At 32.7% G+C, this 72,089-nt stretch overlaps 3 protein-coding genes and 1 pseudogene across 3 annotated transcripts; 2 read left to right on the top strand and 2 right to left on the bottom strand.

Moving 5' to 3' along the window:
* Window positions 1-11,584: 11,584 nt before the first annotated feature.
* On the top strand, window positions 11,585-12,799 carry LOC111887912 (uncharacterized). The gene is made up of 2 exons (XM_023884047.2): window positions 11,585-11,707; window positions 11,955-12,799. Exon 2 carries the CDS (start codon window positions 11,980-11,982, stop codon window positions 12,649-12,651), a length of 672 nt encoding a protein of 223 aa, XP_023739815.1. The 5' UTR covers window positions 11,585-11,707; window positions 11,955-11,979; the 3' UTR covers window positions 12,652-12,799.
* A 37,995-nt stretch (window positions 12,800-50,794) lies between these two features.
* Window positions 50,795-52,640, top strand: LOC111887918 (pentatricopeptide repeat-containing protein At5g41170, mitochondrial). Its single transcript, XM_023884053.3, has one exon. The coding sequence runs from the start codon at window positions 50,952-50,954 to the stop codon at window positions 52,449-52,451; it is 1,500 nt and encodes a 499-aa protein (XP_023739821.1). The 5' UTR covers window positions 50,795-50,951; the 3' UTR covers window positions 52,452-52,640.
* Window positions 52,641-59,832: 7,192 nt separating this feature from the next.
* Window positions 59,833-65,072, bottom strand: LOC111887965 (uncharacterized; annotated as a pseudogene).
* Window positions 65,073-66,212: 1,140 nt separating this feature from the next.
* Window positions 66,213-68,521, bottom strand: LOC128126080 (replication protein A 70 kDa DNA-binding subunit A-like). The gene is made up of 7 exons (XM_052763810.1): window positions 68,450-68,521; window positions 67,986-68,262; window positions 67,802-67,892; window positions 67,594-67,721; window positions 67,429-67,513; window positions 67,158-67,293; window positions 66,213-66,218 (listed from the first exon to the last, which is right to left on the bottom strand). The coding sequence occupies exons 1-7, from the start codon at window positions 68,519-68,521 to the stop codon at window positions 66,213-66,215; spliced, it is 795 nt and encodes a 264-aa protein (XP_052619770.1).
* Between the last annotated feature and the right edge of the window lie 3,568 nt (window positions 68,522-72,089).

The following is a 72,089-nucleotide window of genomic DNA, read 5'->3' as shown; positions in this document are numbered from 1 at the left end:
TCAAGCTTTGAATATTGAGATTTTTTAGTCAATAATACCTAAGATATCAAGTAATTTTTTAAGAAATTAATCTAATATAATAAGATGTTAAAAAAATAAATACTTAAAGATCTTAATTTAAAAGTTTAAAATATTTAAGATAATTGTAGCCATAAGTTTTGTCATGTTCTGAAGTTTCGTTAAGATAATGAGTTTGTTAGTTGCAATAAAAACTATAATCTAGAAAACAGTTAAGTTTTAAAGAACATGATGATATATAAACAATTACTTTTAATATTGTTAGTGTCATATTGTCATAATAAATAGATTCATGTTTTACAATAATGATAGTTAGTTTACGCGTGATCAAATACCTGCTATATAGTACAAGCTCTAAAAAAATGAATTTTTAAAATAATTCGGGTGTACCCGAAACCCAAACAATATACCCTTTACCCGACCCTAAAAAAAATCGGGATATCCGATTTATCCGACCCGATTTACCCGATACCCGAAAAAATCGGACGGGTAATTCGGGTATCGGGTATTTTCGACATGGCTAATATCTAATTTCTTTGAAGTTGGAATAGCATGAGGTTTTTTCTAAAGTATAGTAGAACGTTTGCACATGATTTTAGACTATAATTTTGTCATTTTTGGTTTATATTCATTGATTTATAGTCCCCCAAAGTCGAGATTTCAAAGTTACGATTTTTTTTTCAGCTTTATTTTTGTATTCTGTGAAATTTTAAAACATGCATATCTAATTCGTTTGAAGTCGAATTATCATGAGGTTTTTTTCCAACATGTAGTTTAGAGTTTGTACATGATTTGAAACTATAATTTTGTTATTTTTGGTTTAATATTCAATGACTTAGAGTCCCTTGAAATTGAGATATCAAAGTTGAAATTTTTCAAAGTTCAACCACTAAGTAATTACCAAAAAATTCCGATTTACCCAGGTTTTCCGGTTCTAGACCTATTTTACCCGGTTTCATCCGACCCACTTTGATATTTTCGGGTTTTCCGGTTCTAGACCCACTTTACCCGAAACCGAACCGGAACCGGTTCCTATATATCGGTCTGGTTTTTGGTCCTACAAAATCTCGTTAACCGGTTCCCGGGTTTTCCAAGTCCGGGTCGACCGGTCCGGATTTGGACCCACACTCATCCCTACTCGTGAGGAAACCTTAAAAAATTGGAAAAAAATATAAATCATAAAATCGAGAATAGTACTATATCGGAGAGAAAAAAAAATTTGGAAATTTTTTTGGATCCTTACAATTGAAGCATGGATCATTTTTATAATCTATTGTTCACTTTTTATGATCCATTATTCAATTTTAACGATCCAATTTTTTTCTCTCCGGTGTAGTAATATGCTCGACTTTATGATTTGTATTTTTTTTTCAATTTTTTTAAGGCGTCCTCACCAGAACCGGACACTATATATATATATATATATATATATATATATATATATATATATATATATATATATATATATATATATATATATATATATATATATATATACGGTTAGGTTATAATATTGATGATATCTATTGTATGGTCGTTAAGACAATTCTGCAGCAATGGATGAAGACAATGAATGACTATAAATTGAAGGTTTATGTTATTAAAATGAAATAAGATATACCCTATAATCACATTAATCTTATTGTAGGGGTAATTTAGTCAATTAAGCCAGATTTGAAAAAGAAAAATTATGGATTTTAAGGGATAATAGATTCTATTAATTTTAAAAATATGATTTTATGGATAATAATTCTTTTAATTCAGACATTCTGATAAAATATGTTTATGAGTATCTTGAAAAATAACAATATTCTTGAACCATAAAAGAATACAAATTCTGACTGGATACATATTTTGATTGAATTAAGTTCTTAAAGAATAATAAATTCTTAGAAACAAGTTATACTTTTTCATCACATTCTTAAAAAAAATTATATACTATTCTATGAGAATTAAAAACTCACTAATAAAAAACAAACACAATTTGTAGATTATTATACTATAGTCTTATAATTCTATTGTAGATTAGTCTGTCAGAATATAACGATGACTAGTGATTTCTTTTTCGAAGATCTGTGACCATTGCTCATCTCCATCGCACACCATCATCCATCTTCATGTCCTTGATCATCATGTTCCATTCGTGTATTCTATGAGAATAACTTCCATGAAATCGAATTATGTAAGAAAATTATGTGTTATTGTTTTTATATGAGAAATAATAAAACAATTTTAGTAATTCTGACAAAATATATATTCTTTTGTGGTTCAAGAATATTCTTATTTTTTAATTCATTATTTTAGAAGACAACAATTAATTATTTCTTTTTTTAAAAAAAAAACAACTATTATTTTTTTTAACTATTGATCCTATCCAAACATGAAATCACATCAGTCTTTATGAAAGACTAGACCTAGCAATGTAGTGGGTTTGGAGTGGATCAGCCTTGATGTAAACACATTAAACAATTTTCAAATGCTAATCCAAATCCGACCCATTACCAGCAGAGTTTTGAATAATTAAACACATACCCTTATGCACATTGTCAACGAAATTTCAATCCTTTTACCTGACACATTTACAATATTACGATTATGATAGAATTATGAATTACAACACATATAACATGAATCACTAAAACCACACAACATTCATTCCATAACAAACTTCAATTATAGCTTAATAAATAATGTTTCCAAAACAAAACAAATATCTAATATCGCAAACATGCATAACAAAATGGCATACAATTGGAGTAAATTTGAATAACACATGATGTCAATAAGACACGATTTCAATAAGTCCTTCGATTTTAAGTAACGATTTTAGCACAATAACACAAGATTTCAGTAACTAGTAGAGCAACAACAAATGATTTCAGTAGGTCGCAGTTTCAATAAGTCGATTTCAATAACACACAATTGGAGTAGAAAAGATGATATTAATCGATTATATTAAAATTTTAGAAAACAAACTTGATTGTGGAATGTCGATTGTAGAAAGCCTTTCTATGAAACGAGATATATTGAATCCTTTTCTTCTTGTTTATGGTTGTCGACCATGATTCTGATACTAATTTCACATATTTATTTGTATTGGGAGTCGACTGAAATTCGAACATTTATCACCGAATAGGTGATAAATGTATAATAATAGTTTTATATTTTAAAATTTTAGACAGGATAGGTCATAAACGGATCGGATCGATAGTGATATGTACACGACCCTTTTAATTAAAGGGTTAACGGGTACGAGTGGTTAACGGGTAAACTAATCATAAAATATGATCCAAACCCATTAACTTTGCATGAGTTTGGAGCGGATCATGGTCAAAACCCACTTCTATGAAAGAGTACAAGCTTCACATACAAAATGTTCATACAATGTATTGACGACTGAAAAATTGAAAAATATAGAACATTTGTCTGATCCAAATACATTTATCGGCCTTAAAATATAAAACTAAACAAAGGCTCAATTAAAAAGAGTGAATTCAAGAAACCAATAAGAAAAGAATGGTGGGTCATGATGGCAGTGCTCGTGAATAATAAAACCATCTAATTTCGCTTTTACCTTAGGAAAGAGACATGAATTCAGGGGAAACCCCAACTAAAAAGTCAGCTCATCTTATTGACGATCTTGATGTCTATTCATATGTACACAAATACGCATCTATACTTCGTCTTTAGTTCTTTGTGCATACATTCTTGTATCAAGTGAAGAAGAGGGTTAGGTTCCGTTTGTTTTTTTGCTCAGCGAGGATCAAATGACCTGTTATTTTTTTGCTTTGCGAGGATCGATTCCGAGGAAAAATGGAGTATGTGACAAAGACGATGATGACGAAGTCTAATGAGGGAGCGAAGCTACTAGCTTTGATTATCCTATTAAGGAGAGAAGACTACGTGTTTATAGGGAGTGTGTGTAGGGATGAGCATCGGAACTGGGTACCCGTTTTTAGAACCGGAACCGCTTCGGAACTGCCGGTTCTGGAACTGGAACTGCCTTAAGCGGTTCCGGTTTTGGTTCCAATTCTCATTTTTTCAGAACCGTTACCCGTTGGGTACCCGCCGAAACTGGTTATATATATATATATATATATATATATATATATATATATATATATATATATATATATATATATATATATATATATATATATATATATATATATATATATATATATATATATATATATATATATATATATATATATAAAAGTATTTCATATAAATATATGTGTTACTTAGACCGGTTATAATATATTGGTCCGATTTTGTCCCTCTTTGGTCCGAATTGATTCGATTTAGATTGAACTAAGTTGTGGTTTTATCAAAAAAAGTTAACAAAGTTAATGTAACCGGGTTACCTGCTCCCAGAACCGGAACAGCCGGTTCCGGGAGTAGTTCCAAAAATTTAAGAACTGCCTAGAGCGGTTCCGATTCCGGTTCTAACTTTCTAGGAACCGCCGGTTTCGGTTCTGGTTCCGGTTCACGCCAAATGAGACGGGTACCCGCCTATACTCATCCCTAAGTGTGTGGGTTTATAAGGTTAAAAACTAATTTTCCGATTTAAAGGATATTAAATGTTTTAATTATTTATCATAATTAAATATAACCAAGATCATTATTATATCAATTTATTATTTATTAGGTGTGGGACTCATGTATTATATGAGTTTATTTAAAAAGGATAAATATGAAATTCTAAAATTTGAAGTTTGAATTTTAAAATAATAATAATAATAATAATAATAATAATAAATAAAAGAGAAAATTATTAAATTATTAAAATTAAACTGTTTTTTTTAAAGTTAACCAAATAATTTAGATAAATAAATAAAAGAAACTAATGCGACTTTAATTTAGTAATTTTAAATTAGAGGGAAAGCTCATTAATGAAATTAATATGTATTTATTATTATTACATTTAGATATTACGTGAAATTTAATAAAATTGAAAAACCATAAAATGACATTTAAAAAAAATGAAAATAATAAGAAAAAGCCATGTCACATATACATTAGAAGATGACAGGTGACAAAATTATTTTCATTTACTAGGTAAATAGTCGCACGTCGCGCAGAATACAACAATATATTTGAAATCTTTACAAATCTATGTTTTTTAAAAATATCAATAACGTTGTTGTTAGCTCTTATATAATAAATCTTATAATAAGTTGGTATAAATATTATTTGTTATGAATTATATGATAATGTAGACATCTTTTAAAATTCTATAATCCTAGACGAATTTTTGCGCGTTACGCGATGCAAGTTAAAAATATATTGTTAGAATATTGAAAAATATATGTGTATAATGGTTATGTTATTGACATTAACTTTCACATAATATTTTTACACTAATATATATATATATATATATATATATATATATATATATATATATATATATATATATATATATATATATATATATATATATATAATCTCAACTATTTTGAACAAAAAATATTAATTGATCTCAACCCACCTTCGTCATTAATAAAGTTAAATATAATTATATGTTTAGTATTATTTTTAAAAATTGTTATGATTGATTAATTTAAATTTGTACTTATGCAATTATTTTTTATTTTCATTAATGATGTTCATTTAAAATACAATTTATTTGTAGCTGACATTATGTAATTTATAATTTGATGTTATTATCATTTAAAATTATTGTTCATTAATTTTAAACCACTTATTATTATTATTATTATTAAGTTAACGAACAATTTTAAGAAACACTTAATTTATTATTCAAATATAAAACATGTACTAAATAATAAAGTGATAAAATTGACGATTTGCATTTCAAAAGAAACTTGTATGGATATGACATATCAATGATTTTTATAATTTGATTTTATTATTTATAATTATTGTTCGTTAATTTTAAAACCACTTATTATTATTAATAAGTGAAAAAAAAAACTTTTAAAAAGAGACTTACATGGATAATATGACATATCCATGATTTTTAATTAATTATTGTTTTGAAACAACACAAACATACAAGCATATCTACAATATTTAACGAAATATTATCTAAATCACATTCCATAACATATAATCGATAACATGATTCTAATTTAGTTTACATTAAAATTTCATCCACAACATACAATGTTTGTCTTAAAAAAATACTTAAGCTAAGAAAAATAAAAAAAATAAAAAAGAATTAGTATATAGCAAACTTGCAAATTATAAACTTTAACATAATAACATGGCTCGAAAACGGTCCAAAGCCCTCAAACCAACATAAAAATCTTTAAATTTGTTTTCTTTGTGAATTTTTTATATGATTGGTATTTGTGTGTCTACTCAAAGAGAGTGACCTTCTATAGTAGACTATCCATTAATTGTTTATTAAACATATTATATATGTTATAAAACCTTTGAATGGTTAATCATTATTAAGAGACTTTTGAGTAGTATTCATTCAAATAGGAGGTTTGAAATGAATATGGTTTGAGTAAAAATGCATCATGGGAGTTTCAAATGAATATGGTGAAAGGAAAATGTTTCATTTATAAGTATATATAGACTAGGTGAATACTCGCGTGTTACACAGAATACAACAATATATTTAAAATATTTACAAATATATGTTTTTTTAAATATATCAATGATATTGTTGTTAGCTCTTATTTAATAAATCTTATAATAAGTTGGTATAATCATTGTTTGTTTTGAATTATATGATAATGTAGACGGTTTTTAATTTCTATAATCTTAATTGTCTCAATGACTTCTACCTGTAGATTACTTATGAATAATTAAATATAATATATGATTTAATGATATTTATAGTTGTTGTTATGATTAAATAACTTTAAAAAGTTTATTTGCTTAAGATTTTAATTTCTATCATTGTAATTATGTAAAACATTAAACATTGTTTTTGTTTTTAAAGGTAATAATATAATTTTTGTATATAATATTACTTTTAACTATTGTTTTTGTAAGTTATTTAAAATAATGTATTTGGAAAATCTTAATTATTTTAATTTGGTTTTAGAAATTGGATTCTTTTTTTAAATTTATTTGATGAATATTGTTAGTGTCTTTGGTTGTAATTATTTAAAACAACAAACAATGTTTTTTGTTTTTTAAAGATAACATTATAATTTTTTAAAAAATATTACTTTTAACTATTCTTATTCTAAGTTATTTTTAAGTTAAGTATTTGAATATTCTTAATGATTATAAAAAATCGTTTCATGGCTTTTTTGATAATTTAGGATTACAATTTAGGTTTAAACTGATAATTTATAACTTTTCGCTATTTATAAATTAGTCTCTTGATTTTTTTCGAGTTTAAATGAAATTTTGATTTAAGTTAACCATTTAATATTATATTGAAGTTAATAATTTAACTCTTTTGCATAAAATCATAAATTATATAAAAATTATGACTTTAAAATGACAATTGCTCACACACGACAACGTATTTAAACTAATAAATTAACTATAATATGTTAAACAGTTAAAGTCGTAATTTTATAAATAGAAGTAAAATATGATATTTTAATATTGTAGTTTAGTTAATTTACGATTAGAATTTAGTTTTACATGAATTTAACATTATTAACCAATTTATAATAATTAGTAGAAAAACATTGAAAAGTTATGGAAGTTTCAAATACATGTGGTGTAAATAAAAAATGTCTCTTTTATAAGTCTACTAGACGAATAGTCGCGCGTTGCGCGAAAACACCTATATAGTTGAAGTCTTTACAAATATATGTTTTTTTTAATATAACAATAACGTTGTTATTAAATTTGATATAATTATTCTTATACTAAATTGATATAATGTATTGATTATTTTGAATTATATGATAATCTCAATCGTTTGAATGAATTCTACCCACGAGTTATACAGGAATAAAATTAAATATAATATATGTTTTAATGTTATTTATAGTTTTTTTTATTGTTAATTAATTTTTTTAAATTTATTTGCTTAATGTTTTAATTTTTATCATTATAATTATTTGAAACATCAAACATTGTTTTTGATTTTAAAGATAACAATATAATCATTTAAATAGAATTATTTATAACTCTTGTTATTGTAAGTTATTTTAAGCTACTTATTTGAAAACTTTTAACAAATATAAAAATATCTTTAGGAAATATTTTCGTTAAATTGAGATTACAATTAAGATTTTGCATTTATCATTAAAATTTATTACTTTTAACTATTTATAATCTTTGGTTTTTTAAGTAGAATTGAAATTTATATTTAAGTTGACATTGTAATGGTATATTTAAAATAACAATTTAATTATTTTCTCAAAACTGTTCAAAAATTATAGCTTTAAACTGATAATGGTTTACATACAACAACATATTAAATCTAATAAATTAAATATAATATGTTAGAATTTAAAGACATAACTTTATAAGTAGAAGTAAAGATATTATTTTAAAATTGAAATTTAGTATATTTATGATTACACTTTAGGTTTGATATTTATTTAACCTTATTAACCAACTTATAATCATCATTAGAGAAAACACTACAATTAATCATTTTTAACTATTTACAAAATATTCTTTGGGTTGTTTAAGTTAAACGAAATTTTATATTTAACTTGACCATGTAATTTTATATTCAAATTAATAATTTAAGTATCTTATACAAATTGTTCCAAAGTTGTATCTTTAAAATGATAATGGTTTACATCCAACAATATATTAAAACTAATAAATTAAGTATAATATGTTAAAAGTTAAAAAAAAATCACTTAATAAGTAAGAGTAAATATATTATTTTAATATTAAAATTTAGTTTGTATGTGATTACATTTTATGTTTGATATTTATTTAACCTTATTAACCAACTTAGAATTATTATTAGAAAGAAATTGAAAAGTCATGAGAGTTTCAAATGAATGTGGTGAAAGGAAAAATACATGAGAGTTTCAAATGAATGTGGTGAAAGAAAAAGTGTTTCCTTTATAATATGATATGATATGACTAGTCGAGTGTCTGCACGTTGCGCATAATAGGAAAAAATTATTTTATATTAAAATTAAATAAATCGGTATTATTAACAATTAAACCATAATTTCATAACAAATATAAAAAAATGATTTTTAATATTATCATTATGTTGAACTATATCATAAGAGATAAGGATGAAACTTGAAGTTGTTGTGTATATACAAAGTTATATGGTTAAAATAGAAAAAAAATTAAAATTTTAAAAATAAATAAATCATTATTGTTATCTATTAAATAATAATTTCATATTAAATTAAAACGTTTATATTAAATATTATCATTATGTAGACCATACGATAATAAAGACATCTTTTTATCTATCTTGAATATTATCATTATGTACAACATATGATAATAAAGACATCTTTTTATCTTATATAGTAAATTAATTCTTTTTTGTATTGTAAATATTACTATAATTATGTAGAACATATGATAATAACGACGTCTTTTATAAGGTTATAACTTAAAATTGTATTACATCCATGTTTGTAAAACTTGACTAAAACAACCAAATACTTGGTATGTAACTTAAACTCGGCCTCCAATGGAAGCAAATTTTCCTAACTCGGCCAAAAGACACTCGGATATTAATCAAACTCGATCCAAATCTAAAAAATCTAGTCCAAAGGTGGAGGCGGTGATGTTCGTTTGATTGTGTGAGTACTGAGCCCTGAGGAACATGATACTGACGAATGACTCGGGGATGGTCGTCTCCTCCCAAAGGTGGAGGCGGAGGCGAAGCCTACCAGTGGCGAGGGGTGAGACGACATCACGACGATGACTCGATGAGAGATTGAGGGTGACGGGAAATCGGGAATTGTGGATCTTGGGAGAAGTCGCCACTAATGTTGTGTGAAGTCAAGTGGAAGAAACTTCGAAACTCTAAAATTAGATAATATATTATTTGTACATATTTTTATATTAACTATATATTAAATACAAATGGGCCCCTACGGGAGTATGTGATGGAAATATCCATTTCCGGGTTTAATCTCGCCCCTGTCCCACCCCTGCTCCCAACGTTAAAAAAAAAAAAAAAAAAAAAAAAAAAAAAAAAAAAAAAACTCATATGAAATAATGGTCCTGCGAGAACGGGTCCACAAAAGTTTTGGACATCCCTAGAAAGTTACTTAACAAATGCCATCCACCATAGCAACACGTTGATACACTTTAATTCATGCTTAGTAGTCTAACCTACATGAAATGACTTTTCTTTTTACGATCAAAGCCACAAACGACAAAATGATTTTAATTGACATCAACCTTACTGTCCATTAACTTGTAATAAAATCATGAATTTGCTATTATTACAGTTTAATTCATGTTCCATATTTAGTATTTTTACTACAGGCTTGGATGATTCATAATCTTTAAACTCAAATGCATCATTTCGAGACCCATTTAAAACACAACCAAAAATTCATCATTTTTAATCAAATTCATATTCAATCCCATTTTCATTCGTAATATAAGTCCCATTGATAGTTATAACATCATTCGAAGATTAACCCATGGGCTTATGAACAAAAGTAATTTACATTTGATATACCGCTTTCATACAAAAGAGAAAAGAAAAAGTCTAAACTACAACTACCCCATCATTTTCAACTTCACCTTTTGTTCTTTAGGGTGAAGGTTGCCGGTCTCTAGTGAAGGGTCATAAAGATAGACGCATATATCATAAAGAAAAAACAAAATACATTAAAAACCAAAAGCAATAAATGAAATTGGTTAAATATGAAAATGTATGTAGTTTACTTTGGACATTACCATCATGACAAGAGACTATAAGAATAGAATACCCAATTAGTCGGTTACTATAATTCTTTTGTGTACAAATATTTTAGTTCACTGATATTTTTTTTGTACCGAATAAATTTTTTGAATTATTTTGAAACTTAATTGCATCTTAAATCATTTTACCAAAGTTATATAGATAATCAACATATCGTACGACCCAAGTCTTGGAAACTTGACACCATTAGAAACTTTATATTGTAACGCTCTTAAAGTTAAGTTGCCTTTGAATCATGTTTTGTTTGTGAATAAGGTGAATGTTTTTTTTTGTGAATGAGGTGAATCATAAAGATGTTGATGTTCATTTGGAAAGAGAGAAAATTTCTATGATGATTTCAAAATTGTTAAAATTGACCATGTTAATGTTTTTAAAATATCTCTAAATGGTTATGAACATATTATTTCTGTAGCAAAATACACAAGGTTGATCTCTTCCAAGATTAAGATTAAGCGAGATTGTTCAAATATTGGTATATTTTATATATCAATTTTAACCTCAGAAAGTCGATTAAGATTGAGTGACGTTGTTTGAATATTGGTAGATTTTATAAATCAATTTTGTTAGATATGCAAAGACTAAAAAAAAGTGTGAGATAAACAAAGCTAAATGAAAGAAAGAAGGAGTTAAAGGACTAAAGGTGTTCAGTATTGAAAGGTTGAGGAACAATGTGTAGAAAAGGAAGCAAAGAAGGGTTAACAAGTATTTATGACTTATATATAATCAATATTCATCACAATGATAATCATGTTCATTTTCAAGAAATAAAATGAGAGAAAGAGACCTTTAATAACGTTTCTTTATGTATATTCATTGCCTTGGTGAATGAGCTGAAATCTGCAAGCTTCAATTCCCCGTTCATTTTCTATTGTATGTTCTCATCAATTTGTTTGACGATGAATGTTGAAGTTTCATTATCACATGCATGTCTTCGGTTTTAAAGTTTTTTTTTAAAGAAGTCATCTAATATTAGCCTTTGAGAAATTTGTTGCATGTTTCGTTATCACATGTTTTTCATTAGCAAGCTTTGAGAGATTTAATGAATAATGTTAAGTTTGTAAAACTTAAATGTTTTTAAGTGTTTAAATATAATTGATTGCTTTAAATTGATGCACAGGTAGCCTACCCATAAAGAAGCCACCATGGCTAGTTTTTTGGTTAACACATTAAAGGAGGCAATAGATGACGTAGGAGAAAAATTGCAAGAAGTACAACCTATCAATGCACTCAAAGAGGCTGTAGTTGATGTAGAAGAAAAATTACAAGAAGTACAACCTATCAAAGCACTCGAAGACACTATAGCTGATGTAGGAGAAAAATTACAAGATGTACAACCTGTCAAAGCACTCGAAGACGCTATTGCTGATGTAGGTGAAAAAGTACAAGAAGTACAACCTATCAATTCACTCAAAGAAACTATAAGTGATGTAGGAGAAAAATTACAAGAAATACAACCTCTCAATGAACTCAAAGAGACTGTAGCTGATGTACAAGAAGACTTGCATGAAATACAACCTATCCATGGCCTCATAGACACCATATCTAATGTACGAGATGAATTACTTGAAGCAGAGCCTGTCAATGCCCTCATAGAGGCCATATCTGATGTACAAGACGAATTGCATAATATACAACCTCTAAATGCACTCAAAGAGACCATGAATAAGGTACGAGAAGGACTACAAGACGTACAATGTGTCGCTGATATCATAGAGGCTATAGTACCTCCTATCATGGGAGTCCTAGAGACTATAGTACCTCCTGTCCTTTCACTCGTGAAGAAAATCGTTGTTATGTGTGCTACAAACGACTGAAGAGGAATAAAGTTGTTTATATTTATGATTTGAAAGTGTTTAAGAAGGTAATGTGTATTGATAATTTAGGAACATGCAAAGTGCTTGTAATGTGAATACAAAAGTTGAGGAACGTGTTAATTATTGTAATGTTATTGAGATTGAAATATTGCTATGTCTAAATTTAAATGATTATAAACAATAAAAAGGGAAATGTTAATAAATATAAGATATATTTTTATGTGTATAAATTTAATGAACTTGGATATAAATTCTTAATTTCTAGGAAATTACTTTACGAGTAATCATCTTTAATAAATGAAGGTTTTTTTTGCTATTTGTCACATTCTCATGCATTATGTCACATGTCATTTTGTCATCATTTTGAGATATTTATTTTCCACTTGTCATTTACTTCATTTATCATTATTGAATATATACCATTAAATTAGTTTCTATAAATTAAACATATCATAATAACTATACTATATTAATTTCAAATTTCAAACTTTAATTTCAATTTTAAATAAATTTACAATTGAAACCTTTGTATTTAAATTTTTGTTATAATTAACACATTTAATATACGGGTCTGATAATTAAACACATAATTTTAATTTATTTTTTTCATTTTTTTATAATTTATATTTATTTCAAATTTCAAATCCAAATAAAACTTTTTGTTTAATCATTTGTATTTAATATTTTGTTTTAATCAACCCGTATATTATACGGATATCACAACTAGTGTTTTAAATATTTCTTTGAACCATAAGTCATTTCAATATTGAAATTGGGAGATTAGATGATCACTAATATGTTTTGCTATCCGTTAAAAAATTCTTTTATCTTTTTAGATTGGATAAAATCCAGAAACATGACACCATTTAAATGTTTTTATTTTATTTTATTTTATCAAATTAGATTGGACAAAATCCTTAAAATCACTTTAATTTAAAATTAATTTTCCTAATTTAACAAGTGAATCTATTTTTTTTCTATTTTAATTGTTGAGAGTTTGTTTTTTTTCAAAAAAAAAAAAAAAAACTTTGAATTCTATATAGACCCTAAACAGTATCAAATGAAAGATACAGCTAGCACGGTCTAAAATAATGAATACAGTGTTAAAAACCCGTTACCTTAAGACCATGAATTATAAGGTAACCCCGAGATACTCGTAACCATACTGATAGACACTAGAGAACTAGACGCCCTGCAAGCGTCTGTGTAAGTGTGACATTTGTCACCCCTTGGCTTGGTAGGTCATGGACTGTAGCTAGCAGTCAGGGTGCGGGGGTGTCAATCCCGTATAGATCTATGCACACAATGTCCTCTCTCCCTAAAAGAGACTCTGGTTACCAACTTGACAACGGAGAAGGCCGTGTATTGAGGATGTATCTCGTGTAGTGAGATCTGATGTAAAATACTGGACTAATGATAGAGACTCACAACTGAACTGACTAATGTAAACCTATATGTCTATGCTTGTATACATAATATGTAACTAATGATCAAACGACCTTCGGACGGACATCCGATCCCACCAGACCACATCTCAACGAAGAAAAGAAAATAGGGCGAACAAGCCTTTCTAAGTCCTTTAAACATTACTTATATATATCTATACAAGCACAGGCATACATTTAACTAAGTAGAAGCATTTAACGAAGTTTAAGTGTTTAACGAAGTAGAAGTGTTTCCCAAAGTATAAGTGTTAACAAGTAGGAACTTATCGTGAAGTAGAAGCGTATCGTGAGGTATAAGCGTATCGTGAAGTATAAGCGTATCGTGAAGTATAAGCGTATCATGAAGTATAAGCGTATCGTGAAGTATAAGCGTAGCATGAAGTATAAGCGTATCGTGAAGTAGGAGCATTAACAAGTATAAGTGACGTAGAAGCGTTAACAAGTATAAGCATATCACGAAGTGAAAGCATTATTAAGTAGGAGTTTAAACTAAGTAGAAGTGAAGCAATAGTATCTTAACCAAGTAGGAGTATAAAAATGTGGGAGAAAACTTTGATGAAAAACTTGGGAAAACCTTTATACTTGAGAAAAATTACGTCTTGGTATTCTTTTGTAAAATAAGTTTTAAATGAAACTTTGATAAAACATTTTAAGTACAGAAAACCTTTGTTTATAATGCTTCTGTAACGGAATTTGAAATAAAACATGCAGCGCGAAAAACAATTTGAGAAGAGCTTTGAACAAGTGAAAACATTTTAGGAAAACCATTTACAGTATCATTCTTGGTAAAACAGTTGACAGTGTAACAAATCCTTGTGCATGCGGTTTATCAATCACATATGATTGATATGATAACTGGCATGTTTAACTTGTATCCCCCCCCCCCATAAAACATGTAAAAACATTTATAAAGGTTCATCCAGGGGTATGAACTCACCTGTTGTAAGTGGATCGAACGAAGGTGCCAGTTGGGTGCTCGGTGTCAAGTAAAGACTTGAACACACTTAGTGACCTATTAACATATGATAACATATGTTTACATACAATTAGTACATATAATACCAATTAAACACGTATACGCATCCTAAAGTGCGGAAAACACTTTGGTTAAGTGCTTGAAGTGTCCCGGGTAACGTTTAAGGGTGTGTATGGCTTAGTGTCACACCCCCAAACCAAAGATGGAGGAAACGTACGGGGGTGGAGGACTTCATGTATAGTATCATAACAACGAGTATAATAGTGCTCAAAGTAAATACAACGAATTATATATATATATATATATATATATATATATATATATATATATATAATTGAAAGAGTTACATCAATGTATGAAGTACATGTTCTAAATCAGTTACAATATGTAGTCAATAAGTATGAAATGTTTGACGCCTTAACGTCCCATCCTCAAAAGCACTTGGTTACCTGTTCAATGATTTCCTGAGAATACAAGTAGTTTTGAAAAAGTGTCAACATAAAGGTTGGTGAGTTCATAAGCTTTTGATGGTAAGAGTATGAAAATTCATCTTTGTAAAGCGAGGTATATTACCAAGAAAATCCAATATTTTCCTTATAAAAGTTATGTAGTCCTAAGTACCGGGACCGGAAATGAACAAGTATTTGTTATACTTAAAGATATAAAGTGGTTTTAAATTGGCGTAAAAACCCTTCTAAATTTGAGAAAAACACGTAATGAATGATGTGTAGTCTTAAATACCAAGACCGAAAGTATACCATAATATCTGTAATTATTGATATAGAAAGTGATTTTAAATCGTCATAAAATCCCTTTTTGATTTATACAAAAAGAAATCCTGTAAACTTTATGTATTGTTAACCCCGTATGTGAGCGCTATAATCATACTATGACTAATGAACCTGCCACGACGTTTCTCAGGCGTCGCGAAACTAATATGACATTTGTCACCCGTAGACCTGCAGGTCCCACTGTAGCTAGCAGCAAGGTGTGGGGTGTCAAACCTAATATAGATCTATACACAACTATCATGATCTCCCTACAAGAGACTCTGATTATAACTACCAGGAATTCTAACCCGTACTCTAGGAGTACTGAGAAGGATAACTCACAATTTAAGTTAACAAGTTTACGTGTGGTGTGCGTGAGTGTAAAACCCTTTTTCTATGGGAATAAAACCTTCCGAAATGTACTTGTTGTGTTAATGGGAAATATAAACCATACCTATTATAGTTTATCCGAAACGTTTGAAATGGTGATGTACGCAAACTATATTCAATGTAGTTTATTCAATTGTTTTAGTAAAATGGATGTACTTTCATTTAAAACAAATGTGTTATCCTTTATATTTCAGGTGTATTTCAATATATCAAATCCATTTATTAACTGATGCATGTTCATAAAATAAGGCAAAATGTCATTTATTTGCAATAACACACATTCATATAAAGATATACACCTTGCTCAACATGTTACAAGGTGATAAGAAATTTTTAGCATTTTTCTGTTATTACTAGTTTCATTCATTATTATTAGAACATTTATAAAAACTTCTTAACAGGTCCAAATCAGAATCCGTAAATTCCGGGAGTTTGGAAAGTGACTCTAGTTTATTCATAAATTTTTCCATGATTTTTAGTGACCTTTAACTTGTGTGAACAAGTCCATAATCACAGACTGGTCCGGATTGATGTTTGAAATGATAGACAGTTTTGTAAAAATCACCATAAATTGTAGAAACATCGTATGGAGATGTGCAAGTAGTCATTTTAAAGATAAAAACTTGAATTATATGTACCTAAAACAGTTTTAAAAACAAAAATGTTTAAGTTAACCAAAACAGTCCGTGAATGGATTCCAACTTTTCTGATGAAAGCTGTTAGATAATTTTAGTTATGTTCTTGGTGTTTTAACTTGTATTCTCCCCCATAAAACTTAAGAAAACATGATAATAGAGGGGTATGAACTCACCTTGAGTGATTTCAGAAGAGGATTGGTGAATAATGGAAGTAAACAACTCAAGAACACTTGAAGATGCCTTGAAGATTTTCGAGAATCTAACATCAAAGTGATGAAGTTTGTGTAAGCAATCATTGGTTTGAGTAGAATGAAGAGCAATAATCACAAGGAGGGTGAATTATACTTACCAAGAATGTGAGAAAGCTTGATACTCAGCCTTGAATCTCGAATTTTGATGGAGAAAGTTTGAGAGAAAAGTGGAGATGGATCCTTGGTGAAATGAGAGCAAATGAGAGAAGTGAGGAGAGAGGATGGTTTGTTCCAGTTCTAAAAAGTGGGAAAGGGTGATAATTGAGTGGAAATGACATTGAAGTGACCTAGGTAAGGTGGGGAGGTGTGGCTGGTCATAGAGTGGGTATGGGGGTGGTTTCTTGTGTCATAAGGTAAAGCAAAGTCAACACTCCACCTTAATTATTAACCCACTAGATTTTATTATTTAAATAAGGATTTTCATGAAAATATGATTAAATTATGAATATCTAGGGTTTATTATGTTAAAATATGATTTTGGGTGAAAATCCCGCGTTAAAATAATTAAAAACGGGCTTAAAATGTTAAAAATATCGAAAATGGGTGAAAAGTGTCGAATTTCCGAAATCTGGCCGAAGTCTCGGCTTCTGATGTTTGGAACCGAGACTAGAGTGAAGACCGAGATGAGGAGGGGAGGGACCGAGAGTGCGAAGGAGGAGGAACCGAGAGGAGAGGCTCGGTCTCGCGAGTTTCAGCCCGAGAGGTCTCGCTTCCTAGTTTTGGCCCGAGAGGCTTCTGATTCGGCTGTTGAGTCTCGGCTGCTTAAGGTTTCGGTCCTAAGAGGACTTTCGGTCCCTAAGAGGACTTTCGGGCCCTTAAGCCTATTTTGCTCGATTTTACCCCGATTCAAGCCGTTTTTGACCCGGTTAAGGGTCGGAATGACCCGAATGATTCCAAAAAGTTACGGAAACTTTTGAGAGAGATTTGGGAGAGATTTCACATACTTGGAGAGATTTGGGAGAGACTTTACATTCTTAGAGAGATTTCTCATACAAAGAGATATTTGAGAGAGATTTCACATACTTGGAGAGATTTGGGAGAGATTTGACATTCTTGGAGAGATTTCTCATACAAAGAGATATTTGGGAGAGATTACACATACTAGGAGAGATTTGGGAGAGATTTGACATTCTTAGAGAGATTTCTCATACAAAGAGATATTTGAGAGAGATTACACATACTTGGAGAGATTTGGGAGAGATTTGACATTCTTGGAGAGATTTCTCATAAAGAGAAATAGAGTGAAAACGATTGAGAGAGGTTTCATTTGTGACCTTTTTGAGTACCCGGCTTCGCAATGCAAGGTCCGTAAACCCTGGTAAGCCTTGTTTAAGGATCTTTCACACTCCTGATGAGTATGCAACATTGTTTTATCGGTTTGGCTCGCCACGTCCCACAGTTTTAGGTTAAGGAGATCTAAATGTACGCACTTTTCGATTTATGATCTTTCATTAGAATAGCGAGTTGTATAGAAATTTCATAATGTAAATTCTAGTACTCACGGGCAAATTGAGTCGAACAGTTTGACTTGTTGACTTCGGTGGACTTAGACTTGACCGGAAATTGACGGTTGTCACACTTAGATAGGGAGTTTACTCTTCAAGAGTAAACTCTTTATAGAGTTCACGGACCTGGGAATAACTCCCCATGAGTTTACGGCCGTAAACTCATGGTGAGGGTGTTCTAGGATGCCAAAGTGTCTTATATCCCTTGTAGAATTATGCTAAGTCCAAATATAAGGCACTTGTGTGGATTTAGGGCAACAAAGGGACCATTTGAGGAGTTTACAGCCCTAAACAAGGAGTTTACGGCCGTAAGCTCCTATGTGTATATACTTTTTGTGTTTTAAGGGCTTAAATGATAAAGAATAAAATCCTATGCATTTTTCCAAGTCAAATGGGGAGTTTAGGGCATCACTTGGGCACCTTTTAGGAGTTTACGGCCCATGGACCTTTCCTAGGGGGTTTTACGGCCGTAAACTCCTATTTCCTTGGATTTATTGAAGTTTAAAGCATTTACACTAATGGGATTGCTTCTAGACATTTTTCCAAGGCCATAGGAGGTGTTTGTGGGCATTTCTAACACCTAAACTTGAGTTTACTCCCCATGAAAAGGAGTTTACGGCCCAAGCATGTTCTTGGGCAGTAAACTCAAGTTTACTCCCCAAAATGTTAGTTCAAGGTGTTCTAAGTCCGATTCCATAAGCCATTTAGCCATATCTAAGCCTTAGGGGTAGTTTAGAGGGGTTTAGGGGCATAAAAACCCCATTTAATGGTGTTCACGGTCCAAGAGTGATCTTGGGCCGTAAACACATGATCTAACCCCTATTTGATGTCTTAAAATAGAATTTGCATGCTAGGTAAGCTATACAACAAGTTAGGGTAGATTGCTTACTCGTTCGGGGCTCGAAACGGACGATTTTTGACTCGAAAAAATAAGTTGTAGAGAGAGAGTGGAAAAGGTGGAAATGAAGTCCACTCCCCCTTATATAGGGGCTTGAGTTGAGGCTCATTGGGAATCTACCCGATACTGCCGTTAAACGGGGCTTTTGGTCGCACCCGATTTAGTGGCCGTATTTTGACTTGGTTGAAACTAAAAAATTTTAAGGGCATTTTGTGGGTGTTTCTAATTTTATTTCAACCCTTACCAAGTCATTATAAAAGTCCCAAATCAATTAACCTCTTCCAAAAGGTTAACGAACAAATAAATAAAGTGAGACTTGTTAACGGAAGGAGGTTAAAAATGACGAAATAAATTTCGGGTTGTCACATCATCCCCCTGTTAGAGGGAATTTCGTCCCGAAATTCAGGTTTAGGCTAGGAAGTAGGTATGAATGACCGAGTAAAGGCAGGAGGGTACTTCCTATTCGGTTTGTCCTCGCACTCTCAAGTGAACTCTGGCATGTGTTTGTCATTCCAACAAACATTCACCTACGGGATGCGGATTCCGTCTCGTACAGTTAGCGATTTCCTACAGGTATGTCTACGAAGTTAGGGTTCTCAATGGTTTCTATCAAGATGAGTGGGATACAAAGTGTGACGTCGGGCAAGCACTTGTCAAGTCTAAGTAGTGGGTCGATCTGGGGTGAAGCTTGTGGAATATCCGAAGTAGTAGCGGTTTGACGAGGGTTGGACCAATCTCCGTAAAGGGTCTCGGATGGTCCAAAGCTCTTGGAAGGGTAGAGCTTTTCAATACTTAGAACATAGTATACTTCTATGGCAAGATCATCACTGGCGTGATCGCCATTCCGAAGTTCCTAACATTCTCTCTCATACTGGAAGTGTAGTCCTTCAGGTTGGTTCCTAGGAAGCTCGGGTTGTCCTTGGTTTTGCGTTTCCTGTCAATTGGCTTTTAGAGACTTTCTAGATCATCGGATGGATTGCATGTCTACGGGTACTTGTTTGCTGCAGAGTGGCTATCTCAATCTTGCGCAAAATGGTCCTGCACTAACGAATCTTGAGATATTCCTAACGGAAACCCTCAGGGTCGGGGAGATAGGGTTCCACCAGATGAGTGTTGGACTATCTCAGGAGGTGGTACTACTATTTCTGCGCGAGATAGTATTCGTGGAACACCTGATAGTCCAATGAATCTTGTAAGACATGCTCTAATTTCCAAGGCGTTAGTTTATTCTAGTGCGGAAAGCGCGTGCTCCTGTATAACCCTTCGACTAACACCTAGACCGGTGTCAACCTATTCTCTCACTTTATTCTAGTATTCTTGGCTGCGGAGGTTATCCTGTGGTTCTCGGTATTCTAGTGTTCACTTCGGAGAATGTAGTCTATCGTCTACAAGGCGACGGTGACTTCCTCCATGTGATGGGGCGGAGGATCCTAGGCACTACTCGTCTGTAACGGGGTGGACGAAGTGCCTAAGTAGTGCGAACATCTTTGGAAACTACTCTTCTGAAGGTTCTGATTTTTCCCGGTCTAGGTCAAATTTTGTGAGTATAGGGTTCCGTCACTCGGAACTTTAATCTCCTCATCCATTCTTCTAAGAGTTTAACTCATCGCAGCTTTCGAATTTCCGGGATATCCGCTGTGATGCTTAAATCGGGGAATTAAGCGTGAATGGATGGTCGTAGTCAATGTCCTTGACTCTTACGACTCAGATTTCTTTACCAACCGAGGGTGTTAGCCACTAAGTTGGCTTAACCGGGATGACAACAATTTCAGATTTGTGGTCATTATAGTAGCTCAATCCGTAGGGGATCTCTTGACTCTAGCTCCCATTCCATGGGATAGGGTGAAGGGTCTTTCTGAGGAATCTACGAGGTATGCTTTGTGTGGTTCTCGTCTTCTGGAATATCTGCAGTGTCTTTCGCTTCGGTTTCTATCTGTCTAAGAAGGGTTGGTTAACAGCGCGCGGTACCTTTCTCTAGGGTACTTCGGAAGGTTCGAGGTAAGGGGGACGGCTGATGGATCGCATTACGTATTATTAGTATTATTATTTTCAGGTTCGGAAGAACCTTTATTTGCCGAAATGACCACGGAGAAAGTTCTTTTTACACAGCACTAAGGATTTACACATGGTTGCACGAAGTCGAACCATAATTTAATAGAGGCGTCGAAGTTGGCACACTTCGACTTGATACAGTAGGAGGGTTGATAGAGTCATGTGCCGAACGAGCACACAAGTTCTAGGCGTCTCGGGTTTTGTCCCGTGTATCACTGTCGTGGATACTTGGACCGATAGAGTCGACGCGGAACTATAGAGGGTCCTGAATGTTTCTGAGTAGAGTACCTTTTCATGAATGGATTCTCACGAGGCATTTCTATAATCGCCTAACATATACTAGTCATGTATAATTAAGGTGGGGAGGACTGTTGACTGAGCGACTCCGCCTTAAATCCACAACCAAACGAGGAACAGTAAATGAGGCGACATTCACTCACTCTAGGTCTATCCATCTCAATTATACATGGTCGTAACGTATATACTCAGCCATTATAGTTTTACCTCATGAAATTTTTAAATTTTATAACTGTGCTGCGACTTTCGCCTTAATGGGGGAAATAATTACATTTAAAATTAGCCTTTTAATGTTTTCGTTAGTTATCTGAGATTAAGAGGCGTACCAAAATCTATCGAGTTCCTTGATGCTTCTTTCTAAGCATTAGAGTCAGACTCCTCCTGAGTCTTTGTTGTTTCCTTCGGTTGGACAGTCCTTCTTGAAGTGTCCAATCTCACCACATAGACGGCAAACTGGATTGGCCGCCACATTGGTGGTTGATGTAATAAACTCAACCGGGGTTCTGCAGACGCGAGCAATATGCCCCTTCATGTTGCACCTAGCACAATGGAGTTCCCGGCATATACCATGATGATGGTAGCTACACTTGCTGCAGTGGGGAAGGTTTCCTAGGTATGGTCTTCTTGAAGTCGGAGTGGAAGGGTTGGCAGTGGTATTGACTGTCTCAGCTTGTTTCCCTTCGGAAGGTCCTTGAGTCGACGTACTTCCCTTCTCGATCTTGATCTTTCTCTTCAGTGGATTTGGTTGAGGTTCTTGAGTGGTTGGGTACACAGAGGTTGGTGGCTGCTGTCTACTACTAGGATCGGAATTTCCGATAGGGCTCTTGCTAACATTGGCGTTGTTAGCATTCAGCTGAGCCATGACAGCTGCAACGGCTGCTGAGACTGCAACATGGAAGGTAGCTTCATCGAATAGGAGAGTCGGTTTCTTGCCAGTGGATGGGTTATGTTTCTTCGGAGGCATGGTTTTCCTCTACGGAAAAGAACGCAAGCTGATGAGAGACGATGGTTAACCCTGGACATATCTGTCCTTACTATATTAGGCATAAATTTTTCCCGTGCCTCGGATGTTGGTTGTCTGAGTGTCAACCTACATATGAGTATCGGAAAAAGGCCATAAGATGGGAGTTGTTCCTACTAAGTTACCTTTATACTGGGAAAGGTTTCACTCTCCGGCCTGGAAAGATTTGAGAACAGTTCAGAACGAAAACCGCGGAAATAGAGGTTCATGAAGGCTTATGGCTAAACACACTCAATAGAGGTGTGGGGATCCGCTCTAATCGCGTTACTGGCAACGGGAAATGGCGATTTACCTAACACATAGCGTGAGTAGTGTAACCACTAACTCGCTAAATTGTATTATTTTATGGGTGTATTAGTGTGACGAATACAAGGAAAAGACACTTCTCGGGTTCCATGTACTGGTTCCCTTTGTCTACCTCGTATCCCTGACTGGGACCAGCTTTGGTTTCCCTCGGGTAGTTACCTAGGGTTCTCTTCTCTTATAGACATATTGAATTTTCTACTTCGCCTTACTTCTGAATCCAACTCTGGGTGTCATCACTTCATGATGGATGACTGGAAATCTCGGAAGTTTAGGCGAATTTCTCACCGATGTCCCTAAAAAGATATAGGCACTTGGTGATTTCAATAGTCTCGACCTAGTTCATTTATTTCCGAACTAGAAATCTTCTCAATGAACCTCTTCTGGGTTTGAATCAACTCTTCTGCCGAGTACTGAAGTGGATAGGGTTTTCTACAGGGTTCGTGCGAGAATGGAAATGTCTAAAGAATCATAAGAGATTATTAACATTTCACTGGGTGATCCATATCGAGTCCTGCTACGATTACACAGGGTATACAAATCATACATAGCTTAGATCCGATAGACCTTCGAATATGTGATACTACTCTATATCCACATCCCAACGAGGAAAAGGAAGTAGAGCAAAACCACACATTCTTAGCCTATGGGATCCTTATTATATATAACCTTGGGAGTATACTCTCTGTAATTGTAGGTATATCAATAAGTATCTTTTTAGTTCTTCACACAAGGTTGTCTGTGGATCCTAAAATACCCCTATGGTATTTTAACTTCTTGTTTGTTTCTTATCTTCTGAATTCGATTCTGGGATTAATGTGAGTCTTTTAGTATTCCAAAATACTCCCCTGGTATTTTAAACTTTATGTTTGGCTCTAGCATTCCTAGTTGGTAAGTTTCAGACCTGTTGCAACACCACTATCACTCCCAAGCACACGTTCATCGCATCTCGAATAAATGTAGCTGATCAGGTTACATTTATTTCAGCTTACGATTACATAACTGCCCAGGTTTGACGGTAATGCTCAACATCCGAAGACTTTTATTCTTGTTCTTCTTGTGATACTTGTGTTCGAGTGTTTAGATTTTGGATATTCTTATACTTTGGTAAAATATGGTTATATTTTAAAGTATAATTCTTGGTCAAAGTGTTTTATCCCTATGTATTTATAGGTTGTATATCTTTTATGAATTGATATACTTAGCTCACTATAAACAATGCTCTGATACCAATCTGTCACACCCCAAAACCGGAATGGCGGAAACGTTCTGGAGTGGATGACGTCATGTCAAGTATCACAACATATGCAGTATAGTAATCAAAGTACAACAACCATTGCATTAATAGTAATAGTTTTACATGGTTTACATTACATAGAATGTCAAAGTAATACAAGTAATAGTATAAGTGCAGCTTGGTACTAAACAGTCTTCATCAAAAGCTCCGGGGATGTACCTGTCTATTTCTGACCTGAGAATACAAGTTTTTTGAAAGCGAGTATCAGCATTTTTACAAATGCTAGTGAGTTCATAAGTATTTAGTATCATTCTATCCAAATAACTTTATATAAGTAGTAGTAGTTTAGAATCAAGGGTTCATTAGAGTCCTATCCAGAAAATCCTATATTTTCTTAAATAAAGTAGTCTTCTACCAAGACTCGTCAGAGTTATGTTGTAAAAAGTAGTTTTCCCTTAAACACTATCATTATCAAAATACGAGATTTCATTTTAAAGAAAGTAGGAGAATATCAGGGAAAATAACATATGCCTAAGCAGTGAAGACTGTTGACTAAGGCAAAAGGATTCATAGACTCCAGGAGAGTATCGAATGAACCACACGCTTGGCTCAGTCTAACAAAAGGAGACACAGATCCCAGACTGTATCAAACGAAAGATACAGCTAGCAAGGTCTAAAACAGTGAATACATACCCTAGACATTATCAAATGAAAGATACAGCTAGCACGGTCTAAAACAGTGAATACAGACCGTAGACGGTATCAAATGAAAGATACAGCTAGCACGGTCTAAAACAGTGTATATAGACCCTAGACAATATCAAACGAAAGATACAGCTAGCACTGTCTAAAACAGTGAATACAGACCCTAGACAGTATCAAATGAAAGATACAGCTAGCACGGTCTAAAACAGTGAATACAGTGTTAAAAACCCCTTACCTTAAGACCGTGAATTATAAGGTAACCCCGAGATACTCGTAACCATACTGATAGACACTAGAGAACTAGACGCCCTGCAAGCGTCTGTGTAAGTTTGACATTTGTCACCCCTTGGCTTGGTAGGTCGTGGACTGTAGCTAGCAGTCAGGGGCGGGGGTGTCAATCCCGTATAGATCTATACACACAATGTCCGCTCTCCCTACAAGAGACTCTAGTTACCAACTTGACAATGGAGAAGGCCGTGTACTGAGGATGTATCTCGTGTAGTGAGATCTGATGTAAAATATTGGACTAATGATAGAGACTCACAACTGAACTGACTAATGTAAACCTATATGTCTATGCTTGTATACATAATATATAACTAATGATCAAACGACCTTCGGGCGGACATCCGATCCCAGCAAACCACATCTCAACGAAGAAAAGGAAATAGGGCGAACAAGCCTTCCTAAGTCCTTTAACCATTACTTATATATATCTATACAAGCACAGGCATACATTTAACTAAGTAGAAGCATTTAACGAAGTTTAAGTGTTTAACGAAGTAGAAGTGTTTCCCAAAGTATAAGTGTTAACAAGTAGGAAATTATCGTGAAGTAGAAGCGTATCGTGAGGTATAAGCGTGTCGTGAAGTATAAGCGTATCGTGAAGTATAAGCGTATTGTGAAGTATGAGAATTAACAAGTATAAGTGACGTAGAAGCGTTAACAAGTATAAGCGTATCACGAAGTGAAAGCGTTATCAAGTAGGAGTTTAAACTAAGTAGAAGTGAAGCAGTAGTATCTTAACCAAGTAGGAGTATAAAAACATGGGAGAAAACTTTGATGAAAAACTTGGGAAAACCTTTATACTTGAGAAAAATTATGTCTTTGTATTCTTTTGTAAAATAAGTTTTAAATGAAACTTTGATAAAACATTTTAAGTACAGCAAACCTTTGTTTATAATGCTGTTGTAACGGAATTTGAAATAAAACATTCAGCGCGAGAAACAATTTGAGAAGAGCTTTGAACAAGTGAAAACATTTTAGGAAAACCATTTACAGTATCATTCTTGGTAAAACAGTTGACAGTGTAACAAATCCTTGTGCATGCGGCTTATCAATCACATATGATTGATATGATAACTGGCCTGTTTAACTTGTATTCCCCCCCCCCCCCCCCCATAAAACATGTAAAAACATTTATAAAGGTTCATTTAGGGGTATGAACTCACCTGTTGTAAGTGGATCGAACGAAGGTGTCGGTTGGGTGCTCGGTGTCAAGTAAAGACTTGAACCCACTTAGTGACCTATTAACATATGATAACATATGTTTACATACAATTAGTACATATAATACCAATTAAACATGTATATGCATCCTAAAGTGCGGAAAACACTTTGGTTAAGTGCTTGGAGTGTCCCGGGTAACGTTTAAGGGTGTGTATGGCTTAGATAGGGAACTCTTTATAGAGTTCACGGACCTGGGACTAATTCCCCCATGAGTTTACGGCCGTAAACTCATGGTGAGGGTGTTCTAGGATGCCAAAGTGTCTTATATCCCTTGTAGAATTATGCTAAGTCCAAATATAAGGCACTTGTGTGGATTTAGGGCAACAAAGGGACCATTTGAGGAGTTTATGGCCCTAAACAAGGAGTTTACGGCCGTAAGCTCCTATGTGTATATACTTTTTGTGTTTTAAGGGCCTAAATGATAAAGAATAAAATCCTATGCATTTTTCCAAGTCAAATGGGGAGTTTAGGGCATCACTTGGGCACCTTTTAGGAGTTTACGGCCCATGGACCTTTCCTAGGGGGGTTTACGGTCGTAAACTCCTATTTCCTTGGATTTATTGAAGTTTAAAGCATTTACACTAATGGGATTGCTTCTAGACATTTTTCCAAGGCCACAAGAGGTGTTTGTGGGCATTTCTAACACCTAAACTTGAGTTTACTCCCCATGAAAAGGAGTTTACGGCCCAAGCATGTTCTTGGGCAGTAAACTCAATTTTACTCCCCAAAATGTTAGTTCAAGGTGTTCTAAGTCCGATTCCATAAGCCATTTAGCCATATCTAAGCCTTAGGGGTAGTTTAGAGGGGTTTGGGGGCATAAAAACCCCATTTAATGGTGTTCACGGTCCAAGAGTGATCTTGGGCCATAAACACATGATCTAACCCCTATTTGATGTCTTAAACTTGAATTTGCATGCTAGGTAAGCTATACAACAAGTTAGGGTAGATTGCTTACTCGTTTGGGGCTCGAAACGGATGATTTTTGGCTCGAAAAAATAAGTTGTAGAGAGAGAGTGGAAAAGGTGGAAATGAAGTCCACTCCCCCTTATATAGGGGCTTGAGTTGAGGCTCATTGGGAATCTACCCGATACTGCCGTTAAACGGGGCTTTTGGTCGCACCCGATTTACTGGTCGTATTTTGACTTGGTTGAAACTAAAATTTTTTAAGGGCATTTTGTGGGTGTTTCTAATTTTATTTCAACCCTTACCAAGTCATTATAAAAGTCCCAAATTAATTAACCTCTTCCAAAAGGTTAACGAACAAATAAATAAAGTGAGGCTTATTAACGGAAGGAGGTTAAAAATGACGGAATAAATTTCGGGTTGTCACAGCTGCTCCGGAAATCCTCCGGCTAAAATTCCCACAAAACACTTAGTCAGAAACTGACATCTACTCTTAGGGTAAAATTACCATTTTACCCCTGACCAAGTCAAAGTCAAAGTCGACTTCTAGTTGAGCTGACTCACCGAGTTAGCTAGCCAACTCGCCGAGTCCCTATCTTTCCATTAGACCTCATACCCGTCTCTACTCGTCGAGTTAGGCGATGACTCGATGAGTTTTCCTTCTAAATGAACATCGACTGAATCCTCATCCGACTCGCCGAGTTGTATGAACAACTCTTCGAGTTCATCATCAACTGATACACAGGTCCTGTCCTTGACTCGCCGAGTTGTATGAACAACTCGTCGAGTTCATCTTCATCCTTAAGAAGATTGCCTTGGACTCGCCGAGTCTGTTCATGCACTCGCCGAGTCCCATGAATTTCCAAAACAATGGCTTAGTCCCGAACGTTGGGTCACCCCTTGGGACCCCTTTAAAACCTTTCCACACTCAACTGGGTCCTTATGACCCTCAATTGATATGGGACATAACCTTGGACTCGCCGAGTCCAAGAACAGACTCGCCGAGTCAATCACAACCACTTACTGAATCTTCGATTTCTGATGTACAACCCTTGATCAAAATGTAGATCTAAGCTTCTACAATCGATCTAGCACGTAAAGTTACAACCTTTACGTGCTTGCATGGGACTTTAAGCTCAAAAGGTCCTAAAACAAGCTCACACAATGCATGGGGCCTTCCTTGAGTGCAAAAGCCACTTTTTTCTGCCTTGTAACCCCTCAAAGGACCTAGATCCGAAACATCAACCTCAAACCATGCTTGCAATCATGGTTGGTGACCAAAATGGCTTAGAAAAGCCCTAAAACTCCACAAAATGGGATCTACCAAAAGAGCAAGCAAGGTATAGATTTTATACCTTCTGAAGTCAGCCCTAAAACTCCTCTTGATCCTTCAAGCTTTTCCTTCCTTCTTTGGATTGCAAAAGCACTAAAATCACTCCAAAAGCCTTAGATTGCTTCAATAAACACTAGGGTTTTCTATGGGGGGTCTTCTGGGAGCAAATAGGACTAAGGAGGCCGAGTTAAGGTGTTTAAATAGGGTGCAAACCCTCGGATTAGGGTTTTTGCCCAAACAAGGTCTACTCGCCGAGTCCGGGACTCGAATCGCCGAGTCCACAACTTAAACTCCGCGCCTCATCCCACTTCTACTCGCCGAGTTGGTCCTTCAACTCGCCGAGTCCAAGACCAGATGCAAAATATTAAAAGATTTAATAAAAAGAACACGTACCAAGAAACAGGTGCAACATTATTTTTTTTCTTTCATATCTGATATCAAAGCTATTACTTTATCAAACATTAAATAGTTTTTACATCTTTAACCATTTTCAATTTATATTTTTTTTATTTCAAATATTAGTTATCCTTATTACTTCAATTTTTTTTAATTGTCATATATATATATATATATATATATATATATATATATATATATATATATATATATATATATATATATATATATATATATATATATATAGAGAGAGAGAGAGAGAGAGAGAGAGAGAGAGAGAGAGAGATATTCATCTTTGGAGTATAAACAAATGTATTATCGTGTTTTTCATAACTACATAAGTACATTAGACAAAATTAATAATTTTAAAATAAATATACAAAAAATAACTTATTAAAAAAAGTTAAGTTTTTATAAAACATAAAAATACATCCTAATATTATATATAAGTGTCTTTATAACAAAATTAAAATATGATTATCTACGATTAAATTAAGAGAAAAGATAAACATTTTTGTTGCATCATCGTTGTTGGACCTCCTTCTATAAAGCTTGAAAAAAAATTAGTTATAAAAGTTATCAGCTTCTAACTATTTTTTTCGGACATGTACAATATCTCAACTTTATTTTGTATAAATAAATAATAAAATTTATTTTGCAGAGTTACAGAATCAACTTTATTTTGTATAATATCTCATCTTTATTATAGGGATTGTCGTATAATATCTGAATTTTAAAATTTTCTTTTAGTTTTATCGATGTTAACGTTACCAATATTGTTGTACTAAACCTAACGGACAATGGAAGTTTGTTTATATTTGCTTGTTTAACTTTAAATGAAAAAACAAACAAACACAAAACAATTAAACGATAACAAATGAAAATTGTAATTTTTATTTATTGTAAATTTGTAGTAAAAACTAATTGTAACCGTGTTTTATAATATATTTTTGTTTGACGTAAGTAATTATAAAAGATAAAATATTAGGCCCGGTCGATATGACTAATATCATAATTTTTATTAATTGCCTACATAGCAACTAGTCAGTTAGATACAGCTAAGATGATCACCTATCGTCTAAGGATTAATCAAAGATCAATATGAGCTTCATCAAACAAATAAAAGAAAGACAAAATCTATTAATAAGAGATTAAGCAAACATAAAAAAAAAAAAAAAAAAGAGATTTAATTGTCTCTGCAAAGAAAAAAAAAGTTTGACAACCCTATCATTATCAATAACTATAAATATTATATTTTCTAATATTTTTTTTATTTGATTTGACAATTAGTAGTTTTGACATATATTTTTCAAATGCATATAAAATTTTCTGCAAAAAAACATTTTGATGTATTGATTCTTATAATAATGTATAGTCCAAAGTGTTGGAAGAGTTTATACAAATTTAATCATAATTACAATAAATAATAATAATAATAATAATTTATCGTTATTATTACTTTTGATTATTGTTATTATGAATATATATATATACACATTTTTAATTGTGCTTTTAACTATAAAATTAAGTATTATAAGTTTAAAAGTATTTATTTATTTAGAAAATGTATTTATACATTTTAAAAATATTAAAAATAAATTTCTATATTTGAAAGTATTTAAACATTAAAAAGTAAAAACATACTTAAAACATTAAAAGCATATTTAAACATCAACATCGTATTTATAAATAAATATTATACGCATATAAAAATGAAATAAATAAATATTTATGCATAGTAACATACATGTATAGATACCAACAAACATATCTTTTTATAATATAAATCATATCAATAGCTATTTTTGTATCGAATATGTATTATAATCTTCCAATGTTCATATAATTCAGCTTTTAATTTGCTTTACTTACAATTTTTTAGAAATTTTATCATTATCTTTATCTACCAAAAATTTCATATATATATATATATATATATATAAAAATATATATATATATATATATATATATATATATATATATATATATTTATATATATATATATATATAGGTTCAGATTCATTTGAGACTATTCTAATTTTGTGAGGCCGTGAGACCAAATCTAAAAATTATTTTAAAATGCAAAATAAATGGAAAAATCCAAAAAAAAAAATTTTAAATATTATTTTCGGAACTTGAATTAACTAAAAAAAAATTAAAAAAATAAAAAATAAATAAATAAAAAAATCTCATTTTTTTTGAAAAAATACGTGAAATATTCTAATAGAATATTACACTGACATATTCTAAAAAAATAATTTTAAAATGCAAAATAAATAGAAAAATCTAAAAATTCTTTTTTTAAATATTATTTTTGGAACTTGAACTAACTAAAAAAATTAAAAAAAATCCATTTTTTTTGAAAAATACGTGAAATATTCTAATACAATATTACACTGTACATATTTTAAAAAATAATTTTAAAATGCAAAATAAATAGAAAAATCCAAAAATTCTTTTTTTAAATATTATTTTCGGAACTTTAATTAACTAAAAAAAATTTTAAAAAATAAAAAAACAAAAAAATACGTCTTACGGTCTCACAAAATTAGGTCGTCTCACATTAACCTAACTCTCTCTCTCTCTCTCTCTCTCTCTCTCTCTCTCTCTATATATATATATATATATATATATATATATATATATATATATATATATATATATATATATATATATATATATATATATATATATATAATTAAGGTCATTTTGGTTTGTTCAAATTTACAAGTCCAACTTTTAAAAATTTGATAAGATGCATCTTATGATTTAAAAAAAATTACATTTCACATCCCTGGTCCATTTAAAAGGCCAGTTTTTACAATTTTGATCATTATGGCTTGATTAGATTTGAACGTCCAACTTTTAAAATTGGATAAGATGATCTCTATGGTTTTAAAAAATATTACATTGCACATTTGTTATCCATTTAAAAAGACCGGTTTGCCATTTCTTTTATCGTATTGCTTTTCTTTATTTTATATATATATATATATATATATATATATATATATATATATATATATATATATATATATATATATATATATATATATATATATATATATTAAAAGGTCAGTTTATACAATTTTGATCTTTATGGTTTGGTTAGATTTAAACCTCCAACTTTTAAAATTTGATAAAACGTGTCTCTATGGTGTTTTAAAAAAAAAAAATTACATTGCACATTTGTTATCCATTTAAAAAAGACCATTTTGCGATTTCTTTTTTCTTATTGTTTTTCTTTATTTTGTCTCTATGGTGTTTTAAAAAAAAAATTACATTGCACATTTGTTATCCATTTAAAAAAAGACCATTTTGCGATTTCTTTTTTCTTATTGTTTTTCTTTATTTTATATATATATATATATATATATATATATTATATATATATATATATATATATATATATATATATATATATATATAAAAGCATACTGAGCCTTTTACGACTATTTTTCATCCTCATTGTTTTGTACAATCACTTTATGTATAACACCAGAGAAAATCAAGTAGAAACGTATAAGAAGCAGTTGGAAGAATTCGCGTATCCTCTTCATCCACAGTTTATCTCCTTCCCACGTCTTCTTCCTTGGGGGGTGGGGGGGGGGGGGGGGGGTAGTTGGAAATTTAGTTGTAACAAACTTGGCGTGTTGATCTCATTTTATACTCGTTAGTTCATATCTTTGCTTCTACGTGCATATTAATCGACTCAAAAGAGTCCTTACGCGGTGTTGAGTAGTGCATTGTTCATACTGAATGGAGTCCGACTAATCTACAAAGTAAGTTTGACGTAGCGTCTGACTTTAGATTGAAGGAAAAGATAATCGAAGCGATCGATAGAAGTATCATGATCTCGGTTAAAATTAAGCAGCCTGTAGTTACAAGTGTTACATACTAGAATGTGATTATATCACATTAGATCATGAAGGAAGGTATCTTTAGTGCAAGATTCTGACTCAAAGAGACCTAAGTCTAGTCGTTGCACTTTACGATGGATGGTCATTAGAGCATGACTCATCGTTATGTTATGGTAATCAAAGCAAAGATCTTATATTTGGTTAGGTTTATTCTAGAAGGAAAAGGAGTCCCCAATAAAGATCGAATTTAGGATAAAGAGCAGGGGAAAGACTTGGGCACCGTTAGTAATGAAGAGGTTTAAGGGTTGAAAACTAATTTAAAAAGACTTGAGAATTACGGTTATTACCCAGGATGGAAAGGTAACGTGCAGATTCATTATAAAAACATGGTTGTATTGATGGTTTTGGGACGTAATCATCCTAAAGGGGAGATAATTGTAACGCCCGCAACTTCGGGCTAGCCAGTTAAGATATATTAAGCGATAAAACAACTTTTTGATAGAAGGTTATTTAAGATAAATAATCATAAAAATTTATAATATATGTTACATGTATTTCGTACATATAAACAACGCCGAAATCCGAATTTATATGAAGAATTTATTATTCTTTGAAGTTTTGCGATTAAATGACACGACTCTGCGTATCATAAAAAAATGAAATTTTGATAGGTTACATATTAGCCTAAGTGGTCTAAATGAATTTTGTATGAGTCTTAAAACCAAGAGCATGTATAGAATTTCTAAATATAACTTCATATGAGGAGTTATGATTTTTCGAAGTTTAAACGCAGCAGTGCAGGTACAAAAGTTGAATTTTAAATAAATTGACTGTTAGCCGAAACAATCTAAACGATAATTGAAGATCTCGTAAATATGAGCCTGTCGATTTAAAGACAATCGATAACGGAGTTCGTATGAAGAAGATATGAAATTCGCACGGATTTTAACATTCTAAACCGGTCTAAATATGAATTTTTGTTAGAGTAATAATTAGATATTGAGACCCTAGTGAAAGTTGTAGAGCTTGTCGAGTGGATTCTGTGGATATAAAGAATGTCAAAAATGGAGCTCGAATGTGAAAGTTATGGTCATCTGAAGATCTACGAAAATTACATTACGATGATGACGTAACACATTTTGGAGGCGACACGTCGCATGGTCGGGCAACTAGCTCTCTCGCGAGACAAGGCACAACGAGGATGTGACATATGGAACCCTAAGAGTAGGCCATGTGGTGGTCTTCTAGAATGGGCGCGGTGGCCAGATCAGGTAACGACACATGACAAAGGCTGAGAGGGCCAACAGGACAAGAAGGCGCGACGCGCCTCTTATCCGCATACGGTGCCTCTCAGCAGGCTATATATATATATATAGTAGGCCATGTGGTGGTCTTCTGGAATGAGTGCGGTGGTAAGATCAGGTGACGACACGTGGAAAAAGGCTGAGAGGGGCCAACAGGACAAGAGGGCGCGATGCGCCTCTTATCCGTATGCAATGCCTCTCAGCAGTATATATATATATATATATATATATATATATATATATATATATATATATATATATATATATATATATATATATATATTCGGGATTTTAGGTCATTTCTCACCCAAAAACTTCCTAAAAATCTCTCAAACCTCCGGATCTCTTGATTCCAATTTTATTGGGTTTCTTGGTTAGTTTAGCGGGGCTCTAGCATATTTATGAGTCCGAAAAAAATAGAAGCTTTTGAGTCGGTATTCTATCCGCGAAATTTCCTAGTTTTGCTAAAATCTTTGTAAGTTAAACTACACTTATTTTATTTCAAGTGTAAATTATATTTAAATTCGTAGTCATTATTATGAACCTATAAAGAAGATTTATCAATACTTCCAAGTCATTATACTCATTAATCCAGTTATAGGGATAATGTCTAGGGTGGATTTAGTGAGGTGTTTAAAGTGAGATTCTCAAACAGTATACTATACATACCAAATAGATTCTACCTTTGATATGATCCTACCTGGTTGATCCTTACTTGATAGATATTGATGTTGGCATTAGGATTCCTAAGGAATCTAGGCTATCATTAGTCACCAGGAATATAAGAATAAGACATAATAATGTGAACCTAGGTCACATCATAGGAAAAGATAAAGTACCAAGGCGAAGTTCTGCCAAAACTATGCGACGTCCATTTTTATGAAGTGAGTGCATAGTTACTTTCAGCTTACACATAAATATTAAGTAATTAATTTTCTTAGATGTCGTATGTGCTTACTATCTATGTTCCTGATAATTATGCTAAATGAGATCATGATTTTTACTTGCAATAAATTATATATGTATTTTATTATACTTATATTGTATTGGGTAAAAGGGTAGAGAGGGAAAAGAGATAATATAATGGTGAAAGACCATGTCAGAGATAGAATAGTGGTGAGAGACCATACCTGAGATAATATAATGGTGAAAGACCATGACCAACTGAGAGCAATCATCTAGTAGAGTATTGATGAAAACCATAAACTCTTCTAGATAGTCTAGTCTAGTGGAACACTAACAAACTCGCAATCTTTAGGTGTTAATGAATCATATTGTCCATGAGTATGGATTGTGTGTTCATTCGAGTACTCCCCCCCCCCCCCCCCCCTCATGGTTGCCTTACTGACATGTATTGCTAAGAAATCCCCAAGGCAGTAATGTCTATCCGTTGTTACATAGATCCTTTAGGATAGGTCCCATAAGATTATCATTTTAGGATTAAAGAGTGAGAATAACGGGAATGGGTAATCGGAGATTAATAAGAGAATAAACTATAAAAGGTAGAAGCTTGAATCCTTTCAAATGGTCCATAAGGTAATATCAAATATAAGAAAGTCTTTATTGCTTGATCCTTGCACAAATTCTTTTTCTACTTCCTTCAAAGAGCATCAAAACCGCCCAAAATGAGCCAAAACCACCGTGTGAATTTAGATTGACATAATGAACCTCTACACAGATTCACACTGTGAATTTGACGAAAAAAATAATTTTTTTTATCGAGTTTGATATCAATGGAAAAACGATAAAAAGTTATGAATTTCTATATTTTTAGCTTTTTTATTGATAAAAAATAAGTTCTAAAAGTTGAAAAAAAAATTGGTTCCTTGAAAATTTTGAAATAGTGAGCAAACCACTCATTACGGTTTTGAAGGTTGGAAGTCGCAAGCCAAACCATAAAGAAAAGTCCAAACCGTGAAACTAAACCAATGCTCGTTTCGATCAGTTTCAAAATGAACCGTGAACACTGCTACCCAAACCTCGTTTTAATTAAAAGTCAAATCAAAGGCTACATAACATACCGACGTGTATAAAGATAACCATATAAAAAAAGAAAAAAAAACACCATATATACTAAAACTGACGTAAACCTTTAGCTTTAACTAACAGAAAATTCAAAAAGATAAATTCATGGATTTCTACCAAATTTATGAGTATTTATGACATTAATCCTTAATTCTATTAAAATAATAAGTTTATTCTTCTTTTGTTATGTGTTATCCTATTAAGTCATTAGGTATACATACAACAAATGCATTTGTGGTCTACATGGCTACGAACCATTATAGTGCACAACATACCAATACTTAGTGGTAGGCTAGTGGTGGTTGTCGAGGCCAACAAAATTAATAACCCTAAATCTTCTACACTAAATAGTGTATAGTGGTAAAGGGATCGTATCCACGAAGATTGATTCAATTTAAATCTCTATGTAAATCTCTTTGTAAAACACTTGCAAAAATAAAATTAAAAGTAAAAAAATGAGGGGGGAGGATGTTTAGTTCTTTCGATTGTTTGACAAAAATCAAAGCTAGCTAGAATAAAAATATAACAAGCAAACAAGTAAAAGATTGGATTAAATTCAAAGAGGTGGAATTGGTTGATTTTGGGGTACACCTCATGGATGATATGATTGACTTATCATTAGACTTAACGGAATAACACTTGTGAATTGGTTTAACTTGGCTATAGCAATTCATAAGCACAAATTGCCTCAACTCTTCTTAGAAATTAAAATGGTTAGAGGAGCTCTTAACACATTTCCTTAATTGAAGTCACAAAATCAATGAAGCATAAAATCTTGTGAAAATCAATTAGCTTTAAGTTGTAAGAGTTACCAAGTCCAAAAGATAATCAAATGCTTACATTATCATTATGGAGGAAACATTTTCATGGTCTAAATGAAATGAAAACAAACATATAAACCATTTTTGCTTACTAATTTGAAGGTCCACTACTTAACCAATAAATTAGTCAACAAATACAAGCATTCATTCATCCAAGCTCATGATCAAAGATAAATAAACACAATAAGACGTTGAACTAGAAAATATTCCCATAAACTTCAAACACAATGTAATGATAAGTCTTCAAAGCAAATAATCATCCATGGGTTAAACCCTAATCAACCAAATGAAAGCTTAGCCAAGCATGGCCAAAGTAAAAGAAATACAATATAGTTTAGTGGTACCAAACATTGTCTTAGATGCAAGATGAAATGAAATTACACTAATCTTCCAAAAATTCTTCAAATCTTCCAAGGCTTTTGAGAGAGAATATGGTGTATGTTCTTCAAGTGATACCCCTCAAAAATGGCTCCAATCTCCAGCAAAAGGGAGCTGATTTCCGGATCCAAAAAGGTGCCAAAAGTCACCCACCAAACTTCCACAAATAGAGTCAACAAGTCAAACCCAGAATCAGCTTAGAACAATTAACGCGGACTGCGTAAGAGCCCACGCGGACCGCGTGGGTCATGCTAAATGTGAGACTTGGGCCATTAATCATGCATCCTAGCCCAATCTTCAATTCTTCAACTTCAGCCCACAATCATAACTCTTTAGAGCCCATTTGTGCCATTCCAAAGCCTTCTAATGATTGACCCAATACTTCTTAAATTTTCTTGTAGCTCGATTCCGCGTCGCCTCATCATCATCCATTTCCATAAATTAAATCCAAATTGATTTTTTCTTTTACGCAAGCACCAAGCCCGATCGCACCACTTCAAGTCCACAAGCAAAACACATGCCTCCATAAGTCCTACATCCTTCTAAGCCTCCAATAACAAATAGTCTTCGGTAAATCCTGCAATTAAGCTCAAAAGACTAAAAAGCACCCGGTAAAGGAGAAAAATGACAAAAAGAGAAAATATGCATGAAAATTGACTAAAATGAGATGGTTTTAACTAAAAATAAACTATGAAAAGAAGTAATAAAAACAAAACTATCAAATCACCCCAAGCTTGAACCTTACTTGTCCTTAAGTAAGACAAGACTAAAATGAACTTGGGACGAACTACCCTAAAAATAAAAAGAATGGATATAGCCATGGAACCTATTCAACATTACTCAACATGGTCAGAATTGATCTCGCTGCTATCTCACAACTTTTTCATCCGATGACAATGGGACCATAAACCACAACCAGGACAACTCCTCTAGGTGAGTAAGGAGGGATGGTCAGTCGCAGCCTCAATGGAACATGCATATAATGAATAACTTCTGTAGTAGGGAGAAAGCAACTGGATGGGCTCAGGTGGAGCTCTTCTTTAAATGCACACTCTGATCTCACGTCTGTCGGTTTCTCTTATGTGTAACTAGGTTTAATCGCTTGGGCACCGTTGTAGGAATCGGCTCACTTAGTGTTGACCCAAACCTCCCGTAGTATCCGACTCGACAGTCTCCCTAACATCACCAATTTGCGAAAAACAACTCGATATATATATATAATAAAACATGCCTATACAAATGAAAATCAAACGCCGGGTGACCGAGATGTTGGAAAATTTGTTCAATAATTGAACCGGCCACCTATCTAAGATAGTTGCAGCTGAAAATTTGCATGCCTTATTTATTTATTTATTTTATTATTATTATTTTTTCTTTTTTATTTATTTTATTTTTTTTCTTGCAAACACACTTGAAGGTAATGTATTAACAATCGAATTTTTTTTTTAACAAGAAAACCCTTTGACTCAAAATTTGGTTCCCAAAAGTGTGCAAGTGGAACCGAAAGGGTAGTAATATAATCCGAATGATCTAAGTGTGAAAATGACCATGTGTGGAGCATAAAGATGTAATGTAAGCTCCTTTTTAAACTTGTGATTTTTTTTCTCAAAAATGATGAAAATGTCCAAATATGGACTAAAAGACTCTCTAAAATCCTAAGGAAATCGCAAAAAAAATATGGTGATTTAAAGAGGCCGGATATGGATTCTACTCGGGGACAAGCACCAGTGCTTCATCCTAACGGTTCTAACATGATCAAGTGTGATCCTCTCGGCGGTAGTGACCGCAAGTCTAAGACATCCAGTGCTATAGTATATTCTACAGTCGTTAGTATTGTATGTATAATTCTTCATGAAAACTACCTGGCCATGATCACTTACCCCTTTAAGCTACCAGCATCTGATCCCAAGTATGAAATCCCAAACTGCAGCTAGTGGTCCCGGTTCGATGGGTGAGATAACAACAAGATCCTGGACCAATAATGATACAATAACTATGAACCTGTTCCATGGCATCCAAGAGAGGTGAGAATAAACAGAAAACAAAAATGCATGAATGATAATGCCCTAAGCTAAATTTCATGCAAAAATAAAAGATGAAAAAGAAGAAAATAAAATCTTTTTTTATGAATACAATTTATACTAAAATGCTATGCAACCTAATTAAAATGCATGATAAATTAAAAAGAAAAAGGAATACCCCACTCCAAGCTTAGAAATAAGCATTCTCCTCAATGTTTGGGGCGAGGCAAAAGTACCTAAACCGGGGGGATCAGTAGGAGGATACGGGTATTGGTGGTAGGGGTAAGGGTAAGGTGGAGGGGGATAAGGATGGGTGGGTGGAGGGTATGGATAGGGAGGCGGAAGTGGGACGTTCTCAAAATGGTTTTGGGATTGGTGCCACCCCCACATATGGTGCATTTGCTGGGACATGATTTGGTTTGAGACACAAAGCACCTCGAACCGCTGGAAAAAATTGGGGGGGGGGGGGGAGCGGGTAGTACCCGGGAGGGGCTTGTGGCTGGGTGTGTTGTGGACTATGGGTAGGCTCATCGTCGGGCTCGTCATCCATATGCATCTCGTCATCATCTTGATCCTGGAGCACATCCTCATTGACTGACTGAGTGATGGTCCTCGCGAGTCTCCACTGAGTGCGATCGTGGAAGGTGAAGTTGGTGACTCGAGGGTCGGGAAGAATGAGATACCCTACCACTTGAGGACAATACCATGTGAAGCTGCTCCTGTTCCGGCGACGGATGTGGTACATGTTTATGAGGGCGCGCTCATCCAAAAGATTTTTGCTGTCAACGGGCTGGAATTCATCAGGGAGCTCGATGTCAAGACCGCGAGCCAAAAGTGTGACAAATCCCCCAATGCAAATATCACCGGACGTCTTGGATCTCATGTGTGCGCATTTGTGAAAGAAGAATGAAGCAAAGTCCGGGTTTGGTGGCCTTTCATGCCTCGTCATACACCAAAGGAAGAAGAGCTCATTTTTGGTGACCTGGCCGGCTTCTTTACGGGCAAAAACTGTACACACCAAGATGCGATGGGCAATGCGGAGGCATTGGTGGATGATAGAGGTTGCTTTATCCCGACCGGCACACGAGAAGATACCCCTGGTGATTTCCGTCCAAAAGGTCTCGTGATTGAACTCAGCAGGTAGGACGTCGAAAATTGTGGATGTGTTTGAAGAAGGCAAGCCCAAGATGTCGTTTATCGTTGCAAAATCGATGTACCTTCGGTCCCTAGAAGTTGGAATGCGACTTTTTTTTTTCGCTATCGTACCCGCTATCGGCAAGAAACTCTCTAGTGGGGAGCTCGTAAGTGTGCACCATGAGGTTGAGAAGATTTTCCCACCCAATGTTACGGAACAATTGGGTGACCCCTTCAAGAACCCCTAGTGATATAAGCGTGGGCTTGCACACGAATTTGGTGGATGCAACTTTTCTAGGCAAGTTCTTTGTGTAGTTTTCGGCTGCATTGGCATCCCGAAATCTTGGAATATCGGGAGCATCGTTTTGATTTCTAGCCGGGGCTTTGCCTCGGGCAGCAGCCGAGCGCTTCCTAGATGTGGACATGGACTTCCTGCATGAAAAATAACCACTACACAAACCACAATTTCAACAAACAATATGTCAATCTAAATCACCAACTAACTCCCTATGGACTTCTAAAGTAATTCAACAATTAAAGTAAGAAATAATTCCTAAATTCATTTGATGCAATAGTACATGAACGGTCATGCATCTTGATCAATTAAAACAAAGGAAAGAAAGTATCCATTTTTGTTGAAAGTTCAAAATTTGCGCGCGGAAATTTGGGATTTGAAAATCTTGCAACTTTCCACCCCAAGCTTTAATCTTTGTTCAATATCCCGGGAGAAACAATTTAACACGAAAACCCGACGAATCCGGCAATGGCTTGAAATTCCGGCAAAATTTTCCGGAGAGCTTTGGGAGATATTTTTGGTGGGGTTTGTAGCTTTGTCCAAGAGGAGTACAATGGTGGTGTCGGAATCGCGAGGGGTGGCCGAAGTTGGCCGAAAATCGGTCGGAAAGTGGCGATGGGATGGTGGTGGCGCCCCGAGATATAGCAATAGATCGGACCGTTGTTTTAGTGGGGTTTGTAGAGCTCTGAATTTGGAGAAGAATGGCGGTGGTCTCGCGAAATTCCGACCGGCGGTTTGACGGGAAACTGAGTTTTTGTGGCGGAGATGGAGGTTCTCTAATGGAGGTTAGGGGAAAGGAAGAAGAAGAAGTGGGAAGGAAGAAGGGCCAACTGGGAGTTTTGGGGTATTAAGTTGCGGTCAAACCTGGTTAAAACGCGATCAACGTCGGTCAACAACTCACGCGGATGCAACTGCGAGTACACGCGGTCTGTGTGAATTCACCTAATGCATTCTGTTCTTCGATAATGGACACATACAGTTTAGGAGGTAACACGCGGTCCGTGTTAATAAACACACGGATGCTACTTGGAGTACACGCGGACCGTGTGAATTTCACAGAAACTCTTCTATTTGCTGATAATGGATGCGGACACTTTGAGGGATAACACGCGGTCCGTGTTAATAAACACGCGGACGGCACCTCGAGTACACGCGGGCCGCGTGTATTGGCTTGACATATTCTGAAATTTTTTTTTGCTCTTTGACCAATACGAACACCGGGCCCTTAAATCCAACATTATTTTACCTCAAGAAGGAAGAAGAAGAGATGTTAAATGCAAAAATGAACCATCTACGACATTTATTCGGAACTAGAAAAGACGAAAACGTTTAGTTTTCCAAAAATGCCCCTCTTTAACGTCTTTGGCGAGACGTGCTTCCCTCTTGATTTCAGTACACCAGGGCATCCAATTGGATGACTTCTAAGACATTTGCATTAAAACATTCATAGAAAGGTTTCAATCGATGCCCATTGACTTTAAAGATTTGCCCCATTTCTTCACTTTGAATTTCAACCGCTCCATGCTCAAAGACGTTTAGCACAACAAACAGACCTATCCATCTTGACCTCAAATTTTCAGGAAATAATTTCAATTGCGAATGATAAAGCAAAACCCTATGTCCTGGCTCGAAATGTTTGCGGTTAATGGACTTGTCATGGAAAAGATTTGTCATTTTCCTTGTAAATTCTTGAGTTTTCATAGGAGTCATTTCTCAACTCCTCCAACTCTTGGAGTTGAAGCTTCCTATGCCTTCCCGCCTGATCGATGTTGAAGTTGCATTGTTTGACCGCCCAAAATACACGGTGTTCCAATTCCATGGGAGGATGGCATGGTTTTCCAAAGACCAACCTAAACGGGGACATTCCTATCGGGATCTTGTACGCTGTCCGATAGGCCCACAAGGCATCATCAAGCCTTGAACTCCAGTCTTTTCTTGAGGGATTCACTATTTTCCCAAGTATACTCTTCACTTCACGATTCGAAAACTCTGCTTCACCGTTCGTTTGAGGGTGATAGGCTGTTGAAACACGGTGGGTCACGTTGTACTTCTTCAATAAAGCCTCCATCATCTTGTTACAAAAATGCGTCCCTCGATCACTAATCAAATCCATAGGCACACCAAATCTCACAAAAACATTAGACTTTAAAAACTCGATAACCGTTTTGGCATCGCCCGATCTTGTGGCTTTGGCCTCAACCCATTTAGAAACATAGTCAACCACGAGCAAAATGTAAACGTTGCCAAATGAGACGGGAAATGGGCCCAGGAAATCAATCCCCCATACGTCAAAAATTTCACAAACAAGGATTGGATTTTGGGGCATTTGGTTCTTTTGCGAATTGTTTCCCGTCCTTTGGCACCGCTCACAACTTTTGCAAAACAAGTAGTAATCGCGTGACATGGTTGGCCAAAATAATCCACACTCAAGGACCTTTCTCAAAGTCCGGCAAGGTCCAAAGCTTCCCCCACAAGCAAATTCATGACAAAATTGCAAAATGGATTGATGCTCTTGTTGGGCACACATCGCCTAATGATTTGATCGGGATAATGTTTCCACAAATAAGGTTCACCCCACACATAGTATTTTGCATCACTTTTCAACTTGTCTTTTTGAGCATGTGTGAATGTGTCGGGATACCTCTTCATGACCAAAAAGTTAACGATATCGGCATACCAAGGAGTAGATTGAGTGAGGGAAAAGAGATGTTCATCCGGAAACTCGTCCCGCAATGGGAGAGGAGTTTCATTTGAAGTGATCCGGCTTAGATGATCGACAACAAGGTTCTCGCATCCGCTCTTGTCCCGTATTTCCAAATCAAATTCTTGTAACAATAAAATCCACCGGATGAGTCTAGGCTTTGCATCTTTCTTCATCATCAAGCACTTAAGTGCTGCGTGATCCGAATACACTATGAACTTGGTACCAAAGGCGAACACTATGACCAATAGCTCATTCTCTGTAGTAGAGTAGTTGCTTTGAGCATTGTCTAGTGTCCTTGATGCATAGTAGATCACATGAGAGGCCCTCCCATTCTTTTGACCCAAAACGGTGCCTATTTCATAGTTGCTTGCATCACACATGATCTCAAAGGGGAGATCCCAATTTGGTGCTTGCATGATGGGAGCGGATGTAAGCAACTCTTTGAGCTTGTCAAAGGCTTCTTTGCACGCCTCATTGAACTCGAAATCAACCTCCTTTTGCAAGAGTTGGCACATTTGTCTTGTTATCTTCGAAAAGTCCTTGATGAATTGTCGGTAGAAACCTGCATGGCCCAAAAAAGAACGAACTTCCCGAACACAAGTCAGGTAAGGTAAGCTTTGAATAACATTGATTTTTGCCTTATCTACCTTAATTCCTTTCTTTGACACAATGTGACCCAAAATGAGACCTTGACTCACCATGAAATGGCATTTCTCAAAATTTAAAACCAAATTTGTTTCAATGCATCTTTTTAAAATTTTGGTGAGATTGGTCAAACACTCTTGAAAGGAGTTGCCATATACCGTGAAATCGTCCATAAAAACTTCAATTATGTTCTCGACATATTCTGAAAAGATACTAAGCATGCAACGTTAGAAAGTGGCCAGGGCGTTACACAATCCAAATGACATTCTACGGTATGCGAAAGTGCCAAATGGACATGTAAAAGTTGTCTTTTCTTGGTCTTCCGGTGCCACCGGGATTTGGTTAAAACTAGAATACCTGTCTAGACAACAATAATGGGATTTCCCTGCCAACCTTTCTAACATCTGGTCGATGAAAGGCAATGGAAAATGATCTTTTCGTGTGTTTGCATTGAGTTTGCGGTAGTCAATACATACTCCCCACCCGTTTTGTACACGGGTGGGGACCATCATACCTTTGTTGTTTTCGACCACCGTGATTCCCGTCTTCTTTGGAACGACTTGCACCGGGCTCACCCATTTTCTATCCGAGATTGGATAGATCATTCCCGCATCTAGGAGCTTCAAAATCTCTTTCTTGACCACTTCCATCATTGGCGGATTCAACCTTCTTTGCGCGTCTCTACTCGGCTTACATTCATCCTCCATCAAAATTTTGCGCATACAAGTGGAGGGACTCAACCCTTTAATATCCGCAATCGTCCAACCCATGGCTTCTTTTTGCTCCTTCAACACCTTGAGGAGTTCTTTTTCAAATTCGGTTAAATGAGTTGAAATGATGACCAGAAGAGTCTCGTTGTCTCCCAAGTATGCATACTTCAAATGTTGAGGAAGGACCTTCAATTCTAATTCTGGCGGTTGGACAAGGGAGGGTGGCAATCTCGTGTGAGTTTGAGGTAATTCAATTTGCTTCACACTAAATTGGTTGGTCTTCTTGATCTCCAAATTGTTGACTAATCTTTCAATTTCGGGGTCTAGCGAATAGAGCTTCAATTTCTTGGCTAATTTTGCACAATCAAACCCCTTGATCAAAACCATCTCCAACATGTCATCATCACACAACTCGAACAATTCTTGAGTTAATGGTTCGACAAAATCTATAAAGCACAAAGATGAAACATCACTAGGATACCTCATAGCATCATAAATGTTAAAACTTATTGTTTCACCATCAAATTCCATTGTTAAGCTTCCCGCATACACATCAATCTTTGTTCTAGCCGTCTTCAAGAATGGTCTCCCAAGTAAGATTATACCCGATTTTGAGGATACTTGTTCATCTAGGTCAATCACACAGAAATCCGCCGGGAAGACCAATTGGTTTACTTGTACTAGGACATCTTCCAAAACACCTCTAGGAAAGACACTTGATTTATCCGCAAGAGATATTATGATACCGGTTTCACTTAAGGGTCCGACATTCAATGATTCATACACCGAGTAGGGGATGACATTGATAGAGGCACCAAGATCAAGCATAGCACTACTAAAAGTGACATCTCCAATCTTGCAAGGAACCGTGAACATTTCGGGATCTTTACACTTGGGTGGAAGCTTCCTTTGTAAAACTGCGGATGCATTTTCGTTCATCGAGATTTTCTCATTTCCTTTCAACTTTCTCTTGTTGGTGCAAAGATCCTTCAAGAATTTTGCATATCTTGGAATTTGCTTGATTGCATCAACTAAAGGAATGTTTACTTCCACCTTTCGGAAGGTGTCCAAGATCTCTTTCTCCTCCATACTCTTCTTTGAAGTTGTAAGTCGGGAGGGGAACGGTGGGTGAATGGCTATTGGTGTCACTAGAGGGGTAGTCTTCTTAGGGGCCCCGACTTGTGTGTCATTCTTGGCTATGGGATCCTCAATGGGGATGATCTCTATTTCTTCCTCTTCTTCCCTTGGCTTCTTCTTCGAACTATTTTCTCCGGTTTGTTTGCCACTTCTCGAGGTCACCATGTTGACATTAGGGTTCTTTTCGGTTTGAGAAGGGAGTTTACCACTAAATTCCAACTTGCTTATGGATGTAACTATATCTCCCATTTGTGCTTCAAGGTTGGAGATAATAGTCCTTGTCTTTTTTTTTGAATTGTTGGGTACTAGTGGCTAAAGATTTGACAATGTCTTCAAGAGACATTCCGGAGCTACTTGGTTGAGATTGAAGAGGTTGTTGATGAAGATGTGGAGGGTGCGGTTTGGGTTGATAGTGTGGTTGTTGATGTTGGTAATGAGGTTGTGGTGGTGGATAGGATGGTCTAACCAATGCATTTTGAGGCAATGATCTTGAGTTATAGCTCATGTTGGGATTTGGCTTCCAACTTAAATTATATGTATTTTGGTAACCAGATGGTTTGTTGTGGTAATTTTGGAACTCTCTCGTGGCATTTACATGTTCCGCATCTTCTTGAAGGATGGGACACATATCCGTAGGATGTCCTATTGTTGCACATATTCCACAAACCATCACTTGTGGAGTTTGTCCCATGGCTAGCTTTTGGACAACGTAGGTTAAGTCTTTGATTTGAGACTCTAGGTTCGATGATCCCACTTCATTGACTTTGTGTTGTGTGTCTCTTTTCATGTCTTGGAAGTGTTGGGAATTCGCGGCTATGGTGTTGAAAAGTTGTCTTGTTTGTTGTGGAGTTTTACTAAAGACATCACCACCACTTGAGGCATTAACTAGTCTTCTCTCCATTGGCAACAATCCCTCATAGAAGTGTTGAATGAGGATTTGTTCTGGAATTTGGTGTTGTGGGCAACTATAGCACAAGTTGTTGAACCTCTCCCAATAATCATGAAAAGTCTCATTTTGACCTTGGCGGATTCCACAAATCTCATTTATAAGACTTGAGACTCTTGAAGCGGAGTAGAACTTATCAAGAAAAGCTCTTTCCATGTCGGTCCATGAGTTGATTGACCCTGGGGGAAGAGAAAATAACCAATCCTTTGCTTTATCGGCCAATGAAAAGGGGAATTCCCTTAGCTTGATTTGGTCATCGGTTGACCCTTGTGGCTTCATGCTAGTGCAAATAATGTGGAACATCTTCAAGTGCTTATGCGGGTCTTCGTTCTCCAATACATGAAAAGTTGGGAGGTGATGGACTAAACTTGACTTCAATTTTGAACTTCCTTCCAAAACCGGGTAATTGATACCGGTTGGAGTTTGTGTAACATCGGTCTCCATCATTTGCCTCAAGGTTCTTTCGGGAACTTCTCTTCCGCCCGCCATTGCAATTGGTTCAATAATTGGTGGATTTTATTGTATGGGTGGTGTTTCGAGAATTTCTTGGCGAGGGTCGGGACTAGAATCGGGTTCTATATCACTTAATGAAGCGGTTTCAACCTCTGGGTCCCCGTGGGGGTTAGAAGTTTGACCACGTTCAACTCGTTTTTCCTTCGCCAAACGCCTTGCTTCTTTTTCAATTTCCGGGTTGTAAATCAAGTCACTTGTATGCTGAGATCTGGGCATAGAGAAACAAATTGATTAAAAATAAACCAATCCTTGCCAACGGCGCCAAAATTTGGTGGTTGTCGAGGCCAACAAAATTAATAACCCTAAATCTTCTACACTAAATAGTGTATAGTGGTAAAGGGATCGTATCCACGAAGATTGATTCAATTTAAATCTCTATGTAAATCTCTTTGTAAAACACTTGCAAAATAAAATTAAAAGTAAAAAAAGGAGGGGGGGGGGGATGTTTAGTTCTTTCGATTGTTTGACAAAAATCAAAGCTAGCTAGAATAAAAATATAACAAGTAAACAAGTAGAAGATTGGATTAAATTCAAAGAAGTGGAATTGGTTGATTTTGGGGTACACCTCATGGATGATATGATTGACTTATCATTAGACTTAATGGAATAACACTTGTGAATTGGTTTAAACATGGCTATAGCAATTCATAAGCACAAATTGCCTCAACTCTTCTTAGAAATTAAAATGGTTAGAGGAGCTCTTAACACATTTCCTTAATTGAAGTCACAAAATCAATGAAACATAAAATCTTGTGAAAATCAATTAGCTTTAAGTTGTAAGAGTTACCAAGTCCAAAAGATAATCAAATGCTTACATTATCATTATGGAGGAAACATTTTCATGGTTTAAATGAAATGAAAACAAACATATAAACCATTTTTTCTTACTAATTTGAAGGTCCATTACTTAACCAAGAAATTAGTCAAAAAATACAAGCATTCATTCATCTAAGCTCATGATCAAAGATAAATAAACACAACAATACGTTTAACTAGAAAATATTCCCATAAACTTCAAAGATAAATAAACACAACAATACGTTTAACTAGAAAATATTCCCAAACCTCCACAAATAGAGTCAACAAGTCAAACCCGTAATCAGCTTAGAACAATTAACGCGGACCGCGTAAGAGCCCACGCAGACCGCGTGGGTCACGCTGAATGTGAGACTTGGGCCATTAATCATGCATTCTTGCCCAATCTTTAATTCTTCAACTTCAGCCCACAATCATAACTCTTTAGAGCCCATTTGTGCCATTCCAAAGCCTTCTAATGATTGACCCAATACTCCTTAAATTTTCTTGTAGCTCGATTCCGCGTCGCCTCATCATCATCCTTGCCCACAAATTAAATCCAAATTGATTTCTTCTTTTACACAAGCACCAAGCCCGGTCGCACCAATTCAAGTACACAAGCAAATCACATGCCTCCATAAGCCCCGCATCCTTCTAAGCCTCCAATAACAAATAGTCTTCGGTAAACCTGCAATTAAGCTCAAAAGACTAGAAAGCACCCGGTAAAGGAGAAAAATGACAAAAAGAGAAAATATGCATGAAGATTGACTAAAATGAGATGATTTTAACTAAAAATAAACTATGAAAAGAAGTAATAAAAACGAAACTATCAGCTACCTAGTGGTCGTGGTGGATTGTGGTGCAAAACACGGAAGACTACATCATATAGATTTCTTTCTCACTCTATCTCTTTCTATCTCTCTCTAACTTTCTCTACCTCTTTCTACAATAAAATATATTTTTTTTATTTAAAAATCAAAAAATAAGAGGTTATAGTGGTAGGTATACCAACCTTTTAGTGGTTGTGTGTAGTGATAATATGACACCCATCATTATAGTGGTTAGTGGTGAATATATCGGATGGTCTTAGGCCTCTTAATTAATGTATACTTGTCAATCTATTCATTCTTCATTTTAAATTTTACATTAAAATTTTTCTACTTTAACATTAAAATAAAATTGATACAATTTATAAGATGATATAATTTCACGTATTTATTTAAATTAACGATTATATTTTTATACAATTAAAAAAATATCTCTTATTTAATACTATTTTTGTCTAATATTTATCGTCCACTTTTGATTTTTGAAGTATTTATTTTTCAACTTTGACCTTAAATAGTTTTGTTTTTTAATTTATAATACTTGATGTAAAATATATGAATGGATTACGTTTTAAATATGGTTTCGTTGTTATAAATTTCATCAAATAATTTATATCACAAATAAAAATATCTAAGGTCAAAATTGAAGAATAAAGTTCTAAAAAGTCGAAAATAGACAATAAATTAAGGGTGTTCACGCTACAGTTTGAAACCGTGAAACTGGTCAAACCGGTCATCGGTTTGGTTTTACGGTTTGGCTTGCGGTTTCGAACTTTTCAAACCGTAGTTAATGATTTGGCTTACGGTTTTTATTATTTCAAACCGTATAAAAACCGAACCGGACCATAAGATATATATATATATATATATATATATATATATATATATATATATATATATATATATATATATATATATATATATATATATATTAATTCTTTTATATGTAATTGTATTTTATTGTACTATATATTATTTTTTTATATACAAATAATAAAATTTAAAACTTACATTTAATTAGCCCAGATTACCAATAGTTTCTTTTGTGCTTTCATATGTTTTCTTATTTAAATTAGTAAATATCATATAACTTAGTCCTGTTAGAGTTTTTTTTGCAAGCTTTTCTATTCATGTACCAATGTAATTGATTTATTTTACTAAATTAGTTTAATGGACTCGATTAAAATTGGTTTAAAAAGCCCAAACCGTGAAGTCAAAGTGGAGCCAAACCGTTAGCAACTGTTTGGTTTGGTTCGGTTTTAAATTTTTAATGGTTCGGCTTCGGTTTTTGCTAACGGTTTGGCTTCGATTTGACCTAAAAACCGAAAAAACTAGACCGTGAACACCCCTAGCCCCCTACAATAAATATAAGATTCAAAAAATAATTTATTTAAAATAATTAATTAATAATTTTGAATTTTTACTTTTGAAAATTTAGTTAACTTTATAAATGTATTAGAATGTTTATAAACTAATACATTGTACTTAAAAATACTCGTTCATTTTTCATAGCTCATTAATAGCAAGCCCTTCGCCCTTGATGGTCCCCGACCAACATGAATTCTCCGTTACCAAGAGCTTCGCCTTCTTCTCTGCCTCATCCTTTCTCCTTTCAATTTCCTCCATCGAGTTTTAATTTCACTTCTCTTTTGCTCATTCCCCCAAAACCATCCCACTTTATCATTTCTGCAACAACAAACCAAACAATCACACCATCACCATATTCTCTCAAACTTAATTCTCGTTTGATAAGCAAAGATGGGTTCCTCCCAAATGAGCGATACAGAAGCAAAAGTGTCAAAGATTTGGCTGGTAGCATCAAAGATGGAAACATTGAAACCCTAGCCGAGTTTAATCATCTGTTTAAGGGTTTGGTTTTGGCAGATGAGGTGGATCTTGCGTATAAATTGTACTCTACCTTATCGAATTACGACTTCTCTGCAGATAGTTTGACTTTTTCGATTCTTGTTCATTGTTGCTGCAAGAGAAATGACCCAATGGAAGCTAAAAAAGTTTTGGAACATATGATTGAAAGTGGGTTTGAATCCCCTAAAGTCAAAACCTTTACTCAACTTATCAATTTACTTTGCAAAAAGGGTAGGTTAAAGCAAGCATTTGAAGTGTTTGAGATCATGGGTAAGGTGAAATGCGATCCCACAATCAACACATACAATTGTTTGTTGAAAGGGCTGTGTTATGTGGGTAAAGTTGAAGAAGCTAATGAATTTCTATCAAAAATCAAGAAATCTTGGAAAGAGCAGAGAGATGGGCGTTTGCAGCCCGATGTTTATACTTACACCGCAGTTATGGATGGATTTTGCAAAGTGGGAAGATCAGATGAAGCTTTAGAATTGCTTAATGAAGCAATTGAGATGGGATTAACCCCAAGTATAGTGACTTATAATACCATATTCAATGGTTATTTTAAGGAAGGTAGACCAATGGAGGGTTTTGGTTTATTGCAGCAAATGAAAGAGAGAAATTGCACTCCAGATTATGTTAGTTACAGCACCTTATTACATGGACTGTTACAATGGGGAGAGATTAAAGCAGCTGTTAGGGTTTACAAAGAGATGTTAGACACAGGATTAAACGTCGATGAGAGAATGATGAACACATTGTTAAGAGGAATATGCAGAAGGTCGAGGAAGGAAAAAGAGCTATTGGAAGATGCCTACCAAGTGTTTGATGAAATGTCTAAAAGAGGTTGTGATATCGACCCTTGTGCTTATGAGCTAGTGATCGAAGCTTTTTGCAATGGAAATGAAATGGACAAGGCTTTTGTGAATTTGTGTGAAATGATAAAGATGGAGTTGTCTCCAAGAACATTCACATTGAACATAGTTGTTAGAGGACTCTGTGTTGAGGAGAAGATTGAAAAAGCAATGTTAGTTTTGGTTTTAGTGTGTAGAAGAACAAGTGAAATGCTTGATAAAGTCGCTTTTGATGTCTTAATTAATGAGACGAATCGACAAGGCATGGTTAAGACTGCTAGTTGCGTGTACTGTGTTGCACTGAAAAACGGAGTAATCCCATCAAGGAAGCCTAGGCGATGATGTTTTTTTGTACTCTTTTCAAATAGGGTTAAGTGTTAATTTAAAATTTATGTAACGAAATTTATATTTTTTTTCTTAGTATATGTAACATGGTTTCAATGGTCTCAAATTGATAGAATATAAAAGTATCTCTAACGGTAGTTTTTTTAAGTTAGATATTAATAATCAATTTCAATATTAGTTTTTTTATCATTTGAGAGTGAATTGTTTTTTGGGTCACTAATATAAAATGGTTGTATTTTGAGATTTATGTGCGACAACAATTAGCCATTTTTAATTAATAATGTTCAGTTTTAGTATGTTATTTATTTAATGTAAAGTTTTATTATTTAACTAACTATTTTATTGTTATATGCTATTTTCATCGTTTTTATTTTTCTAACTATAAACATAATAATTTTATTATATTTTTAATTAAAAAAAGACCCAATATTTTTTTTTTGGTTTTGTTTGTTTGCGGTATTTTATGTCTATAAAAGGAAATTTTTTGGTGTTACTATATGTCAAAAAAACTTATAGCCTCGTAATACTATCTCATATCTTTTTTTTTCTCTAACTATGTTCGACCATGTTATCGAGCAAATTATGTATCATCAAATGTTGTGTAACGAATAACTTGTGTATCAACAAAACAAATAAACGCCGAATAACTAGTATATCATAAATGTTATGTGACTCCACAAAAGCAAAATATGGACTCCACATTTATTAGTTTTTATTTAATTTCATGTATTGTGATATAACGTTTCACTTTCATGTATTCAGTTATTGTCATTTCATTTTAATTTTATAAATATTATAAATGTTTAAAATTAACAAATTATATTAGGGGAATTTTTAACATATTTCATAAAGATGAGGAAAATTGGTTAATTTTATTAAAAAAAAAAAAAAACTTTTAAAAGTAGTCAATGATCGAAAATGATTTAAGCTAACAACATTTTGTTTTATAAAATAATGGAAAGAAAATGCGACAAAACAAAAAAAAAAAACTATAAATTAAGTTGATGATTGAAATGCTCTAATGTCTTATACATGATACACCCTATTTGAGAAACTTTGTACGAATATGTTAAAACATTTCACACTTTCCCTTTCCCAAATAGCAAAATGTAATCCATGCTTTGGTATAGCTATTTTGTCGTATCTCCGATAATCGAGTTACAAACTTCCTTGTACTAAGTCCGTAATAGAACATAAAAATACCATATCTGTGAATACAAATTGTAAGCCGTCCTAGCATGTGAATTATCACTTCTCCATGAAGATCTTAGCTATGGATGAGCAACCTAAACCAAAAACTGAACACGAACTGTATCAAAACCTAACCAATTACATGTATATGATACGATACTTGGTTCTACACTTCAACACAACTCGGGATTCGTTCCTATCACATAGATTCCCAAATATTTCATGAAATTACGAAACATGAACCGAAAGTTTTATAGGCATTTTAACTTTTTTGAACTGCTAATCAAATCAATTCCTAAGTTATAGGAATTGTGTTTTTTTAAAAAAAAAATCGGTTCCATTCATCTTCCTACTACCAAAATCAATACCTACTAACCCTAAAAATTTACAAAAAAAAAAAAGAAAAAAAAACCCTAATTTGTTCTTCAAATAATTTAATCTTTTTTCAAGTAAATTTAATGATTTTCAGTGAATTATACGAATCGTCCCTCGTACAGGTGCTAAAAGGTACGTTCATTCTTTATTTTCTAAAATTAAATCGGACCATCCCTCGTTACTTTAAAACTTATGTTTCATCTATTTAGACATAAAAAGACAATTTTACCCTTATTTATTTATCTTTTTTTATTTATTTTCTATTTATTAATTAATTATTGGTTTGTTTATTTTAAAAATAATTATTTATTGGCTTTAATAATAGAAACATGCCTTAAACCCTAAGCACGTCATCTCTCTCCCATATTTCTTCTTCGATCCTCTCCACCAGTACATCACTGCCGACTTCGGCGACTTCAAGACAGCTCCGGCCACTCCAGATCCATCGAACGATTCTATCAAACCTTCACCTACAACACCCCAACCCACCCTCCCTCTTCCCTTCCCATTTTTCTTTTTCCTCACTGAAGTCATTTCATCTGACCAGGGAACAAGTCCATCACACAAGATCGAAGAAGAGGGAAGATTCAGATCGGAGAAGCAGGTTCAGATCGAATCTAAATCGTGTCCATCGAAGGTCCTCCTATAGACGATGATGTGAACCCTAGATGATGTGACGATGGAAGTGTGTCGATGGCAATGGTGGCTCACTAGTCGAACAAAGTGCAGATTTACAACCCCATCTTGTCATCTCCCTCGGTATCAAATCAGAGTTACAGGTTCACTGAATCAAGTCTGGATCCAATTTAAGAACCCTAAATCCTTTGTTGATTTTGAATTAAACATTTCCATGCCCTGATTCTTCCTTCCTGATTTGCTGGTGGGTTTTTCGGCAGAGTCCGGTGTTAACAGTAAATGTGGCTAGTTCGATGGTGGTGTAGATTACCGATGGTGGTGGTGGTCAAGTCTTATTCAACAAAATAAAATTTAATTAAAATAATTTTTAATAATTAAAATTATAAAAAAATGTTCAAAATAATTGAAAAAAATAAAAAGGGCATTATAGTCTTTTTATGTATCAAAATGGATGAAATGTGTAAATTAAAACTAACGAGTAATGAATGGTGCAACTTTTAACGACATAATAGACGGTCCGAATTAATATTTGAAAATATGGACTATTTGACATATTTACGATGGACGATTCATGTTATTTACTCAATGTTTTTTTATAATGAGTTTGTAATATTTGTTTAGCGGATGATACATTGGTTGAAGAAAGGCTTATGTGATCATTGATGATGATGAAATTCCGTTATGAAGGGTTTATATTATTGCCTTGTAATTTGTTTTTTAAATCTAGTCCTAAATGGTCCTAGAACTGATTCTACCGATCCCAAAACCGAAATGAAACGGTACCAAAGATGTACATATAGATCAACCTTTTGTCCTAAATTTGGTCTCTAGAAAAACTCGTAGCATCCCTAGTGGTCAACAACTAACTCATGCCTAATCTTAACATGAAAAAAAAACATTAAAAATATAGTATTAAAGTAAGTTGTTTTTTCATTTTTATTAAATGGACTTAAAGGGACATGATATATTACTATACTAGTGAGCTATATATAAATGTTTCTTTTTAAAAAAATAATATAGAAATGCTTAATAGAGAAAGTCAACAAAAAAAGGTCTTCCCATTTTTTTTTTTTTTTTTTTTTTTGTATATTTGCCCTTATTTATATTTCCTTCAATTTCCAAATGTGCTGTTTTGATCTCAAATATCTTAAAAATATTATTTATCTAGACAAATGACAATGAGAAAAAAAGTTTTTAGGTAAGAAGTGAAACTAATCAAGAAGCAATGTTAAAAGGGTCCTCCATGAGTTCAAAACTAATACATGAAAATGTTACATTTTCGGCTTTTGAGGTGAAACAAACCACGTTTCATGCTCTAATTGACACGATCCTTTTTTTCCTTAAAAAATCATAGTAACTAGATCAAACCTTGTTCCATCTTCATGTCACTGATTTTGATCATAGTGTTCGATTTTTTTGTCACCTTTTACATCATCGTCTTGATTCTTGAATATTCAATAAAATATAAACCAATCTATTTAAAATTGTAGAAAAAAGAAGAAACAATAAGCAAACAGTGAAACAATTAAAAATACAATTGTAACTGAAAAGACAACAAAAACAATGTCCCATCCGATAAACTAAATCTCCCTACCTAATAAAAGAGTAGCACATTTGCCACATGTCAATCAATTAGAGTTTCACATTAATTATTTGACACTTGTCATTCTAAGGTTTTTCCTCATTAATTAAATTTCCAGTAATTCACTCCTTCATTTTACACATATCAAAAATGTCAACAAAAAAATTATTTATAATATCTATTGCCTAATTTATTAAATTATTAATTTTTTTATCATAGCTCAATAATTACCTTATAATTTAATTAAAATTATTTTTACCTTTCTAATCCGTGGTGTCCACGGGTTATAAACTAGTCAACATATATATGACTACAAAGATCCATGACCAATTGTCATGAAAAGAGTGACAACAGTGGTAGCATATCATCGATCGTGGTGGTGGTAGTGGCAGCTTAGCAGAATAACAACGATGGTGAACAAATGAGGCTTGCTAAGAGGATGGTTGAAGATGATTGTGGAAAGAGAGGGAACCCAACAACCGGTTATTAATTAATTAGCACAAAGAAGTGATATGAACCAAATGAGGTAAGTGGGACCGGGTCTACCAAAGGCGCAAGAGCCAAAAAGACAACAAATGTTGTTTAGTAATTTATAATTTTTAATATCTTTATTATTTAGTATTCCTATATACAGTTGATTATGGTTTCATTATGCAGTTCAGGTTTCCTTCTACGAGTATAGTTTCTTTATATCAGTTTAGGAGAGGCGATAAATAGGATTAGTTCCGGCTCTAACAAAGTAGACAAAGTTTTGTGAGTCATATTCTTAATTTCTTTTGTTTGGAGATCCCCCCGTCTCAAATATTGGTTCGGAGATCCCGTTAGTCTCGAATATCAGCACCTATCGTTTGTTTTTAAGCATTAGTTATAAGTAATCGAGTTTGTCAATTTGATCCTATAGATAAATATGAAACCCAAATATCATTGGTTGTGGAAATATTATCATCATCAAGAAGGTTAGCTAAAGTGGACGAAGCCATTCCCAATTACAAAATCCAAGACTAAACTGATCCGAAACATCATACCATTTACAAGTTTCAACATCATACAATCTTAGGTAAGCAAGTGAGGATACAAATAAAAATTTCTAAATAATCCTTTTTACCAATTCCTGTAACCGGTAATAACTATGCGACCATAACATTTCAATCGTTTAAACAAGTTATATATAAAATATTGTATGATTTGTATTAGAAATGTGATTTTATGATTGGTTTAAAAACCCACTTTCTTGCGTACATTGAGAAAGAAGAAAAACATTATTGTATAAATTAAGATTTATTCATATATTGAAGTCAATATATTTGGTCAACTAGCGTTCAACAAGGAGACCTTTTGGGACCATTTCTCTTTGTTATTGTGTTGCACCCGTTCTTGCATAATATTAGAGGTAATTGTAAGCTTCTTCTCCATACATAATACCTTGATGATGAAACATTTATTGGAGATTCAGAGGAGGTGACCAAAGCGTTGGACATCATTACGGTGACTGATCCAAAATCGGGTCTTCAGCTAAATATCAAGAAAACCGAACTCTTTGGCCCTCGTGTGATGGTAGAAAGATATGTGAGGGGCTATTCCCAACTGACATGCACAACGGATAGAGTACAACGGATCATGCATAACAATGTTATATCCCCTAAATCTATGAATGTAGTCTTTAAAAGAATTAATTTTACCATATAAAAAGGTTTAACAACGCAACTTGATGCCCGTTTGCCATCTCACTGGTTGTATAATGATAATTAAATTATTGAAAATTAAGATTTATATCTAAAAATAAAAAATAAAAAAAAATAAAAAAAAATCATAATTAGAAGATGGATGACTTATTCTTAGCACAAAGCATATCATCTATCATCATGAATATCATGATTACTCCAATTCACGTTTTTGTTGTTTTCTTCCTTAATTCTCATCCCCATCACAAGTATTAATTTATATCACGAGTAAAACCTTTGTGACATAAAACTTGTTTTGAATCCTTAAAAGTTAAAAACTTTTTATCCTTAGAAATGTGTTTATGATTTTTGGTAAAGATTTTGCGAGTTCAACGGTATCTTCAAAAAGTGTTTCTATTTTTTATTCTCAAATAGTCAAATCTATGTCAGAAAAAATCTATGGGGGTGATCATTTTACTTTGAAACAAAGATTTTAACGGTGCGGCACTAATAATAGATTTAAAAAGATGAACTATTTTGATAGAAATAGAAACTATAAAGGACTTAAGTTGCCAAATGACAAAGTCAGAGACCAAATTCATGGATAGAAACTTAAGATGACTTAAGTTGTCAAAACATAAAAATCAGGGATCAAAGAATGATTAAAAATAAACACGAAACGTTATTATATTAAGTTGCCTAAACACAAATATGAGAGACCAAAGTTATGTCAAACACAATGATTAAAAATAAGCACGAAATATATATATATATATATATATATATATATATATATATATATATATATATATATATATATATATATATATATATATATATATATATATATATATATATATCCGGTAAGAATTTTTTTTTTGTAGGAAGGTAAGAAATTTTTTTTCTACATATTTTTTTGACGAACAAAAGAAATGAATCACTAGATGATTCATTTGTAAGATGATTCACAAGAAAAAATTCCCAAAAAAACATCTTTATGATTCATTTTTAAGTAAATTAAGAAAAAATTCGCTTTTGTGACAATTTTAATGAATAACAACAAAATCATTGTATAAATGAATCATCGAGATGTTTTTTTGAGAATTTTTTCTTGTGAATCATCTTACAAATGAATCATCTAATGATTCATTTTGTTTGTTCGCGAAAAAAATATGTAGAAAAAAAACTTCTTACCTTCTTACCAAAAATTTCCTTCTTATTTGATCTTGATTTTATATATATATATATATATATATATATATATATATATATATATATATATATATATATATATATATATATATATATACACACACACACGTTGAAACGTTGACCATTTTGAATTTATACCGATACATACATAAAAATAAACACATAATAAACTAGTTTTTTTAACTTAAAGATTTTTACAAAGTTCAAAGCCGAGGGGATAAAAATGAAATTTTACAAATTCGATGGATGGTAACCATATGAGAATTAGATTAAATATACTACGAGGGTAACTACAAACTTTTGAAAATAAAAGGGATGAAAATACTATTTTAAAAATTTAAAGTTTGAAAAGGTAAAAATGACATTTTAAAAATACAGGGCTGAAAAATAACAAACATAAAAGGGACATTTTAGATGGTTAAAAGTTGAAGGGGGTAAAAATAATATTTTATGAAGTATTTGATGGAATACGTCATTTTACAAAGTTAGAAGGGTGGAATATGAAGAAGATACAAAGTAGAGGGTTAACTGAAGCCAGTGAAAAAATCCACCAACTTTGGTTTTTAGAATATATATAACTAGGTTAAAACCCGTGGAAACCACGGGATATAAGTTAGAAATTTTATATAGTAAAAAAAAATTAATAAATATACAAAAACATTTGATTGTGGATGGTAAGTAAGTACAATTTTATTTGATTTAAAAAAATAAACATAAATGTTCAACATAGATTTTGAAATACTTCCTTGAACACAACATTGGAAGTTTTATTAGTCAAATTACCATCCTTATCTAAAATCAATAACTTCAGTCCTTCTCTACTCTTTACTCTAGATAAAGCAACGTATAACTGACCGTGTGAGAAAACCGGTTCTCATAAAAACAACCCAACCCTTTTTAACGATTGGCCCTGACTTTTATTTATGGTCATAGCAAAACAAACCGCTAGGGGAAATTGTCTCCTTTTGAACTTATATGGAATTTTGTTGTCTGAAGGTGTTAAAGACAACCTTGAAATAAAAACTCGATGTCCAATGTTACTTCCAGTTAAGACCACTGTTTCTATGATGCGATTACCCAATGATACGACCTGAAGTCTAGTACCATTACATAACCCATTTTTCTGGTCGATATTTCTTAGTAACATAACCAGAACACCGACCTTTAAAATCAACTTATGGTTTGGCAAACCGGAGATTTTAAGTCCATTTAGAACATCAGGTGAATATAAACTCTCATCAAATTGATCGTGAAGAAACTATGTTTGGCAGATGCTATCTGAACTAAGGTATTCTTTTTCTTCTCCAGGAAACGATGAAAGCAGACGATCATTTATTTCTTGTACAACTTCATTTTTCGGTGCAAGTATTGATCTTTCTTCAAAATATTTGGGATCGTTCAAGTTGTCAAGAAGTGATGGATATACAAACTCAATTAATGAACCGATAGGATCAGAAGATTGAGTAATAAGAAGATCTTCAGGAATACGGATAACTGCATCACCATCATTAGAACCACCAGCATTTCCCTCTCCTATATCCAAGAGCCAATTTGCAAATAACCTTGTTTGTTGTATTTCAGACGGATCTTTTCCAACAGTCAACCTCATGTTCTTCGTTAATTTCAAAACTTTGCAATTTGTCCATATATATGATGAACTTAACGACGCGTTGACAATTTCTTGTCTGCTACCATTAGGAACAACCGGTAGAATCTGTCTAAAATCACCTCCAAATACGATTACTTTACCTCCAAACGGGATATGTGAGTTCCTAACGTTCCCAAAACTTAAAACATCCCTTAAAGTGCGATCCAATGCTTCAAATGCATGCTTATGAACCATCGGTGCTTCATCCCAAATAATTAGCGATGTTTGTTTTAGTGATTTGGAGGCATCACTGTCTCGATTGATAGAACAAATTGAATTTTCAGTAAGATTTAATGGAATACCAAAGCGAGAGTGTGCTGTTCTACCTCCGGTTAGTAACAAAGAAGCAATACCACTTGAAGCAACAGTCAAAACAATTTGACCTTTAGATCTGATAGCTGTTGATAAAGTCTTCCAAAGAAAGGTTTTGCCAGTTCCACCATAACCATAAACAAAAAACACACCTCCTTTATTATCTTCAATTGCTGCCATTACATCATCAAAAACACCTCGTTGTTCATTTGTTAATGAAACAATTAGTGTCTGAAATTCGTTTTGAAGACTTGTGATGTCATGAGATAACTCTTCAGCAATCAAACGATTATTAGAAGAAGATACACAATCAAAATCTGGGTAAGGCATGCCTTGGAAGTTCTTGAGGGTGGAATTGTTACGAAGTAGAAATGATTCAATCTCAAACAAAGTCAAGTTCTTCAATTGATGATTAGTAAGGGATAAATCTGTAGAATGGTAAATATAAACTTAGAAAAAAAAAATACAAATATATGGTTTATATAAAAAAATGTTAAAGTAATAAAACCTAAGTATTATACCAGGAGACTTTAACCGGCGTCATTGATTGTAAAGAATTCCATCAGAAAGGTATTCCCATGTATTTTCCCAAACAAATATTGGTCTTCCCAAACTTTCAGAGATCAACATCATTGAAAATAATGACCGTAGGTAATAACCAGTACCTGAATGGCTTGCTTCTTTAATAGCCTCAATATACTCTTTATCATCGTCTAGAAGCCCTAAAGCGTAACATGCATCTCTAAAAGTAGGACATATTTCTCGATTTACTGTTCGGATATCTTCAAAAGATGTTGGACCTCTGACCTTGTTTAAAAGAATTCTTAAGAAATATGCTTCACCAAGTTTAGGCGAAACCGCATGAATTCTCCCAATTGAAAATCCTACTTCCCTTGGTTCCCAATTCCGTGAATTAGCTTTCCACACAAACTTTGTCGGGAATTCAACATAAGTAAGATCTCGGGCTTGTTTATAGATCTTGTTACACTCAAGCCAAGATGTGAACATTGAAGATGCAACAGACGGTTTGTCAAGGATATTCTCGATATCATCATCTGGATCAAAAACAACTTGTTGTTGATCAGGAAGATGAAAAGGAAGCCTAACCACAGAAGGATACCTATAATGAATATCATAACCAAAAATTCGCCATGATGCTTCACATGCAGATATATATCTACAATCATAATACTCTTTGATTTCGTCTACTGAATTATCAGTAGCACTTTCATTGTTCGATTGTATGACAGCAAGTGTAGCTCTGTCAGGACCTTTATTGATATATTTGAATAAATATTTTATAGAACCAGCTTGATTGCACCACTCGACATTAATGTGTCCTTGATATCTTTTCAAAAGGTCTTTGTTATAAGCAACAACATGTCTGTTATCCAATTTGACACCAGATTTTTCAACAAAACATCCATCATTTCGTCTCCTATATATCGGAAAACCGTTTTCATCGGCTGAAGTTTCATTGGAGAATTTTTTTCGGAAAGTTTTTTGAACACTTGTTATCAACCATGCATGGACATTTCATATTTTCAGCACCACAAGGACCATGCATCATGAACTCACTCACAAGTGAATACAAATCAGGATCTTCATTAATGTTTGGAATCTCGGCCGAAATATAGTTATCAATTTGTTCAACAGTACGGAGTTTGTCATCGGAGTGCAAAAAGAGACATATATGACTATGAGGCAGTCCGCGCTTTTGAAACTCGATTGTATAAACAACTATAATTTTTTTTAAGAAAAGTAAAATAAAAAAATAAAAAATGTCAGTAATGTAAATAGATAATAAAAAGATAAATATTAAATGAAATGTAATAATTTTGTTAAGTATGATAGTATTTATACTATAAATATGAAGATGGTAAAACTGAAATGTTAAAATCAGACATACCTCCTTTAACTTTTCCGAATAATTTTTTCTCTCGCAAGTCTTTAATCATTGCATCAAGCTTTATTTTAAATATCCTACATAGAATATCTGGCCTGTCTTCAGGTTTGAGATTTGTGTCTTTAAGAAACCTTTTGATTTCAGGCCATTTTGGGTTGCATGTTATAGTTATAAAAAAATCTGGATATCCAAACCATTTACAAAGGGACATAGCATCCAAATAGTTCTGTTGCATGTAACGTGCACCACCAGTAAAAGAGGAAGGTAAGATAACACGTTGTCCAGTGTTGGAAAAAGTTGTCTTCCCTTGATGTTGTATGTTGCGAAGATGTTCGTAGGATGCACATCTAAGAATTTTTTGTTTTTTTCGTACGAAAAAAAGTCTCTCGCTTTCGATCATTGTATAAGCATCAACCAAAATTTTTTGGAAAAGCCTTCTTGAATTAAGGATTAATGAGAAGCTATTAATCCTATCTTGAATTCTGTAAGCAAAAAATTCTCTCATTGTACAGTTAGGGCGTTTGCTGTTGGTTGAACTTGTTAGACCTCGATGAAGGATGTCTACTCTATACCCATCATCACCATATGGAAAGAGTAATGGATACTGAAGAGGCAGATAAGAAGGATATAATTCACTAATACGTTGAAGAGAGCCCGATGAATTTTGTACAATGATATCTCTATTTTGAAAAGAATCATCAATGTCTCCAACAATTAGAGCAGCAACTTCAGATGCAGACGGTAAATTATATGTCCTTCCATCTTGTATCCTTTTTCCAATAAGGCGTAACTTAAGGTCAATGTGAGGATTATCATGGAAACAATCTCTCACCATCCTATAAGTCTGAACCAACACATTATTTGAATCCAACATAACTTTCAAATCGTGTATAATTTGAAGATCAACTGAATCACCAGTTGATGTAGATGCATCTTGTTGTCGACTGCAAATAAAATGTAATTTAAATGTTAATAGTTGTAATGAAAAATATTGAAAATGTATAAATATAATTTTGATATGTCTGAATATGTACCCAAAAATTGTTTGCCTATTTGACTCCTCATTATCGGTGTCATATATGTATAACTGAGAGAATTTTGGTTTAGCTCCATTTGAGGGTAACAAACTTCCAATTCTATGATAATTTTGACCGCCAAGTCTGAATATGAATGGAGCTTTTCCACTGTTAATGGATGCATCAACTTTCCCACCCATTGAGGTAAATGAGAACATTGAATTGTAACGACGAATGTTGTTAATAAAGTACTTGGATTTAGAATCTGTTGAACGAAAAAGATTTAGGTAACTTGGTGGTGCTTTTTTAGAATCTGGCAACTCAACCTTGCCATAACCACAACATAGTGAAAAACTTGTATTTTGTTTATCTTTTCCTCTAATAGATTCGGCTGTCCATAACTTTGCATTACATATTTGACATACAACATTCTGATCACCATGATCAATGTAATCTGTTTAAAAAAAATCAATGTCAAATATAACAATCTATGTAGCTGTAACCATTGCATAAATTTAAGATAATAATAAATTCAAATAACTTTTTTATTGTGATGGTTACCTTTTGATACACCTTTAGCTATGTTTGCATGGGTATGTTGATCATTAACTTCTCCGTGTATTGTAAAGTCAAACATAGGAATTGCGGATATGTTGGTAGGCTTCCTTTTTAATTTCTGGGTTCGTCTTGTTAAATTATCAGAAGAAGAAGGTTGAATTATAGTCGAGGAGTCGAGGGATTGCATGCCATTGGAAAAGAAAGAGTGATGTCTGTTATTTGATATTGGTGTTTGGATGTTATTACAAGAACTATATATGCCTGTAAAAAACGTTAAAAGAATTAGACAATATAATTTTTGGTAGAATTTTTATACACTTAATGAATTATAGAAATAATAAGTGTAGAAAATTACTCATACTATTGGAAATGTTAGATAATGGTGTTCTAACATTTCGAATTGAAGAAGGAGATTGTAAGCTTCTTTGTTGATATGAAAACGATTTATAGTTACTTGTATTTTCGTTACCAACATTTTTTGAGTTGTTTGAAGGTAGAAAGTTTCCACAAGGATTGCACATTTCTGTTATACAATATAAACATTTGTTAAAAAAATATATAATTATCTATATGAATTCAAGGTATGAAAAGAAAATATATATATATATATATATATATATATATATATATATATATATATATATATATATATATATATATAAGAAATGGAAAACGATTACCGTGTATGTGCACGTTGAAAACATTAGAATTATAGGGACTTTGAATAATTGATGCGGTAGAGATTCCTTTGGATTTTCTATTATCCAAATATAACTTTCTAATCTTTCTTCTCTCTCTAGCATAATTATAATACATGTCCATTCGTTCTATAAAACAAAAGTAACGAAACGATCAGAGATTGATATGTAATTTGTTCATATAATAAAGTCGAAAATAGTAAAAGTTCGATAGTAGGTTGTAAAAAATGACTCATACCATTCGAAATGTTAGATAATGGTGTTCTAAAATTTAGAATTAAAGAAGGAGATTGTAAGCTTCTTTGCTGATTTGAGAACGATGTATAGTTGCTTGTATTTTCTTTACGAATATTTTTTGAGCTCGTTGAAGGTAGCGGTTGTCCAGAAAGATTGCACATTTCTGTTATACAATGTAAACATTTGTTAAAAAAATATGTAATTATTTATAAGAAATGAAGGTATGAAAACCAATTACCATCGATGTGCGTTTTGAAAACATCTAAATTATATGGACTTTCAACGGTTGATGCGTTGGAGATTCTTTTGGATTTTCTATTATCCATATATAACTTTCTAATCTTTCTTCTCTCTCTAGCATAATTATAATACATGCTCATTCGTTCTATAAAACAAAAGTAAGAAAGACGATAATAATATTACAATAAAATTTATTCAAAATATAATGAAAAATATTAAATGTTTGAAGATATATAAAACGATTTATAAATAGTTTTAAGAGATTGATATGTAATTCGTTGGTATAATAATCTTGAAATCAGTAAAAGTTTGATAAAAAAAAAACTAAATTGATACTATCACCATTCTGTTTCCTGTTTAAAACATGTATGGTTGATGAATTATCCGGGACTGAAGTAGAAAAATAAGTTTTGGATTTTTTTTTATCCAAATATATTTTTCTAAGTCTTCTCTTTTCTTTAGCATGAGTATAGTCCATATTATTCGTTAAATCTGCAAATAAAAAAAAACAGTATTTAAATGTTAAAAAAGATTATATATACATATAAATATGTTATAAGAATATATGGACAGTTAAATAATCATAATAAAAAAAAAATTAAATTGGATTATGCAAAACAAATTGTTATTATTATAATTATTTTTGCATATAATATCATATTTGTTAATTAATAACATATATGAAGTTCTCGTTTTAAAAGTATTAATCTCCATAGTTATAAAAAAAATGTAAACGTGAATGCACATATTACATATTACATATATTAAATAAATCAGTTTTTCCGTACAGAAAACAAAAAAATAAATTAAAGACTAAAATACCTCTGAGACGAATTTATGTCCAACACAACAAATAGCATATATATAAAGATGAACAACAAATTTTAAAAAAAAAATCACTTATATAAAAACTGATCCAAAACAGAAAACAAAAAAGTTATTTTAAGACTAAAATACCCCTGGGATGATTTTCTGTCCAACACAACAAATAGCATATATAATCTATAATAACTTTATTTGATATATAAACATGAACAACAAATTTCAAAAAAAAAATCACTTTAATAAAAACTGAGCCAAAACAGAAAACAAAAAAGTCATTTAAAGACTAAAATACCCCTGGGATGATTTTCTGTCCAACACAACAAATAGCATATATAATCTATAATATGTTTATTTGATATATAAAGATGACCAACAAAATTAAAAAAAAATCACTTATATAAAAACTGAAAGGCAAAAAATATAATAAAAAAGTGAATTAAACAGTTGAATATCCTTAGGACGATTTTCTGTCAAACACAACTATGAAAATGTCACCCATCTGCCCATTTTGCCCTCCAGAAAAAACAAAACTAATAAAAAAAACAAAACAAAAAAGTAGGATGCTATTATATGCAAAAGAAAAAATAAACAAAAAAATTGGTTTACCTGGACAGATTCTTTACTTTTGTAAATTGTCTTAACCTCATTATTTTTTAGGAAATCATCATTGAGTGAAACATGTTTTGTCCGAATCAAGCTGATGGTACCGGATAATTGTGAAGATTCATTATCCTTAGCCAACCTGATTAATATTTAATTATAAGAATATTATAGTATGATATAATGTCATATAATAAAAAAACAAATATTTATTATAAAGAAAGTAACCAACTTTTCAATAAGTTAAAAAAAATAAACATAAACGAAAGTAACCAACTTTTCTCTAAACTGTTTGATTTCATCAATATCAGTGTTGATGAAGACAGTTGTGACATCATAGTAACTTGCAACACCGATATTACCTATAGACAACATAATAAATGTTATAAAGATATTTATAATTTATAATAAGAAATAAATTGACAATTATTATGTGACAAACCTCTGTAATCATTTATTTTTGCAAACTGCACAATTATAACAACACAATCATCAGTGTTATGAGTGTCAAGATAATCAGAAACTTTGTTGGCAAAATGACCCCACAAAGTGACCTTAAGTAGTACACCACTGGAAAAAACACAAAATTATAGATTAGGTAATAAAAAATTATAATAAATAACAAATATTCAAAATGAAAATTTTCTAACTCCAAGTTTTTGAGCTCAAGATGGATTCTTTGCTTGTCTTTTTTCTGAGAGGGGATAATAGTAGTACGGGAGACAACCACGCCAATAACATCTATGAAATTCATTGTGGATAAATATAAAATTACTAAATAATGTTAGGTAAAGTATTAAATAATTAGAATTTATTAAATAAATGAAAACGTACCAACAGATCTTTGGGTTGGGATAACCTTGGAATTAATTTTCTGAAAATCAACAAAAGATAATCCAAAAACATTTTTCGGAAAATTAAGACTTTCCTTAAGTTCTGTTTCCCTTATGAAGGTTATTTTATTTTGAAGATCAGAAAAGATGGTAGATTTGGGATGTGGATTGTGTTTTGCAACAGATAGGGTGGTAAATTCATAAACGGATCCCTCACGAAGACTTTTTTCAAACTTATAAAATAAGTTTTGGAAAACATTAGCTTGAATTAGAGATCCCTAAACATTAAAGAAGACAACATTATCAAATTGTAATCATGTAAGATATTTATAAAAAATGAACGGTAAAATGCAATATATTTTTTGGAAAACAATAAGAATATACCTATTCATCCAATAAAATCATTTCGATGGAGTACTTTTCGTTCTCATTAAATTTAGAATTGAGCGTCCATAACTTCAATACTTTGACTTTGATAGTGAAATCCGAATTGACTGGGTCAATGTCTTTTATGAATGTAATCTTTGAAGTAGCCATATCTGTAAAAATAATTTGAAAAGTCAATGAAATGACAATAAATTTTACAACTTGTATTTACTTGATATATAAACATGAACAACAAAATTCAACAAAAAATTAGTTATGTAAACACTGAGAGCCAAAGAAGAAAACAAATAAGTCAATTATAGAGTAAAATACCCCTGGGACGATTTTATGTCCAACACAATAAATAGCATATATAACCAATAATAAGTTTATTTGATATATAAACAACAAAATTAAAAAAAAAACAATCACTTATATAAAAACTGAGAGCCAAAACAGAAAACAAAAAAGTAAATTAAAAACTAAAATACCCTTTAGATGATTTTCTGTCCAACACAACAAATAACATATATAACAAAACTAAAAAAACAAAATAAAAATGTAGGATGCTATTATATGCAAAAAATAATAATAATAATAATAAAATAAAAATAACTTAAAAATAACATAAAATCACCAAACTAAACTGAAAGATTTTCTGTTTGTTCAGTATGTTATATATAATAATATATAACATATATAAAATATAATAAGTTTACTTGATATATAGAGATGAACAACGAAATTAAAAAAAATCAATTACATAAAAACTGAAAACCATAAACACCGAGAGCCAAAAAAAAATCAAACAGAACCTTCTAAATGTCACCCAAAAGTAGGATGCTATTATATGAAAAAAAAAATAAACAAAAACAAAAAAAACAAATATGTTTCAATTTTAAGAAAAATAAAAGGACAGGAGTGATATTTAGTGTTGGAACTTTCAAAATAAAAACAAAAAAGTAAATTAAAGACAAAAATGCCCCTGGGACGATTCAATGTCCAACAAAAGAGTGGTATTTAGTGCTGGAATTTTCTTTTAGATATTTTCAGGGGATAGTTTACTTGATATAACACATATAAAGTATAATAAGTAATTTAAAGACTAAAATACCCTGGGACCATTTTCTGTCAAACAGAACCTTCAAAATGTCACCCAAAAGTAGGATGCTATTATATGAAAAAAAAATAAACGAAAACAAAAAAAAAACAAATATGTTTCAATTTTAAGAAAAATAAAAGGACAAGAGTGATATTTAGTGCTGGAACTTTCAAAATCAAATAGCATATATAACAAAACTAAAAACAAAAAAGTAAATTAAAGACTAAAATACCCCTGGGACGATTTAATGTCCAACACAAGAGTGGTATTTAATGCTGGAACTTTCAAAATCAAATAACATATATAAGAAAACTAAAAACAAAAAAGTAAATTAAAGACTATAATACCCCTGGGAACATTTTATGTCGAACAAAAACATGAAGATCAAACTTCAAAGAACATCAAATAATATGAAAACACAAATTGCGAATAATCATTTAATTTGAAAAAAAAATAGCAAACATAGCTGCATTGGTTTTAATATATTTTCACAAAATGGTTTTATATTTTCAGTTATGATGATGAACTCACCAGATTTGTTATGTCAACAACGTGCAGAATGCAGATGCAGAAATCGTAATACTGAAGATGAGAATGGATGTTGAAGACAAGAATGCAGAATATAAACGGAGTTAATATATGAGTAAATTGGAATTCCTGATTTTTTGGGATTCATATAAATATTCAAAACAGTCAAAATAAGATAAGATATGCAGTGAATGAAATTGAACGTAAATTGATATTGTTTCCAAAACAACATGGATTTTTTTATTTGAAATTTGAATTTGAATGTTTATATGATCAGAAAATGATAAAGATGAAAAAAAATCGGGTTTTCTCCTAAACTTATGCAGTTTATACGGTTTTTTTAATATTTGTTGTGTTTATAAAATTTTTTAAATTTAGAAAATTTAGAAAATAGGATTTAAATGAATACATGACACGTGGCAAGTATGCATTGTAGAAAGGGGACATGTGACCAATTATAGGTTTTGTTTATTAGAGGAGGTAGATTGATACCGATGATTTCTTTTCAAATTCTAGACATTAATGTGTATAAAACTTATGTCGATATCCCTTCTTAAATTTAATGTTTTACTGGCTAACACGTTAAATTTAATGTTTTATTAGCTAAGACCATCTTCAATATGTTTCTATTTTTTTTTTAAAGAAAGTAAAATTGGGTAAATAGTATTTCATTTCTAACCTTATTCCATTTTTACCTGATTTTTACCCTTAAAAAGTATATTATATTTTTCTAACTTATAGAAATTGTCAAACACACTCTTCTATTAATTTGGTTTTAAGAAATATAATATATATTTTTTACATTACAATAATATTAAATAAATAAGAATATATTTATAATACATAATTATAAGTTTTTATAAAATACGTTATTATGTTTTAAAATTTCAAATATGTATTTAAATTTTAATATGAATTTGTTAAACAAAAAACAAACTTTTTATTTATAATTAATTAATATAATTTAATATATAACACAATATTATAAGTATTAAATATTACATTTAAATAATAATTAGTAGATAAAAAAAACAAAAACTGTATAAGTACATAAAATGAGAGAGTAAAACCGACAACTCAAAGTTCATCCAATTTTGGGGGAAATGAATAGTATAACACAAAATATTGTGTTATATTATTCATTTCCTCCAAAATAGGGGAATAAATGGATTATGGTTGGAGAGGAATGTGGGAAGAAATGGAGGAAAAAATAAAAAATGAGAGTGGGTTGGAGATGCTCGAACACGTTCAGTTTACATAAATATCCATTTGATGCATGAAATGCAACTTTTTGTTTTCATTCAACAAAATTTTAGATTTTTACTCTTTTTCAGTCTTATATTTAATTCGCCTAAAAACATGATATTTTTCCATTTACATTTCTTATAATCAAATTAAATCACAAATGATCAAACCGACTAGATAATTAACTAATGGTAATTGAATTTATTGTTCACAAGTAATCAACTATAATTCTCAATATTATTTTCTGGTTTGATTGTTTGTCTATTAAGTCTGATTCATAACAATCTTAAAGTTTTTTTTCGTGATTACATTTCTTAGACAAATGGACATGAAAATTTCTTCTACCGACTTCATATCAATGAACAGATTTTTTTTTGTGAAGTTTGATCACTTTGATGGTTAAAACTATACTCATTGAGCTAACAAAGTCACGTTTTTGCTTATTGCCGGAACGAGGTTGAGTTGAGGCTCTTAACAAAGTCTTGTAGATATCTAAGAAACAAAGGTGTTGTAAAACCTTGCCTATATGATCTATAGGTAGTGGTGCCTGAAATGAAGATTAATGGTTTATCTTTTGGAGGGTCATGAAAAAGGTTTATAATGCATGACCATATTAGTGCTCACTGATAAACAAAGATGGCAGGTGATGTGTGTGGGTAAACCGGAAAGATCTAAGGTTCTTGGTTTAAATTTTTAAGGATATAATTCAATTGGTCTCTTCTTCTTTCTTCCCATTATGTTTTGGTTTAATCTCCATGACACCTAGATGATGTCATTTGTTTGAGTGAAAGGAAACCTTCCAATTTAGAAGGATTGTTTGAAACATATTTTTATAGTTTAATTTAATATATTAAATAATGGTAT

The sequence above is a fragment of the Lactuca sativa genome, chromosome 5 (genome assembly GCF_002870075.4).
Source record: "Lactuca sativa cultivar Salinas chromosome 5, Lsat_Salinas_v11, whole genome shotgun sequence".
NCBI lineage: Eukaryota > Viridiplantae > Streptophyta > Magnoliopsida > Asterales > Asteraceae > Lactuca > Lactuca sativa.
The sequence above is the reverse complement of the archived record's forward strand: the minus strand, read 5'-3'. Positions and strand labels throughout refer to the sequence as shown.

Bases quoted from the DNA above. Each gene is read 5' to 3' on its own strand.
- LOC111887912 (XM_023884047.2), top strand. From the start codon at position 11,980: ATGGCTAGTTTTTTGGTTAACACATTAAAGGAGGCAATAGATGACGTA.
- LOC111887918 (XM_023884053.3), top strand. From the start codon at position 50,952: ATGAATTCTCCGTTACCAAGAGCTTCGCCTTCTTCTCTGCCTCATCCT.
- LOC128126080 (XM_052763810.1), bottom strand. From the start codon at position 68,521: ATGGCTACTTCAAAGATTACATTCATAAAAGACATTGACCCAGTCAAT. The intron at 68,263-68,449 runs GTATTGAAGTTA...TTTAATGTTTAG, and splicing joins ATTTCACTATCAAAGTCAAA to GGATCTCTAATTCAAGCTAA. The intron at 67,514-67,593 runs GTTTGTCACATA...TGTTGTCTATAG, and splicing joins AAAAATAAATGATTACAGAG to GTAATATCGGTGTTGCAAGT.